The sequence below is a fragment of the Catharus ustulatus genome, chromosome 1, assembly GCF_009819885.2.
Source record: "Catharus ustulatus isolate bCatUst1 chromosome 1, bCatUst1.pri.v2, whole genome shotgun sequence".
In the NCBI taxonomy this organism is placed as follows: Eukaryota; Metazoa; Chordata; class Aves; order Passeriformes; family Turdidae; genus Catharus; species Catharus ustulatus.
In genome coordinates, this window is record NC_046221.1 from 60,867,993 (window position 1) to 60,933,265 (window position 65,273).

The 65,273-nt window shown below is 38.0% G+C and overlaps 1 protein-coding gene across 4 annotated transcripts; it reads right to left on the reverse strand.

The window, feature by feature from the left end:
• Window positions 1-1,632: 1,632 nt before the first annotated feature.
• SLC9A3 (solute carrier family 9 member A3) lies at window positions 1,633-58,890 on the reverse strand. 4 transcript variants are annotated; one of them, XM_033078595.1, is made up of 17 exons: window positions 58,443-58,890; window positions 33,942-34,244; window positions 28,373-28,533; window positions 26,359-26,437; window positions 25,393-25,570; window positions 24,278-24,498; window positions 22,191-22,393; window positions 21,320-21,409; window positions 19,450-19,520; window positions 17,136-17,265; window positions 13,312-13,427; window positions 12,581-12,710; window positions 11,889-12,065; window positions 11,229-11,304; window positions 9,757-9,870; window positions 8,222-8,465; window positions 5,599-5,899 (listed from the first exon to the last, which is right to left on the reverse strand). In XM_033078595.1, exons 1-17 carry the CDS (start codon window positions 58,630-58,632, stop codon window positions 5,896-5,898), a joined length of 2,487 nt encoding a protein of 828 aa, XP_032934486.1. In that variant the 5' UTR covers window positions 58,633-58,890; the 3' UTR covers window positions 5,599-5,895. The 4 variants fall into 4 exon arrangements, with proteins under 4 accessions (XP_032934460.1, XP_032934468.1, XP_032934486.1 ...); XM_033078569.1 differs by lacking the exon at window positions 8,222-8,465 and having other exon boundaries at window positions 1,633-5,899; XM_033078587.1 differs by lacking the exon at window positions 5,599-5,899 and having other exon boundaries at window positions 8,218-8,465.
• Window positions 58,891-65,273: the final 6,383 nt, after the last annotated feature.

Consider the following 65,273-nt stretch of genomic DNA (forward strand, 5'->3'; position numbering starts at 1 on the left):
TTACAACTGAATAAGAGAAGCTGGGGCACTCTGATCTGGCTTCTTCCAGGGCTGTCACAGGAGGATAATCAGCCTCATTGTCTGTGTGGTGAAAGTCATCGAGATCAGTCAAGTGGATGGGCTCTCTGTATCACCTCTCATCACAGACCAAGGAGGGTTACTGGCTATGGGGTACACCTTGGGATTCTGCAAGAGATTGTATAAGATGCTTTGAATAGGAAGCAAAGACAGGGAAAGGGGGAGATTAAGGTGTTTTGAGGGTGAGCAACAGTAAGGAGATAGAGAAATAATGGTATTAAGAGGACTGGTTGCATGTGAGCAGGTTGCTGATCAGTCTGCTCATCGTGTCATGCCCTGAAATTGGTCACTGCAGTCTGTCCTTTCCTTTTAATAAAATCCATTTCTATTTTCTGGATGAAACTCTCTCTATACAGTAATGTTCTGAGACAGTGAGCATAGGATGATCACAAGTTGTGCAATCATTATGTTGTTTCTTGCTACCTTACTGCAATCACAGGGTAAATGAGTTTTATGTCTTTGTTAAAACTTCTGTGAATTATTTTCTCACATCTTGGGTTGCAGATCTAGGATTGTTTGTAACTACTACTGTTATTTAGCATTTCTACTTCTTTTACACTGAAGGAAATGTTCGTATTAAGAGGTCAGTTTAAATTGTTCATTAAAGTTTTCCTTTGTGTGGGTAGGAATTAAGCATTGGTTATTAGGCAGGTGATATAGGTGTGTTTTGCATCTCTCTACATTATTTTCCTTGGAGGTCAGTTTTACCCATTTCAGTTTTTATTGCTTGCATCGTGAGCATTCACATGCACATACTTAGCCCACATATGTTTTTTTCCCATCCTTAGCTACTCACACCGTAGCAGCACTAAATTGATCCTTCTGTTTCAGACTGTTTTCATTTCAGTCATGAGTACAGCTACACTGCCTTCCAGGTTCCCTTTTATGCATGCACACGTGTGCTTTCTGAAAGCACTGCAGTATTCAGTAATGGCTCTGAAGAACCTCTTCTCTTGATAACACTTGGAGGATCACACTTTAAAATAAACTATAAATACCTCCTACAGCCAGTAAGGTTTTGTGTTTATCACTTAGCTTTCCTGAAACCTTGCTGAAACTGATGAAATAATTTTCTAAGACTGCTCAGATCTTTGCTTCTATGATGTAGAATTGCCCTGATTCAGGTGCATTATGAGATGCCATATGTCATTTATGTAAAATCTAAACTATAAATAATTGTTATGATTACATTTCTATATATAGCTTGACAAAATATGTGCATTTATGCTCTATAGATGGAAATACTGGCTTATAAAGTCAATTGGAATTCTGTCATTCACTACAGCAGTGCTAGAACTGTACAAAAAGTGTTATAGATGTCGGAATGAGCCTCAGGAAAATCTACCAGTGTTGTTGCTGCTTTTAATGATTTGTGCTTTATAAACTATGTGAATTATCAGCAGCACCCTATTGTCTTTTTTAACTTTGATTTTGGAGCAGAAATACATACTTCTCAGAAGCCTTGAATGCAAAGTCTTTTCTAAGTGTAATAAATGATTCTCTAAATCACTTGCCAAAGTTTGATTCCACCAAAGTGATACAATTTATTGCCAAACTTCTCATTATGATATACTATTAAAACATTTCTATAAAGACATTAGGAGAACAACTGACTTGTTTAAAAATATATGAAGTAAGTTGACACCTTTTGGAAAGTACACACAAGTATTTCCAAACAGCAGCACTCCCAAGAGTGACAATTTAAGGCACATGATCATTTTGCAACCTTTGTTACATAAATCTCTGACTAGACTATGTATTTATAAAACATAATTTCATATATTTCAATAACTAGGTTCACAGCTCAGAGAGACAGAATTCATCTCAATGCAGGCAGCACTTCTGGGTTTTTTTTAACATTGCTAGATCATAGTGCAGCATAATAAACATTGTTAAAAAAACTTTATTCATGGAGCAAAATATGTAGAAGGAACATAAAATATTTCATCTTTTTGCAACAAGGTAGGTCATAGTTACTTATTAAATAAATAACAACTGTGGAATGCCCAACTTTCCTTTATCTGACAGAGCATGTCACCAAAAAAAATTTAAAGACAGAGTTTTCAGGGAAGTAAGAACTGAACTGGCCTCACCAGAGGTGAATGAGTTTTCAACTGATCATTTCAATCTAATAAACAAGGTTAAAAAAAGGCTGTTGCTTACAGCCGTATCCTCAGCAGCTGTGAATTCATATTGCTGTGATAGAAATTACTGGTGCTTGACTGATCAAAGCGTGCTGAACAAGTAACTGAACACTTTCACCCACAGGTACACACACCACAGGAAATGTGAATGTACAATGAAAGAGTGTGCAAAAAAAGAAAAATGTACAACAAATGATCAGCTGTTATAACCTGCTTTTTTTGTATTTACCCTCGTAGACACTAGGAGTGTCTATTTATTAATTGCTCTTAATAAATAAAAGAAACTAAAATACACTATTTTATGGCCATGAGTGCATTCTCAAATGTGGAAACTGGGGACATGAAAGCTTTTGCATCACATTTCAAACTGAGAAATTATGACAAACAAAACCTTGGTGTAGAATCAATTCTACTAGAAAACCTCTTCTGGGGCATAAAAGCTTTAGGAATTATGCAGGATATTCTGGGGAAAGGTCTTTTCACTATCAGAATGGCCCATTTTATCCTTCATTTGTTCAGCTGTAGTGATGCAACACAGAAAATGCCTAAGACCTTTGAAACAGAGAGATAAGTCCTTTGTACATAGTGTCTTTCCAATCCTATTGTTTGAAATGGTGTAATGTTCCTCTCTGTTTTAGAATACTACAGCCCACAGCCCTCTCAAAAACATACTGGGTCCTGCTGACTTTTAACAGAGAATGCTGTGTTTGTAAATATGGTGATGGCTATGAATCCTCTTTTCTTTAGACTAAAAGCTTACAAAAACAATAAAAACATATCCTGTGATTTTCAAAATTGCATACTCTTGCCTGTGCAACATTTATGTGCTGAAAATTCCCATCTGCTGATGACAATTCACAAATGTTTCCTTGAGGTAGTCTGTACAAAAACAGATTGGTAATGGTCTAACAAGCATGCAGAAAGCAGTTCACAGTGTGGTTCTCTTTCTGACTGCAGCGCAGCAATGACCTCTGTATGACACCAATAAGAAATGAAAGTTTTATTTCAAAGCCAACACCTGATGAGCATCTTGCCAATTTTGGTGTTGGTACTTCAGCATTATGCTATGAGACAGAAGGGTAGATTTTGGCACATTGCACTTTACCTGTACTAACATTTGGGGTCAGTCATGGTCCTGTTACATACCTATGCCAATTACTAAAATACTTGTTCCAGTTATAATATCTAGAACAGCATTAATATGCTCACTTCATCAAAATAGTATGTTCATGTGTACTTGGTTTCACAAAAATTGTATTTACATTATTGAATTTTAACAAGACTAGCTCTGAGTGATGAAACTTTTCACTTATGGACACTGATTTGAATAATTGCTCAATATGAAAGCCAAACAGGCAGCTGCTTGTGGGTTGATAACCAGAAGAGCCACTTCTCTGAATCTGGTCTCTAGAGGTGTAGGTTTTGTATGTGTCTAGGTTTGTATATGGTATTTGCCATCACATATCTGCAATTTGCACCAGTCTAACATACAGTTTTAGCATTCAGGAAAAAAGATGTGGCTGTGAGTTTTCACACATTGTTCCACTCTCCTTGGGTATCTGGGTAAATCTCAGTTTTGGTATCTGACACAGAATCATCCCAAACCTGCTCAAAATCTGGGTAGGTAGAGTGAAACAATCATTAATTCCTACAGATAAATTAAAATGTACTGCATAAAGCCACTGTCCAGAATCCGGTCTTAAACAATATGGATACCTCCATGAAGGTGCAGCTCATTTACGAATGGTTTACACTGATACCAAATAGAAAGTAGGAACACATTAGGATCACAGAAGTGGCAAAGCACTCTCCCTCTATTAATGTCATAGAACCTTTACAGTTTATACCACTGAAGATTTCAAGCCAAAATTGCAGGACTGGAATCATCCAAGGCTAAATGGCCAGAGGACTGCATACACAGGCATGTAGTATTACACATCTATGAGAGGTCTCAGAGTTTTCACTTTTACTTAGTTCTTTATCTGAACTTTCACTGTTTTTCATTTGGCTTTCACATTTCAGCTGTCTTCAAGGTGATGTAGATCTAATTCATATGCAGTAAGTGTCTAGTGCAGTCATAACTATTGTTTGACAGAAAACCACGGACAAAAAAGGACATTCCTGATACAAGTAGGTATATACATGCACAGTAGCCAAACTGCCTCTGTACAATACTTTGAACCATCAACACCCTGAGTCTTCGTGGCACTTAAACCATGTGGCAAAATGCAGAACACCATCCTGATCAGCTATTGAAAGTGATACATAAATTAACAGCATAATCTAACAGTATTTGAAAGGTGCCTTCCAAAGCAGCAGTAAAAATGACAAATATTTACACTTCTGTCTGAGTGAGGCTATTTCAAATAGAGCAGCTCAATGAAGAGTATGAAATTAATTGCTTGTGACCACACAAATTAAAATTCTGAGCTAATTCTGGATGTTCTTTCATTCCAGTGCTACTGAGTTGAGGGAGTGAAGGTGAAGGAAGGAAATGGCCTTCCTGGAGTATTTGATTAAATTTCAAGATGCCAGGACTTTCCTCTCCCTGGAAAGTTTTACATGAGAGTCAATATTCCACAATTACTCAGTGACACAAATATTCAACAGCAGGAAAATATTTTTCTTTAACTTGTAAAAGGCACTGATCCATTTCAATCAGAGTAGACTTAGCAGGGAAGAGGCTAACCATTGGCTTCTCCTACTTTAATTTCATATAGCATAAATACATAATTCCATTACTGAAGCAGCAAATGCAGCCTATTCCTTTAAATGTATTTATGGCTTAATGGCATAATAAACCATCTCCATGTAAAAAAACACCAAGGATTTACCATTTGAAAAGATTTGTGGTTTAGCCCTCCAAAAATAATAGATTATTTGTAACAGTCTACATGAAAAAATAACAAGGAGTCATAGTTTCCTCTCACTATGCACCCTTTCATTATGAATAAGAACTTAAAAATGTAAGTGCAGCAGAAAAGCTCCAGTGTTTCTGACATCACAGAACCCCACTCCCTTTCCATCTGAATCCATCCTAGAGCAGATCCTATGAACCAATAGGTTGCTCTCTATTATTATAAAAGCCCTTTGTTCATCTTCTTCTTTCAATTAAGTCCTGGCTCACAATTGTGTTTCTTCCTGTTCCAAGGAATGTGGAGGGACATGGCAAGATGCTGGAAGAGATGCCAGCTTCTGAAGCTTAGGGTGATGCAGAGGTTTTGGCCTGTGGAAAGAACGTCGGCTTTGTACGCGTCTGGCTGCAGCAGACCTGTAATTCCCTTCTATATCAAGCAACATTTTCTTCTCTTGAGGCTCCTTCATGTAAGAGTCTTCCAGCCCTTCAAACATAAGCAGAGTATTCTCCTCTTGTGAATTCTCTGACTTGAAGCTAACTTCAGAACAATAACCTGAGTTTACTGTCTCTTTGTTATTCATATCTGTACCTGATTCCCAGAAAAGATCAGGTACATTTGGGTCACATGAAGCAATGTACTCAGAGACAGCAGAAAGAGATATATTCCCTCTGTTTTCCAATGAAGAATAGTTTTGTGTCCAAGGCATTTGAAGACAAGAGGGGAAGAAGTGGAGGGGATTCACTGAAACGCTTCCATTTTGGTTTAGTTGATCATCTGAAGAGGAGTATTCTGTCATTTCAACATCATGGTCCATATCACCTAAAGAGCACAATTAAATAGAAACATTTGTTTTCTATTTGTACACACTTTATCTGTTAGTATACTGGCTATTGGCTTTGGTTTTGGCTATTTTTGTGAAAGTCGTATGAAAAGTTTTGTTTTGTTTTTTTTTTTTCTTGAAGAAATCTACTCTGTATAAAATTCTATCTTGGGCAACCTGAAGTGAGTTAATTGAACTTCTTATCCTTGCTGAATGTCAGGCAAAGCTTAGCTTAGTATTTAGGATGAACAACTGCCTGTTTCAGATAGTTAGGAGGTGGAGCCATCGTCTGGTCACTAAGGTGTCTTTATCTTGAAACAGTCTTGATGCTCAGCAAGGAAATATTTCAGGAATTTTTGAAACAAATTGCATTCGTTTAATCAAGTAGCAGAGGGTTTGGGAGTCAATTTCTTATTGAACAGAACTTATCAGTTTTCTGTATACATTAGGTATGTAGAGAAACTTAACATTTCCACTTGGCTTCCAGTTTCCATTGTTTTTTTAAATCTTTTAATTGAAATTTTAGTATCATTCTCCTATTGGGAGAATTTTGTTAAGGAGATCGTTCAGAGGGCTGTTTCAGACAGTAATCAAGGTGTATGCTTATTAGCTTGGGAAATCTAACTTTGCAAAACACTAACAAATACAGAAGTCAAAAATCTAATGATTTTGACGTATCAAAGATTCTCACAAATGAACTTACATATACCACTTCCTAATAATTAAGTGAATTATAAATAAAGCAATGAAATGGAGGAAAAGAACAAAGGCTAGCAAGAAAATGTTCTGCAGGTCGTATGACAATATTCTCTGACAATGTTCTCAGTGGGGAAAAAAAAGTGAAGATAATTTCAATGTGGTTAAGTGTCAAGGTGACATTTTCCTTTTGGAATGCTTCTCATTGTTCACACTTTTAATCAGGATATTGGACTGTAATTCAAAGTCCTTTAACTAATCCAGTGTTTATTTTAAATCATCATTTAAAAAATAAATAAAGATGCATTATTAAGAAATTGAGTACTGAAACCAAACACAGACCTACAGACCACTCCAGCAAGTAAAATTATGTGCTTCCTCTAATTACTAATTGAACTAGCACATCTTCTGAAGGGACAGAAGCCAGAACAGAAGAAAAATGGAACTTCCTTTTCTATTTCTTCTCAAGGGGTTGTGAAATTCTTCTTATGTCAAAATTAGCAATATTCACTCTTAGCCTGCAGTGTTTGTCTGAACAAAGTTTCATCAACCAACTACAGAATACTTTCAACTTACTTTTTTTGCTTATGCACAGAGGACACTAAGACATGTATTTGTGACCATGGATTCCACAAAAGTGTATTCACAATGACACTGCATTTCATTGCACAATCCCTGCAGTGCCCTGTGTTCTATTCAATTATAATATCTGAACTGTGGACCTGACTCACCTCGTTTGAAGCACTGCCTGACTTGATTATAAAAATGAAGGCCGATTTTATGGTGTGGAAAATTTCCACACAGTAGAAGTTAAAGGGCTACTGGGATATTAATTTAAACCCAGAGTCAAGTCAGTTTCATGCCTCTAACACATTAGAAGCAACAAGATATTTGCTGCAACAAGAAAGCTAAGCCTTCTTCTAGTTTCAAAATAAGGCAAGGATTAATATAAATTCACAGTTTAAAGATAAAGGTCTAAACGGAATTCTGCTTCTCCACAATTCTGTTGTGTAATTATCCCCACAAGGAGACTCTGACACATTTTAGTAAACATGATAAATTTTAAACCCCTTTCTTATGTAATTTAATGGTACATCAGTAATTTCACTGAATAATCGTAATGTAGCAGTGGGGCATTTTTGCTTCCTGGACACTGGATAAATAATCTGGACAAATGTTCACAGCTAACTCAAGGCTTCTTGGCAACAGAGTAAAAAAATTTTATTCCTATTAGGGAATTCAAGTACCAATTTTATCATCTAGGATTGACTAACCAGGAAACCTGAAGCCTCTTGAAAATGTATGCCCAGTATTCTGGTACTTGCAATACTATTTTCTTGGCATTTGAAATATTCAAGTGTGAACAAAGAGAAAGACCCTTATCTGCTGTAAAAGTAGCAAGGCATTGGACCCCAAATAGTTGAACAGCTCTTCTGCAGGAGGAAAATAGGAAGACATTTTGTTAATTAAGTAGGAGGGAAATAAAAGATGTGTAGTTGTACAAAGAAATCAGGCAAGAAAGAGATTTTCTGAAAGAAGAAAAAACAGAAAAATAAGTTTACTTCTCAGAATTTATAAGAAGTCTGGTTGAAAAGTAAAGGTGGTAATATCTTTTAAAATATTACATATGTGTTGATTCTGGGAGAAAAGATCTGGGTCGCTCCTCTGGGCCATCTGCTAGCAGGAAGGAATCTGTTGATTTATTGCTGAGCCGGATTGGAGTGAGCCGTCTGAAGTTGTCTGGAGAGCATGGGATCTGTACTCGGGCCCTTTGTGATGGCACCACAGTATCTTCACTAGATAACCATGGTGAGAACTTCATGTAGATGCTTTGGTCATCATCAGCTGAAAATACTGGGTTATCAATTCCTAAAAAAAAATTCGCGAGTGACAAATAAAAGTAAATAAAATAATTTCTTGATAATGCAGCAACATGCTTTATAAAAGGAGAAAGGCTTTTGGAAAAAATGGGCTGATGTGCTAAGTCAATACACAGACCATTACACACATATATACCTTGGTTATTGCTAGACATGTATTGGATCTCAATTGAAGAGAAAAATTGGTCGTCACATCAAATTTGCAATTATGTTAGGGATATCTTGAGATAAAAAATAAAATCAATAAAATAATCAGTCCACAAGTGTTAAGCAAGGGGGGGGGAAAAAGCACAGCATAAAATAACTGCAGAAAATTTAAATCAAAACCATAAAAAAGAAATAAGATATGGGAAAAAAATGCGAAAAAAAACCCAAAACTTCATCACTCCATAAACAAATGAGTCAGAGCTAACTATGGCAGGCCATGAAATAGTCAAAAGTAAGATACAGGAGCCTGTTCATACATTATCAAGTTTGACAAGCTTTTACATAAACATTTTGCATCTTGCTATCCACTTATTTCTGGGTGTCTTTATACACAAACATAGAATTTGTCATGAAACAGTGTCATGCATAGACTGCATTTAAGGGTGTCTGCCACGAGAGTACGGGCACAAGTGTTTTTCTTCACTGCAGGCACCAATTGCACATGGAGCAAACAGTGGCATGCTGAAAAAATTTAAATACAGAAATGCTAAAGAGAAATACTCCATAAGTCATATGATATGGTTTCTGTTATATATAGTTATAAGCTTCCAATATGATATTTTGGAGTTTTTCAGGGCTGAAAATCAAGGGCATTGAGTACTCCAGAAATGCTGCAAATCTGCCCTTTCCAGTGACTTCTATAAGCCTGTAAGGACCTGTTGGGATTGTGAATATAAAAGGAGAAATCTTGCCTGAAATAAGAACAACAAAATTTATCACGACAAAGTCCCAATACAAGTGAAAAACAACTCCAGAGGACTGGTCTTGTGAGTCAAGACAATTCTAAAATAACATTTACTGCTGCTAGAAATAATTAGTGGCTTTAAAATGGGTTTAGGTAGTCATGTTCACATCTGCTGTCAGTTTCAAATGTGATGCTCTCCATACCTCCAGATATCCAAAAATCTTTATGATAACATTAATATTAAGCAAATGTATTTTCAGTTTGAACACAAAAAAGAATCACGCAACCAAACAAACAATAAAACCAGGCTAACTCATCAGCATTTCTAGTATCTTTTGTTATATTTGAGAAACAAAAAAAAAACTTTGTAGGTAATAAATATTTTTACCAGCAGGAGTATCTGCAAAACTTTCTTTCGTCACATTAGCCAGGAAATCAACTCCTTTGCCTAGATGCAAAGTCTCATAATCATTATTTTCTTCTGACTCAGAAAACTCCAAATCTAGGGGGGAAAAAAAAGAAAGTGCAATTTCATTAGAGATTTGTATCAGTTCTGATAGAAAATGCTATTTCCTGCTGATTTGATGATGTCATGGTTATCAAAAACACATCTTTAACAAGGATTTTCATCACTTGACACAAGTTGGCATTAGTATAATGACTGATGAGGTCAATGCTGCTTTTACTGCAGTAGAATAAGTTCTGCTACAGCTGCTAAACCACTTGTTAAGACTGTCTTCCAATTAAACTATTTGGTTTTAAGTAGATGATGACATCTATATGCACAGTTCTTTAATAAGACAATATTGAATGACCTACTAATGAGCATTTGGAAAGCTCTTCCCAAGCAAAGTAGTTCTAGAATATTACACTTGGGGAGTCAGTGTGTATTGCCCCTCTCAGGCAAACAAAAGTAACACTCAGTAAATGATTCAAAGAAGATGCATAAGAAAAAATAAGTTTGCTGGGAGCTACTGAGAAAAGATAAATCCTTCTCTATTTTACTTGAGTTGTCTTTGAGATCAAGGAGTTACAGGCATAAACAGAGGGAAGAACACAAATCAAAGTTAGTTCAGTGGCTTTTAACCACATTTCAGTTTTGAAGTGAATGTATTTTTTTACAATTGTATAACGGACATTATTGTTAGCACCTATCGCATCTTGCCAAGCCTAATACCAATGCCAAAAAATGGCTAAGACAGGAAAGAATTTGGGGTTTTATATGCAAAACAAACTTGCTAGAGATAGTCCTAGGGCTGGTCAGCTTCCAATTGCACTTCAAAGCCTGATCCATGTGATAGATCCATTCATGAGGGGTGAAGCAGTGCTGGAACTGACCTCTGACTGTGTTCCTCCCAAAGCTACTCGCTCCTTGAGTTATATCATGCTTGTTTAGCCTCAAATCTGATTCAGGCCCTTCTAAAATAGTGGATTTTAACTTAGAGAAGAATGTAATCTCAGCTACTGAATTCTATATGGCTGTTTTCTTAGATAGGTATAGCCTGCTGTGATGAAAAAAAGTTAGCAGCTCTGTGTACCTTATCCAAACAGAAGCTGAAAGTTCATTTATATTGTAGCCATTGCATTGTTTTGTTTACAGAATATAAATGTGATATTTTTAAAATGTGAGCAAAAAGACCAATTAAACTTTTGTTTGTCATCCAGATTCCTGAAAAAACAATTTCTAAACACTGTATTTAAGCATGAAACAGATCACCACTCCAAATTCTGAACTATCACTAGAAGTCCCGTTTTACTATCAGATTTGCTGTGGCATATCACAAAATCTTTTAGTGATGCTTTACTGGCAATGTAACTGGTAAAATTCTGCTAATGAAAACAGTCTAAGAGTCTTTTTACCTTTTTCCTTCAAAGTAAAATCTTGTACTGGATTTTCTGAAGGAATGTTTCCATTTGGTATGACACTGCTATTTCTCTGTAAAGAAAGCAAAAAGTGACCAAAAATGCTAAGGTCATCAGATAGCAATGGCAGTGACACCCTTTGAAATGATGAGTCCAGCAGAATAATCCTGAAATCCATTATAGTCTTTGTTTCAGACTCAATATGGATGCCACTAATTTCCCACCTACACTTGAAGTGTGTACAGACAGGGTAAAAAAAGAAACTATGAATCTTTAAAGCTATGTGTTCCCTTTTAGTTTCACACAAATTTGGTTGAATGCTCCATGCTATAGAGCTATCCTGCTGCCTCTATCCTGCAAAATCTCCCCAACAGTGTAGTAGCATGGTTCAGGGTCTATTGTTTTCCAAGTGATCAGAAATCTCTCACCCAGAAGAAGAGTCCCAAAGCATAGAGAAGTGCAGAATGTGAGAAGAAGCCCCTTGAGTTTAAACCTCCTAGATTAATCTCTTTTTAATTAGGTCCTCTAAATTCATTAAGTTCTATAGGACAGAGATAAATGCAGGACATAGGACCCTTCAGAGTTCTCCCTACCCTTCCCACTCATTAGTTTGTATAATAGATGGCTACATCTGGGTCCTTGTGAAAGTATTTTTACCCTTTTTTGGCCCCGGTCTCGTTTGTGGATTTTATTGAGCTTCTTGGAATGGTTTATTCCTAGTTTGGTACTCTTGAAAGATTCTAAGCGCTTCCTCATTGTCCTATGGAAAATCTCCTTGTCTTGTTTGTCATCTTCACTGTGCATGATCTCATGTCGACTGTACAGGTGTTTGTGCTGTGGCCAGGAAGGGAAGACAATATTCGTTTACTTAGAAATACAGATGAAAGCCCTGAATCAATGCATTCAGTCAGTGTCGCGAAAATGTAAACAAATCCGTAAGAAAGAATCAACCAAAGACTAGTCTGAAGGCATTAATGAAATTCCCATTTTACTTTTTTCTTCCTGAAACAAGTCTAGGAATTTTAAGTGTGTAAGAGTGGAATGTCATTCAAAGTAAGCCTCTCCCTTTAAGTGTCTGAATCACTTCAGTTGATACACTTCAGTTAGTCATCATCAGAACCTTTGCTGGACACAGTTCTGTATTCCACTGGCCCTAGTGATTTCAAAGGCACTGGTTCTTTAAAAAATTTATGTTTTTAAATGAGAAATCACACAAAGAGCCAGTCTTCCTCAAGGGTACAGATTTTGCAGTGGGTTCTCTCCTTTTGGGTTTCACTCTCAAGTTTTGGTTCCTATTTCCTCATAGTTTTAGATTGGAAAACAGTCCAATTCTAGCCTCTTGCTCTCACCTCTTGCCTGGGTTTATACAGGTATTGTTGTAGGGTGTGATGAGCGAGGCTATCTTCTGTATCCCGGATACTTTTCCTCCTCTGCTCTAAAGCTTGCATGTCAAGGCAAACTGGTCCAGTTTTTTCTCTCCTGAAGAAAAACAGTTTTTAAAATCAGTGATTGCTGAAGAGGAAGAAAAAGCAGGAAGATGAGAAATGAAAATAAGAAAAACAAGATGAAGTTTAAATTTAAAAAAAGGAAGAGTAAGAACTGGCTAAATGACAATGGGTGAGTAAATGCCTAACGGGAAGTGTGAAAAGATCATTGTTTTATGTCTTTCAGGGGGATGTAGCATTAATTAATTTCACAGTTGACATGACACATGGTCTGTTCAGTGACAGATTCATCAAAAAATTTAGGAAGTGGCATTTTTTTTTCCTTGCCTCTCTCCTTACTTTTTCTGGAGCCAACACAGAAATAAGAGCTAGCCCTGTATATAGCAGTTGGTGAACCAAAGGCAAATGAAATAACTCTATTGTGAATGTCTGCTTCATCTTATCAGCCTTTACTGAAAAACCTGTGTGTAAAATACAACATTATAAATCCATATATACCCATTTTCTGTGGGAGAAAACATTAATTAAAGTTCAAAAAAGTAGTGACTGAAGTCCCTGTAATTTGCATTTTTCAATTTTTTTAGCAGTGTTTCAATTTCCTCTCATATACCACCCAGTCAGTCCATATTACTTACAATAAATAAGAGACGGAGCTTTCCATAGTGCTTGGGAGTGGAGCGCTGAAATCCACATTTACCATGTTGTCTGTACTTGGAGAACGTATAAATGCCAGCGAACCTCTACGTTCTCCCTGGTCATGGAAAGAAACAAGACATATTACAGCTGTAAAAAACCTAGGACAATATGTGCATCAGAACACAGATAATTTGTGAGACTCTATTTATGCAAATGGCATAAGAAGCATGGGAGGAGTTGTATCTACATAACAAATAAAAAACATTTTTTGGTTTTATGGTTTATTTACGTTGAGTGACACTATTCTGACAAACAAAGCAATGAGAAATTGTATTCCACTCTCAGAAATTGATTTTGAAGAGGTGAATGATTTCCTGTGCTTCAATAGATTCAGTTTTACTTTGCACAATGTTGCCAGCCAAGAGCATAGGAATATACACACAGATGTTCATGTATCAACACACCACCACACTATCAGTAGCATGTTCAAAGACTCAATACTAAGTTTTCTCTTCTCTACCAGACTGGAAGCAGCAAATATTAAATGGTGATAGAAATCTACAAGACTATTAGTTTATGGCATGACAAGATGAGGTATTGAAGAGATGAGATTTTTTTCCAGTTTTAAAACTAGTGTCACAGAAATGAAGTGCTGGAAAAGCTCAGTTTTACATGTTCATACTTTCCCCTACACCTTAAGTAATCTCTTGCTTAGCCAAAAGGTATCTGTTGAGTGACATTGTGGTTACACTGGCTGAAACCATCTACAGTTGTGTATCACAGCAGAGAGAAATCACATAGCAGGTCCCTAGATTTTAAACAGTAAGAATCATGAAAAATCATCTCCTTTGCAGAACAGAGATTTTATCTGCATTTCTCCCACTTTAACTGCATTGTATTCCCTTTACATTTTCATATTTATGTAGCAAAACAAATACAGTAATTTTATGATTTTAAGCCGCACCATTTAGACTAAAATTTTGCTCCCACCCCAGAAATGCGGCTTACACTGAAATTTCCAAACCCAGAAGTGCGGCTGAGGTGCCGAGCCAAGCACCTGTCAGTAAAACCCGGCATTATGCGATTGTTACAAACTGCTTACTCTGTTGCACGGCAGGTGCAGGCGGGCTCCGTGCCGGCAGTGCGGGAGAGGAGGGAGGCAGGGGTTCCCTCCTTCAGGCAGCGCAGCCCGGAGGAGAGAGAGGGGTCTCCGTGCTGCCATCCCCGTGGCTAGGGGGGGAGGCAGAGGCTCCCTCCCCTGCCTGCCGCTGCAGGAGCGGGCAGGCTTCGTTGCCGCCTCCCACCGCGGGGCAGTGCTGGGCCGGGGTGAGTGAGCCCGGCAGTGATGGCCGGCCCCGAGTGGCCCTGCCGGGCTGGGCCACCTGGCCCCGTCAGCAGCCCCGAGCGGGCCGAGCCTGCACAGCCTTAGCTGAGCCAGTAAACCCTGCCATCCCGCAATTCTGTTACTATTTGGCAACTTTGTTGCACGCGGGTCCTCGCTGCGAATGACAGAGCGGCTTATAATCAGGTGTGGCTAATTTATGGACAAAGAACAAAATGTTGCTGACATCTGGAGTTGCGGCTAATAAGTCAGTGCAGCTTGTAATCGTGAAATTACTGTAATGGTTTTTTTGCTGTGGTAGCCCAAATATGTATCACAGTATGTGGGTTACCAATGGCATGAAGAAATATACTCTGGCCTCTGCACGCAGAAATCTTGAGATTAATAAGATTGCATTCTGGGAGAACATCATCCCATCCATTTTCTTAAGCTAATCTGACTTTCTTTTCAAATCAAGTTTAATAGTCTGTATATACATCAGACACTAACATCAATGAAAGAATCTTAGAATATGTTATGAACCATGAGTATTTTAAGTCACTTCCCTTCAGTTGCTCTGGATTATTTTCATTTTTCTTGGCTTAGGTTCTCCTCTCAACTATAAGGAATTTACTTAGATTGAGACTGAACTCTCTCAACTCTTATTTATTATATTGATGTAGCATAGCAGCAGAGTTGAACAAAGAAAAACATATAAAATAATTTTTAAATTTTTAAACTCCTCCATTTCTTGCAAGTAAGAAGAGAGTAGCTGGGGGAGGCAGGTCTTTACTTGTCCTGTAAGAAATGGCTTCAATTTCAATGTCAGCTTGTAATTCATAGATATTTTGTTCAAAGATATATTTGAAAAGTAAAGAAAAAGTTGTTAAAGCCGTGTATGATTAAAGTGAGAAAGACAAAATGACTTTAGGGTTCACAACTCATGATTAATTTCTGCTGGAAGAAAATGTGTTGCAAAACTTCTGTAGAACTTGTAGAACTTTCTATTTCTTTTTCTATTATTACCAGATCAGTAGATGTTTGCCCAATAGAACTTGTCTGCAAGAAACAATATACACAAATAGCATTTGGACGAAGGTTGCAAAAAGCAATTCCCTTGTGTTTTGTCTCCTAAAAAATATTAATCTAACTTTTAGTAATCTGTCTTTAGTGTATGGGATCAAAAGACATTATTGGGTAAAAATTCTGGTCCTAAATCTGCATGTGTGAATGGTCTACAAAACCCTTTGCATCTGTTAAAGTGAAGAAACACTGTAATGAATCTACTGAACAGACTCAGGAATTAATCTGAACATGAGTTTCATGGTCACCAATCTCAAAGTCATTATCCAACTTTCTTCCTCTGAGGTGTGACCCAGAAAGTGTCTCAATAAAGAAAATTAGTTCTTGAGCTCAGATGGTCTAAAAAGCAAATGGATAATTTACAAAATCTCAAAAGGAAGAATTTGCTTGTCGTGTGAACTATTCTCCATTTCCCATACTAACAAAATTTCTGAATTTCATCTTGTTTTCTGCATTCAGTCTCTCCAAAATTATATGTTTCAATGGAAGAAGACAGCCTGGCTGTACCTCATTTTCAAAAAAAAAAAACCAAAAAAAAGAGCTTAACAGTAGTAGTAGCTGATATATCACCAAATTCAATTGGAGATTATGAGTATGGATAGATTATGATTTTATAGACCACTTTTAAAAATATTCCATTTAAAACTACACTGTACAGATACTGTGCATTCGTGGCTGTTTGTAGTTTCATACTGAGGAAAATTAGGAATTCTTACAAAGTCAGGTAACACTGCTGCAGTACTCCTGTAGAAGGTCAGAAACTTTCTTTAAATCTCCTGTTGCAAGTCTTAAATTTCCCTACCTTCACAATTCTTTGATTGCAATTTATACTTGTAGTATATTTAACTCTAATTATTGAATAGTGAGGGTTATGATTTCACTGAATTAAAGTTACCCTTTTTTTTTGGTGCACGTTACAGTAATCTGACAGATTGAGATTAGCAGATTATATGCACATCATTTGAAAGTGAGCTTCTTCAAATCGGATTTTCAGATTTGTCATCACATAGAACCACTATCCTGTGGAAGCCAGACCCTGTTAACACATTTAGAAAGACAATACCCCTCCAGAATTACAGTATTTTTTTCATGTAATGAATATAGAAACAAAGACATTCAGTTAAATGCCAAAGAAATGTACACTGAAGTAAGTACAATATACTAGTATTTGGCGATTGAGCACAATATTGAGAGCTACAGCTTCTCAAACCAGCAATACCAACACTCAAAACACATAATTTAAATAAAATTAAAATTTAAAAAATAAAAGGAGAGAAAAAAAGCAAAAAGCAGAGCTAACATAGAAATAGTTTTCCTTTAGGCATCTCCTGCAATATATCAACTTTAGGTTATAGTATAAATTTTTAAAAATCTAATTCCAAATGATGCTATAATATGTCAACAAATGTTCATAAGTACCTCAGCCACATAGCTAATTGCATCCTTCAGGTTGAGCTCATGGAAAACATTAAGGATTTGGTCTCTTGATTTTTGAGCAGACTTTCTCATCAGTAATTTTCTGAGGAATTTCCTATCAAAATTGGTCCACCTGATAATTTAAACAAACTGTGTTAATGGCAACAAGCATTTTTAGTTTCAAAGCATTTTCAATTTAGCATAAATGGTATTTTTTGTCAAAAAACGGTGAAGAGTGGAATGTGAGGGATTTGTGTCTTGAAGCTTTTCAATTAACATGTAAAGAAAGTCAAGGAAAAGCCTGCTACAGACTTATGCAGCTGTCACAAAGCATTTAATCAGTTCACTCACCCAACACTGCTACAAGAGTGCTATGATTACAGTGCCCCATTTCAGAGTCAGTAACACATTTTATACTTTGGGAGATCATGCTACCTTATTTTTCCATTTTTGATTGTTTAATTTTCTTCCCTTGTTGGGAAAGTAATCTGCTTTTCCCCAGGTGTATTGTAGGACAGCCAGATCAGAAAATCAGTTAAGAATAACAGTGCCCTTCCAGAAGCTCTACCAGGGCCTTATTCATGCCACCAACATACTCTGCTCTGGGGATAGTGGTCATGTATATTTTAAATTATTTACACTTCCAAGATTGTCTGATAGTAACATATCTGTCATGTTTAGAGTCCAAAAGATAAAAGGCTGTTGTACTTTCTTCTAATTTCCTCAACACTTAATCTGAAGAGCATGAGGCATCTTTGGAGACTATTGCTCAGAATGACTCTATACATCTCGCCTAATGGCTATTTTGAGTTTACAGCTTTTGATTCAGATTCCTTGAACCTTTTTGTGTTGAATATTATTCACATAATTGATAACTATTCCTCTTCTCTGGCCAGAACATCTGACTAGCAGGCTCTAATTCAGGCTGCCACACCTGAACCCATCAGTGAAAATGCTAGGGGTTGCCATTTCTTTATGGAAGCAGCACTTTCATGTACATAGAATCCAAAAGGCAGATTTAAGATGGTCTCATTCAAAATACATTAGTTATCAAACCACACACTCAACCACGAATCTACATTAAGCTATTCCTTCTGCTCTTACTCAAGAGGATTACTTTCTGACATGCAAGAAGTCCCATGCTAATTTGCCATTTCAAAAATACAGCTCCATCTTAGTGGCAATACATCCAAATCGGAGATGTATTTGCCTATATTATATAAAGCCTACTGGAATTTATTCCCAAAAGATGAACTATAAACTTAAACCAAAAGAAAGATATTCTGTCTGGAGTGCCTCAGGAAAATTCTTCACTGCATAAATGAATGAAGAGGAAAAGGAAAGGAAGGAGATCGTCTCTATAACTGGATGCAGGTGAACAATTCTGCTTGAGTTCCAATACAAGCTAGCTTCAGCCTAGGAATTTTATTGTTTTACATGATAATGCTAAACCTAAGCTAACAGACTCAGCTTCTCAGAAAGCATTAGGGGTGTGCTCTGCAGAAAGCTAACACAGCCACATGGCTTTTGGATTGGAATTGGCATGTTGAGTCAGCAAGAGGTCAGCAGGACAAAACTGTGACTGTTTGCGCCTGTGAAATGACCTGACTCCATGGAGAGAATGACCTAACTTGAAATAACACTTTTAAGGATGTCCAGATTTAATGTCCTTTCTTCCACATTTATTCATCTAGGTATGGAAATGTGTCCATCCCAAGGGTAACACTGCACATGTACTTTGAAGGAAATGATGTGTCTTTCAGCTGAGTAATTCTGCATCTCTCAAGATGAATCAACTATAAATAGAGGGGATGGTTCATTATTGGTTTCAGACTAACAAGCTGAAACTGTCAGAGCAATTTCAGAGCACCCTCTGCCATAACTTTCAGAGGTGTTGAGCACATCCTTGTAGGGATAGGATCAACAGTTAGCATAGTTGTAGCTGAGGGTTTTTAATGCCTCCACATGAGTGGTGTTCATGAAATGTAGTATGAAAGAAAAACCAACATTAACATTCTATGTGAAGACTTCTGCAAATAGTCAGTTCTCTAATCTTGAGAGAACAAGCCTTGTATGTGCACTGAGGCACCTGCAAAGGCATAATTTGAACTGTGGAAGAGAAGGGAAAGATTCTGTTTTTAAGGGGACAAAAATACACTGTTTTGGCATTTGCTATATTCCCAGTATTTTCAGTATGTAACCTGTTTAACTATTTAGCATCCTTGCTTGCTTAAGCTCACAGACTTAAAAAGTCATGATGTACGGTTAATATTTCTTAGCCGTGTTTCAAGATTCTAAATTGTTTATTATTACTTACTTGTCTCTCAGATAATGATGCCCTATTTGTCCAGAAATGTCTTCTATAGCAGAAAGAATGTGATCAAAGGCCTAGGAAAGTGAGAGTGGAATTAATATCTTTATAGAAATAAAAAAGCATCGTTAGAAAGTAGCTCAATCTATTTCAAGTTAGACCAGGTAACTATGCAGAATAATTTTATGGATGTTAATTTTTTTTTTCCAATTTACAGAAGTTCTAACTACTAAAAGCTTTTCTGCAAAGCTCCTGAACTTTTTAACCCATTCTTTATAAATTCACGAAGTATTCTTAAATTACAAGGGTCTCAATGAGAATGTACTGAAACCCCCATTCTACCATTCAATTTTAAAACGTTTGTGGCCTCATTTTATTATTTCCATTTCTGCCCTATGAAGTACATCTGCCACTATTAGTGTAGGTGATTATTTCAGTTGAATAGTTTCCCCAGTGATTCTTTTTAGATGTTTCAGGAGTTCGTACGCCCCTCAGAGTAGAAGTAGGCACCATTGGTTTTTAACATCTAGGGCAAAATTTCAAACTGAGTGTATTACATGGTTGATAGAAATTTGGAGGCTTATAATTCTTGATTCAAACCAAAGCAACTGCAGGTACAATTTGGCCTTTTTCTGTGTATGGTTATTAACATTTCACTCTGAACATTGGAATGATTACTGCAGAATATACAGGAGTTAGGTTTGGAACAGTACAGCTGACATTTGGCACTGGTGAGGCTGTATCTCTAGTCCTGTGTCCTATTCTGGGCCCCTCACTTCAGAAAGGACATTGAGGAACTGGAGCATGTCCAGAGAAGGGAAACAGAGCTGGGGGAGTGTCTGGAACACAAAACCTGTGAGGAGTGGTTGAGGGAGGAGCTGGGGATGTTTAACCTGGAGAAAAGGAGGCTTAGGGGGGACCTTATTGCTCTCTGTAAGTGCCTGGAAGGAGGGTGCAGTGAAGTGGAGGTCACCTTCTTCTGCCATGTCTCAAGTGAAAGGACAAGAGGAAATGGCCCTCAGTTGTGCCAATAGAGGCTCAGATTAGATATCAGAAAAGAAGTTTTAACTGAAAATGTGATTAGGCTCTGGAATAATTTGCCCAGGAAGGTGGTAGAATCACTTTCTGGAAGTGTTCAAGAGCTATCTGGTTGTGGCACCTGGGGATATGATTTAGGGGTGATTATGGTGGTGTTGATGATCTTGAAGATCTCTTCCAACCTTTATGATTCTGTGATGTCTTATAGTCTTTCATCCTTTAACCTATATTTATATTGAACAGTTATGTTTTCTTTTACCAAATGAAAACTTTATAGAGTGTTGTGAAAGTGAATTTTCAAAATATGCTAAAAGGGTAAAGAAATCCAGGGATACACAATATTCACACTGAATTAAAACTATTGTCATTAATCTGGAATTTCAGTATATAATTATTCTGTTCTGGGCAGCATACTATCTTTCTGTGTAATATGCAAGCTACAAAGCCTGCTTTCATACCTTTTCCAAAAATTAACAGTTTTTGAGAAAATTATTTATTTATTTACATGCTTTGCCCTAGCAACCATCAATCATTCTCCTCTTTTAGATGAAGAGAAGGAAGCATATTCCATCTGTGCTGTTTCCCCAGTACTCTCAGCCACATTGAATTCTCAAGTGAAAGACCAGAACTTTCATATGAATATCCTGTTACAGGACTCAAACGAAAGAGAAACACCTACTTAGAAATAATTTTTGAAATGTCTGAACGATTTTACTCTTTAAATGTGATAGCCCACTCCCTTACAAAAAAAAAGACATTTTCACTAACAATTTTTTTCTCTTAAGGTGATCTTTAAAAATCCAAAAGATACTTTAAAGATATTTTAAAAATATCTTACTCTGCCGTGGAGTTTCTCATTCAGTTTTGGCTCTCTGTGTTCAGTTTTCTTTACTTTCAGCCACTGTACCAAAGGTTTGATAGTCAGTCCCTAAGGATAGAAACATGACAATAAATACTTTCAGACTTTCCTCCAGCTGGTTAAACAGAAATAAAGCACATTTGTGTGTTTTTTGATGGTTCTCATACTTTCTAAGTTGATTTTTATTCCTTCTAGAAGATAAAATAATGCAGTATCCTCAGCTCCTATTACAATGCTTTGAAAAAACACCAATGAAAAAATATACAATCTATAGGAAAAATATGGTAGGAGATAAATAGAAGTGTTTCCTATGCCACTGAATGTGGTATTTTCTTCACAAATCAGGAATTTGTGAACACAACTAAACTTTTGTAATACACTTCAGAAAATAGTGCAAGCTGCTATCTACTGACAAATTTTCATTTAGTTACTGGTTTTTTCATCCAGAGAGTGCTATTTTGTTTGTATGTTAGATACTTTCTTGTCCCATTGCTTGCTGCTGTATTTTAAAACAAGGGCTGAGGCTCAGGTGAGGTCAGGCATCAGCTTAATGACTGTATCTGCCCATTAAAAGCACTGTTCCCTGTAGTTATTCACATGAGGTGAAGGATGTTTAATCAGATATTAACTTGGCACTATTAATACCAAGCAGCTAAGACTGAACAATTTTTAGCACAGAGGAAATTGTGTTTTGTCCCGTGTGGTCCCAAATGAAAACATAAAATAGGATCTTTGTTACTAAAATTACAAATTCAATTATGCTTTCAGTTCAGTGAGACAATATGCAACCTTCAGTACTTTTGTGGGACTCCTTCTCCTTGCAGGAAGCATGTTTAAGAAGTTAAATTACCTGGAATATAACAGTAAAAAACACAACAATGATAGTTGTGCTGACGAACAGGTCTCTGTCTTTCACTTTATCCTTATCCAGAAGTGCAACAAGAGCAAAAGCAACTGCTCCTCGTAGTCCACCATAGGACATCACCACCTGGTCTATTATCTCCAGCTGGACAGTTCTGTAGCGGTTAAGAATCCATGTCTGTATAATGACACCTGTAACAAACAAATATCAGCATGTCTAGAAATACCCTTATGGACATTAATATCCCAGCTGTGTGTAACAGAAATGGTGCCACCAGACTGCCTTTACAACAATCTACACCATCTACTTCTGCCTCTTATCGCTGTGTTACCATCTTGGTACCTTCTCTTTACATTGAGCCAAAGGAATTAGGTGAATCTGCTTCTGTGAGCCAGCAGCTCTTCTGACAGTGCTGCCCTCTGGGACAGGCACTCCAGGGAAAGTTCTGCCATGTGCTGACCTTGGAAATTTGTTAAGGAATAATAGATTTTCTAGCACCATAACAGGTTATATGCAAAGGGTCAGTTAACAGAAATGGGTTAAAACAGCACTGATTTAGGGAGCAAGTGTGTGTCACTGAAAATGACATTTAAGTCATTGTCTTCTGAAGGGTTGTTTAGTTATGCTAACACTGTCTTCAGACCTACAGGTGAGATGCTCGCTGCTCCAGGAGACTTAAGGCTGTAGCTGTCTCAGTGTGTCCCAGGACTTCCACCATACAGAGGGAAAGCAGCTTCACCACTCCTGTGACTGGCACAGCAGGTGCGTCCCACTACAGCAGGCCAGGGCTGTTAACGGTGCAAAACAGATTCTTCTCTTTTTAAAGAACTTTGAACTTGTGCCAAGAGAAATGTCTTGTCACTGTAAGGAGGGCCTCTGGAGGAGGGGAATTTGGAAATGGTACCAATCTCACTCCTCCAGGGAATGAGAACTGCAAGGCCCAATATCATCAGGTATTTAGTAATTTGTCAATGTCTAAGATCAAGTACTTTGGGTGGGTGCTTGTTGTTATTGCTGAATATTTACTTTTTATCATCATATCTATTATGGGATTGTTAACCACTCATTCGAGGAATACAAAAAGTGACAAAGACAAGACATGGAAAACTTTTTTAAATACCTCAGGCACATTAGCAGTTAGAGAGGCAGCTAAATGAACAATGCTTGCAGACTATTTAGAAAAGGAGGACTAGCAGCTAGGCACTTCATTCAGATCAGGAGCTTCTAGACAGAATAAGAACACAGAATCTAGGAAAATTGCCAGCTAGATAGATGTGTGACCTGTCATTTGAATTTCAGTCAAGACAAATGGGAAAATAAGCTAGTTTAACTTATTCCCAGGTGTAAGTGCATACACCAAATTGCTGTGTGTGTTGCTCTCTACAAGTACTTCATTCTACACCCTTTTTGCTGTTTTAGCAAAACTGCAGCAGAACTACATAGCTGGGCAAATCATCATTGGTATTTTGAAATGTTTGCAAACTTATATGAACCCAGTAAATTGACAGTAGGTAAGCCCTACCTGCCACAGCCTTATTTACTCAGTTTTTCATCAGTCCCTGAGAATTATTTCTTAAGCCAGAGAACCTGCAGTGTAATTACGTATGGTCTGATATCACTGTGTGCCTAAAACCTGAAGTCAACCATAACATTAGCTTAAGACAATCTCTTCAGTGCCAAACTGAAAGAGATGAAGGAAAGATATGGCTGACAAGAGTCACATCTTTTGTTAGGCTGCAAGTTAAAGAACAAAGTCCATTTTACTGGGAGATTTTGCCAGTTCCATTTGCTGGGTCAATAAAGGTTAGACACAGAATGATTTGTCTTAACTGCTGGGCTACTCATATGCCCACACATCAAAAATTAAATCCTGCTATATTTTTAGCATATGATGGAACTTACGGTAGAGCTTACTCCACTACTCTAACCCAAACTCAACAATAAATTCAACTAAAATAAATGGAGTGTTTTAAATGGAACAAACTTAGAACTCCAAATTCTTTTTGGGGAGAGGGCTAAATAATATGTGATTGCATCAGCAATACAATGCAAGAACAGGAATGTCACCCACTTACCAATAACTCTGTATACTGAGATGAAGACCAGAGTCAACAGAATAAAAGCTGTATTCCATCTCCAGATCTTTGGATCCACAGCTGAAATACCCAGGAACATGAAGATAATAGTTTCTGCTCCACTGGCTAGCATTTTCATAGTATATCTTACAGTTGTGGAAGACTGTTCAGATATGTTAGCCTTGACATATTTCTGACAGCAAATGCCACAGAAGGTTATCCTAGAAAAAGAAGCAATTGTTCAGAAAATATCTGTTGCAACATTTATTATTATTTCCATCTGCCTGTCACATAGTGATAAAAACCCGCCATTAATTCCTAAGAAAAGGTACACTCACAAGCACTTGTGGAGTGTACCCTGGGTAAAAAGCATATCTCAAACATACATGCTGATGTGACTCAAGAGGCCTGAAGACAGCATTTCATTAGAACATAATACACTGCAATTCTCTTCAGATTACCATACTGCTTTCAATGCAAATTTTTACACCTTGTTTACATTACACATTATCCTAAACTAACTATCTATTTGCAGAAAGATTTTCAGAACCTGAATACACTTATTGTATCATCTACAAACATGACAAACAAAACTAAGAAAGGTATGCCAGGAATCAATGGGGACTAAGAGAAGAAAGATCACAGAGGTACTCAAGCCAAAACAAGCGACATTTAGGCAAAACTTAATGGCCAGCCAAGACTGAGAGAGAGAAAACAGAGAGTAGTGACATTCAGACAGTGCCCTAGAAAAATATTGCTTTAGTTTCAAAGTATAGGGAAAGATGTCAGCACAAATGGACAACTGTTAAGTTTAAAGTATTATTAATAACAGAGAGGAAGGAGTGATGTCAGTGTTTTGCAAAGGAGTTCTCATGTTGCTTAGCAGATACTGGAAAACCTGCATTCCCTTTTAAGGCAGAATGACACTATTTGCAAACTATAATCTAGTTTAGTGTGAATATAGTATTATCCAGCATAAACGTCATGAATGTTGTATTCTATAGCTCCCATATATCATATTATAGTCTCATATAATTTAGGTTTTCCTTTCAATGTTTTTAAAAAACATATTCCCTTCTCTTCCCCTTCCTAGGCAGTAATAAAAAGAGACTTACGCTAAGATGGCGGAAAGAGAAAGCATCTCCGCTGTGAGGTAGGACAGGTAGGAAATGACAAACACAAATCCAGGTTCAATGATCCTCACGTGCTTGGTGAAACGACTGACCAATGACAGCAGGAACGCAAAGAAAATGCCAACCAATGTCCCACCGAGGCTCACCACAAAGAATGACACTGAAAAACAAAACACCTAACACAGCTTAAACCACAGAAATATAATGGTTTGGACTAGTTCTCTTCCAGAGAGAGAACAGCAAATGGCCAGTAAATCACAGAAAAATTTGGAGGACATGTCAAATTCATTCCTAGAATCGAGACTTGTGAGCACTTGGTATATGAGTGTAGCATTGTGTAGGAAAACAAGGCTACTTCTGTTAAGCCTCACCATCTTACTTTTATTCAAACTCACTACATTTCTTTGTACTATTTTTTCCCATTTTCTGTAAACAAATGTTTTTACAAAAGCATGTCATAGAATAAGACAAAGTCACTATTAAACATTTATTCATAACATAATTGTGTTTCATGCAATGCTTGGAATGGGAAATAGTAACTAAATTTTCAAACAAAATTTCTTGATAATTACTGGCAAACATTACTTGATGGTGATAAGTGATGAGGAGTGGCAATGCCTGTATGCAATCTCCACCTTCCTACAACAAAGGGAGAGTATAGGCTGAAATTAAGGATATGCTAGAAAAGATATATTGCTGTCAGATTTGGTGGTCACAACAAAAGAACTCCACATCTGTTGAGTCTCCTCAAAAGAAAACAGATCTGATTAAGTTTCCCAAATATTCAGGAATATTATTTATTTCTTTATTTCCTTAATACATTTGCTTATGTCACAAGTGTGTAAATATGAGTAATAATGGAAAGTTGCCAGTAGCATAATAAGAATATTTTTTTTAAATACTGCATACATATACCAATTGTGTGATACAGAACTCACTTCTACGCACCTATGCCTTTGAGACATTCAATCCCTGTCACATTCTCTGCACCTATTCCAACGAAAGAGTCAAACACATTGTACAGCACCTGGAAAGAAAAGTAATAATTTAATAATTGCTCCTGAATTGAGCCTGTTAAAGAAATGCAGTGGGTGAAGAAAAAACAAAAATTAAAAAACAAAAACAAAAACAAAACAAAACAAAAAAACCCAGAAAAACAACAACAACTTCACACAATATACACATTACATTTCTCACTTCAATATGTCCCCTATGTACAAGAAGCATTATTACATATAGGCGTGTTTTCTAAGGCACTTCTCACTGTAAAATCCAAGTATTTGAAAGATTCGTTTACTCACATGTATAAGATAAATAAGATACTTAATAAGAAAATAGTGAGATTCTAATAAGACACTGAATTGAAATATGTTGAGCATACATAAGTTGAATGTCAAAGAGAATGTAATAATTTGTAATAATTGTGCTAAAACATTTTAAATAATTGATAACAGTGATTGAGTTGAAAATAAAGAATTCACCTTATCCAGACCTATGCCTGAGGAGCTTTATATGAGCATAATTTTTCAAACATGCCAATTTAATCCGCACTTAGTTCCTCCAGTGTAGAAGGAGGACTTTACTATGGCTTTCTCAGCTTTTCTTGTTGTATCTAAACTTGAAAATTCTTATCATATTCACCCAGTCATGGTATACAGGTTATGTTTTTTCCTGTAACTGTAGTCTTTTACATATTTATGTTTAAAGAATGCTATACCATCCACTTTCTTCTGTCTTCCAGTCTTTCCTTTTCAAGGTAGTAACTCCACTCTTTCAAAGTTCCTCACAGGCTGTGCTTTCTAGCTCTGGATCATACTTGCTCTTCTGTTTTCTTGTCAATGAACAATCAAACTTTCTTTTATTTGTAGACTGTGTTCATTTCACAGTAACAAGAACTCCTTTCCTGCTGAAAGTCACTGATGTTTATACTTGAATTCAGAGCTTTATCTTAATATTTGTTTCTGGCAATGCCCCAGGAAGACTAATGATACAGATATCCAAGGGCAATTAGGTTTCTCTGGAAGCCAGACTATAATTTTTAAACTCATGTGAACAGTTAGGCTGCTGCCAATGACCTTGGAATGCTTTGCTTCCTTGTCTGCAAAAAGTTGAGTCACTGAGCCTCATGAATATATCTTATCCTCCCTTGAAGATAGGCAGGGGCAGGAACAGAAAAATATCCAAAAGTGAACTGGAGCTGCACAGCAACATGGTTGCATGGCATCTTTCTGCCTTAGGAGTTCCTGGTCCCTGACCACTAGCACTGCCTTACAAAACTATTGACAATTTTATTCTGGGGAAAAAAATGTGTGAAAAGGTGTCTCAATCAAAATAAAAATATCAGTAGAAATCTGGGATTCTTTTAAGTCTATTAAAGACTTTCTAAATTAAAAATTGTTTTAAAAAAAAAATAACAGAAACTTTCTAAAATGTCACACAATTTTTTTCCCCAAATTGGCTCTTGGTTATGTGTCTACTTGACAAATATCTAATCAAAATAAAACTGAGGGAGTGGGCATAAACACTTTGAAGTGTATTCTCTCTGTCTCTCTCACTGGCTGAGGTATGCATATAAATTATGGGCATAGGACAAATATGGAGAAAAATGTATGCACATTAAAAAATAACAGCAAAGGAAGTTAGCTTAAAATCCCTGGAAATAATTTCATTAAGTCATGAAAACCCTACTTAAGCAGAAAAAGCAAATAAAACATGCACCCCTGAAACTTCATTTGAAGTGTCCGACCCAGGACCGTGTGTTTTATGTCACTTACCAGCTCCAAAAAACTTTCATGCTCAAACATCTAATGTTTTTAAGCAAGACAGAAAACACCATGAGTTGCACCACAATAACCCATTAGTAGACACACAAAAAGAGTACAGCGTTTCTTTAAAGGGGAAAATGCACTTCTGAAAAAATCCCCTTGAGTTAGGTTGACTTTGGGATATATAATTTACTTACCACAGTTACAGCATCATTCAGAAGTGATTCTCCAAAAACAATGATGAATAGAACTTCATTGACGTGGACTTCTTCAAACACTGCCAGAACAGCTACAGGATCCACAGCGGCAATTAAGCTGCCAAAGAGTAGGAAATCCAGCAGCCCAGATTGCAGTTCACCTTCAAAAACAAAGCAAACAAATTATAAGCAGAATAATCTCTGTATTATCAATAATAATGACAGACTGAGATGTTACAGATAATGCCAAATATTGGAAAATAGAGATGCCAAGGTATCAGTCACATTACAGTGACTACTTCAAAAGTTCTGCACTGAGTTGTTGTGTCTTACAAGTTTTGTTGGATTCAACATTGGCCCATGTGGATCAAACTTGTTTCTGGAAGCAGGACCAGTACTGGCCTCCTCTTACAGCAAGATAGTTCCAGATCTAAACTGGCTTTTTATTTGAGTGTAGCATGGTTTGTCTAACTTGACTAAATTTTCCTAGGATATGTGAGAACTCACAAGATGTTAAGAGGACCATACCAGCGCTTCTGAGGTAAATGTTCCAAAATATTTCATGTCATAGGTCAAATTTGACTTTTGGTCAGTAAAAACTGCTACAGTTGTGTTCAACTGCACTCAGAACAGCTGAAGACCAATTGTCGCCCCCTTACTCACTGATAGGTGTGGTTAAACCACTTGTTCCCAAATTAGGATTCATGAGGCTGCTAAATTGTCTGCAAGTGGACCATAAAAATAGATGGAGGACCAAAATGTACCTCAACATGTTTGTGTTGTAGCCCTTAGGAATTTTGGCAATGATTTCAAAAGTTTTGAAACTGCAAAACTCTGGTGACAGTGTAACCTGGTATTTTTTTTAACTTTCTTTTAGTTATTAAGGTTATTTTGTTCAGTTATGCAAACAGACCCAGGCAAGCATTCGCTGTCATTTTATAAGTAGCAGAAAAAGTAGAGCCACAAAAAAACACTTTGCTCAACTTCCTAAATACCTTGAAAAATCTACCTTCTTCATGTAATCAGGAGTGGTAACCCAGTCATTTTTTCTGGGGAAAAGATTTCTGAGCGGTAAAATTCCTTTTGTGTTCATTAACAGATGGAGGAGGAAGCAAGGTTCATTAAGAAGTAATGGTGCCAAAAATTATATGAGGAAGAGCACAAAAGGAACAGGTTGAGAATTAATTTATTGAAACACAATGCAGAGGCTCATGCCCAAAATTATCAGGCTCATTTCTAGAGGTAAAGAATGAATTCATCCATTTAAATTGTTTTGAAGCATGAGTCAGACAATGACTGTCAATAGCCATAGCCACAGGATCAAGTAGTGCCTCTAAGGTACTTCCAGAACAATATGGCCACCCCTCCAGAAAGCACTCTAAAAGGAAACTTTTCAAATTCAAAATTGTTTGTGCTTGTATGTAATTGAAACAGAAATCAGATTCAAAATATTTTTGATACAAAATGGCACAGGCTTATTTACTCAAGAAAAGAATGCTTATATGGGCAGTCAGAGAAATGAGTAGACAACACCCTGTTACATGTGACAGTGCCCAATACTCTGATGGACCTGCAGATGTACAGTAATTTCACAAATACAAGCTGCACTGAGTATAAGCCGCATCTCTGGGTGTTGGCAAATATTTTGTTCTTTGTCCATAAATAAGCCGCACCTGAATATAAGCCGCTCTGTGGTTCGCAGCGAGGACCCACGTGCAACAAAGTTGCCAAATAGTAACATAACCACGGCAGGGCGGGGTTTACTGGCTCAGCTCGGGCTGTGCAGGCTCGGCCCGCTCAGGGCTGCTGACGGGGCCAGGTGGCCCAGGCCGGCGCTGCCGCTCGGCGGGGCCGCTCGGGGCCGGCCACCGCTGCCACTGGGCTCGGTCACCACCGCCCGGCGCTGCCCCATGGTGGCAGGCAGGGACGGAGCCCCCTCCACTCCCGTGGCAATGGCGGGGACGGAGCACCCCACCGGTTCCCTGAGCCACGGCAATGATGGCGCGGGGCCCCCCCATCTCTCCCCCGGGCTGCGGCAGAGGAGGAAAGGAGAAAGCTCTCCCTCCTCTCTCCCCGCGCCCCGTGCTGCCTGCAGGGAACCAGGCTCCACCCGTGGCGCAACAGAGTAACAATTTGTAACAATCGCAAAATGCTGGCTTTGCAGCTGCTCAGCTCGGCACTCTGGCTGGCACTTCTGAGGTTGTAAATGTCAGAAAATTATTCACATATTAGCCGCTCCTGAGTATTAGCCGCATTTCCGGTTTGGGAGAAAAATCTTAGTCAAAATGGTGCGGCTTGTATTCCTGAAATTACTGTATATATTCTCTTAGCTGCTATCTGCCTATCAGAATATCTACAATGTTTTCATACAGTTTGTAGGGGTCTTGATATGGCCCTGAAACAGAAATTCATAGCTTGCACAGATGTATAACCACCTTATTTTTTCAAGAAGGTAAATAGTCTAAGTTCACACTTGGACATATCGGGCTTTGAACAAGGACAGAGTCTATCAGTTTTAGCATGCGAGTGGGGTGGAGACAGTGACCTTCAGTCTATGCCAAAAATTCTGAGAACAGCCTTGAACCTAAATCTAAGCAATGGTTCCATCAAATGTTGTCCTTCTCAGGTGGACCTAAGGAAAGAACAAGCCCAATGACAATAACTATCAGATAATAGGGTATAATAGAACGTAAGGTTTGAAAATAAATTGGCTCACTGAGATTGCTTATCTTTTTTATGTGTTACCAATTATAATCATTGGTACATTCTTTGAAGACTTGCAAAGCTAGTAAGCAAATATTTATGGGGAGATTAGAACACATCTATAATTTCTACAAAGCACAGTTAAGAGGCCTGGAGTTTCTAAATCAGCCTTTCATTTAGAGTAATAACAGCAATTATTTTCAATTGGTACACGACCATGGCTTCCTCCAGCTTGTCAGTGATACCTGACCAAGATAAGTTCACTGGGCCCAGTTTAAGACTTTTAGACACATTCAGCATGTTACAGCTATGACCTAGATTGTAAGGAAAAACTGTTCTAAGCATTAGTCACAACCACAAAGGTGCAAGTGTTAGTTCTTCAATGGACAGTGAACAGTTCACTGCAATATGTGTGGGGGATTTAATATTACGCAATTCTTCCTGTTCTGTGGAAGCAGACTGATATGACTGATGGTTAACAGTTAATGTTCTGATCTTTTTATTTCAATTCTAAAGAAGGATTTTGTCATTATCGCCTTCTCCATTTTCCTTCTGCAAATTATAATATCTGCAAGGGTTCTGAATGCCAACAAAGAGATGTTTTTATGTTTATTTATGTAGGAAATCTATGCAATCCAGTTTAGATTATGCACTCCTATATTGGTGGACAGTACTACAGGCCCATTGAATGGCAAAGCTGGAAGTAATTTGGTTTTAGTTCGTCTTAGTCTGTAGTGAATTTGCATTTCTACATTTTAATTATATTACTCTTAGCATTATTCACTTCAATTGTAGAACAAGTGGGATATAAATACATATAAGCCATAGAACGTCAACCAGAAGGTGCTATGAACTATTCTAGAAACAGAGTAACTCAGCATTCTCTTATCTTCAGCAAGTAACAACAGCAAGATTTTTCACAAAATGTGGTGGTTAGATCTTGTTGACCTCTTGGAGGTCAACACAATAGATTTAGTGGATTAGTAAGTCTCTGTCATGCAGATATTTTAGACTCCTAGTCAGCTTTGCTGGAGAATGACATAGTTTGAATCAGGGACAGCCTTGTCTGGCCTTTTTCACAGCTGAAATTAGAACTCTTGTAGGTCTTTGTGGAAAAGACAGGTCCCCACAGTACACCAGTAATGCTCTTTCTAAACACTGAAGTTTTGACAGACATGTCAGTTTATTGTTCGCCTTTATTAACATCCCCATGTTTCTCTTGTAGCACTTTAGCTGTGACCTGTAGTAGGAGCTGATTCTCCTGTGTAGCTGTAAGCTCAGAGCTCTAGTATACATTGTCACTAAACCGATGAAGCAGAACATGTAACCATCAAATCCAGCCTTCTCAGTTAGTCAAGAGTTGCTTGCAGATTGGGAGGAGAAGAATAGTTTAGGTGAATTTTTCACCTAAAATAAAAATTTTTTGAAAAACAGTCAAGTTCTCCATTTCACGTATTTTAAGGAAATCAATCCTTTCCCTCTAATGATTTATAGCAACATATTTTTGAAAGTAATTATCATACATTATATTTCCCAGAACAGGATTTTAAGAAAACATGTTTGGTCATATTTTTTAAATTGTTCCAAGCATCTTGGATATTTAAATAAAGAAATCCATTTCCAATTTACAGTAGCAATATCCTTGTCATATATTTTCTTTCTGAAAACCTGATTTTAACTATAAATGTGATATTGCAGATGGAATTATATTGCTTAATACACAGTAAACCTCTTATCTTCCTAAGGAAGCCAAAGATTTTTGCATCTGAGATGTCACCTTTGTATCCTCTAAGAAAATATTGTTCCTTCTAAAATAAGAGTTATGATAAGGTAAATATCTAAAATGTATCTATCATAGATATCTATATTACAAACATCTGCAATTACATGACATGAATCTTAAATGAAAGTCTGTAGAGATTAAGTACTGCTGTTCTGTGCCTCTTCTAGCACCCCTGTGCCCTTACATCGTGGTGTAATTAAGACAGAAGCGAGTCTTAGAATCACAAAATGGTTTGTGCTGGAAGGGACTTCTTACACCCTCCAGTTCCACTGCCTGGTGCACTTTCTGCTAGACCAGATTGCCCAGAGCCCCACCCAACCTGGCCTTGAACACTGCCAGAGATGGAGCATCTGCAGCTTCTCTGGGAAGAGAACAAGCAGTAGGAAACCCTCACTTTTTAGATTTGCAGTCTAGGAAATTGTGAATGAGCCATCCTTTCAAGCCCCTTTGGTCTGCTCCCATTGAAACGGCTTCTTTTATTTCTTTTTTTTCTTTTTTTATTGTAGTAAGACATCTGCTACTTCATTCTGTAAAACTTCTTCAGTTACGATTTCCAAACTCAGAAAATGCAAAAGAGGTATCTAGATGGGTCATGTGTATATACCCACTCAGTAGCCACTTAATATTGGATAACACTTATTATAGAGAACATTTAGTTGCACTAATAACATTAAATTTATTATTAAATAACACTAAATATAATACATAATGCTAAACCTGGCTTCAGGAAGACACTTCCATTTCAGAGTAACTTTTAAGGTTTCTGTCACTACAGAAAGAAACAAACCCTTTAGTGTACATTTTGTCCAGATTTCCATTAGCAGAAGGAATCCTGAGTTTTATCCTGAGAATGTGCACACACTTTTAGAGCAGGACAATATACGAGAAATGGATTCATGTAGCTTTTATACTTTCCTTAGGGAAGATTTTTCATTTCATTCTTAAATTTGACAAAGATATTACAAACTTCTCCCATTAAAATTGAATTTTTCTGCTGGAAAGAGTTGTTAAATTGTAACTTATCACCCATCTAACAGTATATGCAGTGGCATTTATAATTGTGCCTTCACAGATCAAACTTACCCATTATTCCTGTCAGATAGACACCGTAGAGGGATAAACCGGTTGTGGCAGCATTCCATATTGTCCCAATGACAGCATACAAAAGGATGGAGCCAAGATTTCCAAAGAACAATCTATTTGGCATGAAATATCCAGCATCCAAAACAATGGGGGGCAGCAAGTAGAAGAAAAATACAGTTGGTGTCAAGGAGAAGGAGGCAATGTGATCTGCTGCCAATACAATGCCACCGAGGAAAACACCAAGGACGATCAGCAGAGCACTTTCTGGGACCACCCGAGTGACTTTGTGGGACAAGTGGAAAACTGCAAGGAAGCACAAAAACAGTGAGTCAGAAATGAAACGGACAAACAATTTGAGCAACAACTGTTGTTAGCTGGCAATTTTGAGTCCACACAAACTTTTTTGCTTTAATTGTGATTGGACCCAAAAGCATGCATGGAATGCTTGGGATACAGACCCTTATAGAATAAAAATAAATAAATGAATAAATAAAAATTTAGACCTTCAGATTTTATCCAGCATATTTTAACTTATAGGAAACCAGTATTCCATGGCATTTATATCCTTCATTGGATTATCTTCTCTTAACAAGATCTATTTAGGGAAAGATGATGTTCTGTCAAAGCAGTAAATGCAAGGCAAAAAAGCAAAAGGGAAGTCCTGGAACTGTATGACATTATGGTTTATTTCTGTAAATAAAATTACACATCCAGCCTCCTCATGATTGTCTTTAAAAATTACAAGTTTATTAGCAGGCTTATTGGAAGATGTGATAAGGATGATGAAAGAAGAACTAGTTTCAAGAGAACTCTTTTTAAATTTATAGAGAATATTCTGATAATGTAGCCTGCAGCAGGAACAGAATGAAGCTTATATCATGGGACATCCCTTTTGAGCTTTTACTTTAAGATGTCCCTAATAAGGATTTCTCATAATTCAGAGGCTTTCTGAAGGAATGGAGGCCTTAGTGGTTCCTTCAAATATGTATTTGTAGGGAATGGTTCTGCAACAGGCTCCTTTCTTTTGTATAAGGTACATACATAAAATTTGTATGTTACAATAGTCTATAAAATCTGTTAATAAAGACAAGCAGTATATGGTATCTATCACAGCAAAACGTGCAATGGTAGGGTGTTTTAAAACTATTGAACTAGCAAATAATGAGGGAAAATTACAGAGTGCCATGAGCAAATCTAAAGAGACGGAGAGATGGCACCACCAGACAGAAAAAAGACTGTTCAAGGTGACAGAAACACAACTAAGACAGCAAATACATATGGCAACATATATTTATAATACATTTCTTAGGTATCAGATAAAAGAAAATAAAAAAACAGAGATAAGAACAGAGAGAAGTCAAGTTTTCAAAGAAAGATGAAACATAAAATAGGAGGAAGAGGCAGAAGTGTTTGATAGTAAGGACAGGTGATTTAATTGACTTTCTAGGGATTTCTGTAAGCTTGTCCTTCAGTTTGTTTAAAGTAATGATGTGTCCCAGATGGCCTGAACCCTGGTACTTTGTGAAACTGACCCAATAAATGTGGCTTTACTTACATAGTTTTGTGTTGAAAATTTGATATACACATCAGGAAGAAAACTTAAGTACAAGCCACTAAGTTTGTCCTGGTTTGAACATCAACTGCGTTGAAGCTGTTACAGTGCTAATGCAATTTAGCTCAGAACTAGTTTGGACCAAGAACCCATCATTATGAATTCCAGACTCTTAATCCATAGTGGAAGAATCTTTCCTATGACCATGCAAAGATCTTAGACCAGGTTACTTTACTGGAAGACCATTGTTTTTCTCCCCATCCAAATGTTTGTCCTTGTCAAACATTTACTAGTTACCTTTTAGAGTGTTTTAAGGATCCCACTCCTGAACTGTCGGCTTTTGCCTTGGCCGCATCTACAGAGGCACCATCCATCATTAAAGCAGCCCCACAGTAATGTGAATCCTTAAGCTATAGAGCCTTCTTGGTCTCATCAGAATAGAAAACATGAAAGGAAAAGTGACCACAGCCTCCCTATGCCAATAATGAGCATGAATATAGATGTTCCTGAGTGTTTCTAGACAAGACTTGGAAACATATTAGAACACAACTAAAACGTGGGATTAATACAAAAGCAATCGGACACAAAAACAAACTGCATTCAATGAAGATAAGTCATGCCAGCTTTCTATGTCATCCGTGTCATGTAATCAAGAGATGAATAACGCTTCACAAAAACAAACACTCTCATTTTTCTGTTAGTTTCCTCTCTTTGTTATAAAATCCCTTGGACTTGCATGAAAAAAGAAGAAGAGAGAGGAAATTAAACCAAGAAAAATAAACTAGCTACTATTCCATGTGTACAAATTGTGGCATTTACCTTCTCAAAAGTCTTTCCTACTAGTCAGTCATTCTTGATTCCTTGAATTTCCAGTCAGTGAATTATCAACTAATTTATCACCTCACAGAGAGGAGATTATCTCCTTATCCCTGAAAATGAATGTTGCTGAGCTAGTCTTACTAACCAAAGTCTGTTTTTCCTACTCTTACATTAGCAGATAAGCCATGACTGCAAGAAGTTAAAGTTAAAAATTTAAAATGAACCTATGAAGGCTTTTTAAAACTAGGCATTTGGGAAAAAACAATGTCCAGCTAAAATTTCATATTCAAAATCAAAACCAGTTTTGAATGTTGGGAAGTCAATCTGATTTTGGTTATAACATTGTCTACTCCTAAAAGCCACATTTTCCCAGTGAATCAGCTCTGTCTTATCTGTCTCTGTCCCATTTAATTCCAACCCACTGATTATCTGTACCAGATTTTAGTATTATCAGCAATAAATTCTTCTTCTCTGTTAGTCTAAGGATTCAGGCCATGGACAGGAAAGTTTTTAATTGAATGGGCTCTAGAGAAACCTCTTTTCATTTTTGTATTTGGCCCAAGCAAAATCTGAAAAACAGACTGTATTGGTTTTAGGATAACTGCCTTGCTAACTCTTCAGGCAGAGAGCATGCTATATGATTATCAGGAATGTCTATAAGCATAGAAATATGTAAAAGGAAAATACCACAACTGATTAAATTCAATTAAAAATTCAATAAAATAGCTTTGGACTGAGATGCAATTGGAACTTAATGTTTGAGCTCATATTTGAACCTACTCAATTTTTTTTCTGGCTATGTGTATAAAATATAGTTATTCAAGATTGTATATTATGAGTAGTTATTACATTTGTGGGATTTGATATGGATTAATTCCAAATTCACTCCTTAATGTTTATTTTTGTAATTAATTATTCTGAAGCAATGTCTCTGATATATTCTGAGAGAATTACAAACTCACATAACGACAGCCCTTCCATTTCATAAAGTTTGCCTTTACTTGTCTAAAAGAGATCCAAAAACTGTCCCACAAAATGAACTGCGTCCCCATGAGAAAGTAGAACTGGAAGCTTTAATTACACCTGAATATCTAGCATGCGTGTTTTGCCCGACTGAGGAGCAAAATACAATCCAGCAAGTTTTTGTAAACTCCTAATGGACAAGGAGTTTAGTTTGATTCTGATGTGAAAGAAATTTCAGCTCTCAGGAAGGAGGATAGCATGCAGTGCTGTTCAGATAAATTACTATGTGATGGATCCAGAGATGAAATTGTCTACTTTCACTGCTGTTAATAAGGAAAAGTACATTAATCTATTTTAGTAAGGAGAGGGTAAGGGTAAAGGAAGAACACCTGTAGACAGTTCATGGCATAAAAGGAATAACTGTGCACAGGGCAATTTTGTGATCTATAATTTTTGACATTTTAACATTTAGCATTTGGAATTCTTCTACCTAAGTCTAGATACAGTATTAAAGAAAAAGTTAAACATATGCCTCCCTTCGAGTGCATCCTATACCTGGTTTGAAGTGGTTTGGACTGGCTACTAGGTAAACTGAATTTAAACTGTGTTTAAATTCAAGCTGAGCATCACCAAATTAGAAGCTTTCTACAAAATTAAGAAACATTTGCAAAGTATAAACATCCTGTGATTTTTTTCAGATGCTTCCTTTGAAATCCAGGAAAAGGAGTTGTGGCATTTAAGCCATTTGATGAGAAAGACAAAACAAATTAGCAATCTGTGATGTCTGGAACCACTTTCTTTTAACTCAAAGAATGAAATACACTTTAAGAAGTAAGTTGGGATTTATGGCCTTTTAGAAATGCAGTAATTTAGATTAGATCCTTTGGTGGAATGGCCATCTGCGACTTCTTTGGAAGATGTGGTTTAGCAGAATAAGTTCTTTCTCACTTAGTCAAAGAAATGAAGACAGAAAGACTGGTTAAAAGAAAGAAAAAAAAACTAAACATAATAAAGAAAAGATACTGTACAATTAATTTTCAAGTTGTAATATTTGTAGACACCTACAAATTTTCTGAAATAGGATTTTCATTTTTTTAAATGATCTCTAACAAAACCTGGTTTTAATCAATACAATATTTTTCTTATCAAAGGAAATATTTTAATAGATCTAGATTAGAATAGAGTTAGATTTTTTGCATTATTTCCAGCTGAAATGAACAATTTAAGATAGATTTACAACCTTTTGAAAATCCAGCACTGCAAAAACAAGAATCTGAAACTACCTATTTAAAATACTGCTAAGTTTCAGGATTTATGCAGTCATTTCAACACTATTTCAAATGAATAATTACATTTCCATTAACTTTGATAGTGTAAAATCAAGTCTCTGAAAAAAGTGAAATAATTTTTGCAGCTAGTATCACATTTCCAGTCAATCACAAAACTGACTGCACATGCACAGTACACGTGTGTTTTAGAGAAATCAAGAATTGACCTACAATAAGGGTGATAATTCTCTGCTGATCTTTTTTCCATGTATCTTTGGATAAAATCCAAGGACTAAAAAAATAATTTAGAAAATTAAAATATGATCAGCCAAACATTTCTAAGCTCCTCCTATCAGGGTTAATGGCAGGTGTGATGTCTCCCATATGCATTTTTAGGGATGGTTCAAATGTGCACTGACACTACCTTATTAGTCTGTTTTCCAGTTCTGACTTTTTATTTTCACTTATAAAATTGAAGTTATACCTCATCAAGCCATGGGTGCTTCTGAATTGGAGCTCCAAGAGTTGATTCCCTGTAGCCGGTGAAAACCCTGGACCAGTGTGAGAGCAAAACGCTGCAAGCTCCTTTGTGCTTCTTTACTTTTCAGAAATGCAAGTAACAGTATCTCCAAGGCAGCACACAATCAGATTTTTTTAATACCACAACAAAGAAACTTCTAAAGAGAAGGCATAATAAATTACACAGAAGAATATTCTGCCCAAAAGGAACTCTGTCCTCTAAAATCTTCCAGACACTGACTGGCGAGCATGAAATTTTTGTGTCTTACCTTATCTACCTGTTCACATTCTCCTTAGCATTATAAAGGAATTTAATTCAAAAACTGTTTAGTTCTACTCTTTTTGCAATTTTTTCAGTGGTGCCTTCTGCAGATATGTGTTATTATTTAACACAAAAAAAAAAAAAATTGAATAGCATACCTGGAAAAAAAATCTGCTTTATCTTGCCTGTATAATAGCTCAAAGTATAGTTAAATACCAGCTTGTGACCTAAATTGTATCAACTGTAGTTAGTAATGTAACTCAAAAGATTCTGGAAAGCCCTAATCCATTACTATTATGTTGGTCTGCCTGACTTACACATGGCTCTAAAATACATTACAGAACATGGATTTTCAAGAAAGGATCATTTTGCTTCTCCCATGCCTAAAAGGTATGGATCCCTGGGCACTTTCCATAGCCCCACACTTTAGTTGCAGCTACATAACAGGTCACAGCTCAGACTAACCTGCTGCATCTGCCGTACCAGGAGAGATGCTGCAGTGCTGTAGAAATGTGTATGCTGTATGGCCTAGACAAGCCCCTGCGAGAGATTGCAGCTTTCATGGTGTAGGAACTGTGTGTGGATGCTGGGACAGAGACAATTGTGTACTTTCTATTATTTTTCCCCTATTTGGTTTTTTTTTTCATCTACAAACTGCTTTAGAAGAGTAATGTAGATAGATTAGATTAGATTAGATTAGATTAGATTAGATTAGATTAGATTAGATTAGATTAGATTAGATTAGATTATTTGGAGATTGTTTCCCGTTCAACTGTATAAGTAGGAGCCCTGACATCTAAAAAGAAGTTGAGGAGTCACTGTGTTTTAAAATTTCTTCTCACTCTTGGTTTACCAAGAGTCTCATATGATCACTGATCTTAATTGTCTTCTTCTGGTGTGTGCTCGTATCTCTCATGATACTGAGGGCAGTGTATGTCCGTCCCAGTCTGTGCATCACATAGTTCAGAATAACACTGATTTTTTTCTTACAAAATGGACAGCACAGAATCCTTAGCAAACTTCCCCATTGCAATGGCCTAGAAAATTCCTTAACAATAATGACTGTTAGTGTTTCACTTTCTAATCATGTGGGTGGTTTTTATAAGTAGCTCTCTTCAATGCTACAGTTACTTTGTCTTCTGTTTATCAGGCAAATTTATTTATACATCTGCCACTTCAATCTCAACTTTCTCTATACATTTTGCTGATAAGGCTAATCTCTGCTTACTCCACTCTTTACTAAGAGAAGGGTTTTGATACCATTTCCTGTCTAATGAAGTTTTACTAGTTTATAATTCTCTTATCTTTTATTATGTCTCTCTTTACTTCTCAACCGTTATGCCCACCTTCTAGTTCCCCAATAAACTTCTTGCACATGCTATAACATGTGCCTTGATTTCGTAATACTTTCAGGTCTTTCATTTTCTGGTCTATCCTTGTAATTTTTATTATTCTCACAGATGCACCAGTTTTGCAGCCTTCAGCACATTGCCATCAGTTGTACTGGATCTCTTTGTTAAAATGCTTTTCATGACTTGACTTCGTGAGTTTCCTACTTTAGCAAACACAGCATTTCTTGCCTGCACAACCATAGGCATGCCTTTCAACTAACTACAGCTGCTTAAGTAGCCTGCACAGAATATCTGGGAATTCTCATCAAGAACCATAAGTATTAGAAGGGCTAATTGGCTGTTTATCCACACCTTCATATATCACACCATCATATTTAATGATCCTCATTTGAGAGGATTATTGCTCCAGCTAAGTCTATGTGAAGGTACACTACTAGCCCTCATCACAGTTAGAGACTTAATTCTGATTTCTAGCCTGAACTTGTCCACAGCTATTTTATGTCCATTTTCCTTTGTGGGAGTGATATAAATTTTCTTAAATGGTTGGTTTGCCCTAATATTAATTCCTTAATTTCCTATGACATAAACAGAGAGAAAAACACACAGTCTTATTGTTTCTTGTCTCTGTTTTTTAAAGTAAAGTACTTCTTTTCAGTCTTCAACTCTGCCTATTTCAATGTATTTGAATCCTTTGTGGATTCAGAGCCACCAGAAATATGGACCACATTCTGCATGAGTCATAGTAGAAATGGGTCCAACAGCATTAATAATTTCCTATCACAATCTGTAGTTCAGCAACATCCTGGATTCTTTATCACACTGGTGACTCACAGTCACCCTGTATTCCCCTTCCCAGTCTCGTGTCAATTCTTGTCACGGCCTCTGAGTGAAACTGCCCTTGGTATTACTATATTACACCCCTTCTCATAGTACTCAGGATTATATATTTTTCCTTGTACAGTAGCCAGACCTGCACGAATACTGATAATGCCTGCAGAAATGTGTCACCAGAAACCTTCAGTAGCGAGGCCCACTTCTGTGCAGTGGTAAATCAAAAAGAGAGTAAAACCAAAGCCCTGCATAATACCAGTCCAAAAACTAAACTCTAGTGACTTCCTGTGACTGAAAAATAATCCTCTTATAGTTTCATACTTTTACCTCATCTTTTCTTTATCCACAGAGAAACTATTTTACCCTGTCTTATTTGCAGATTAATTTAGGCTTAAATCAAAGAAAAAAAAAAAATCTTCTATTGTGTTCTAAGAGAGGTTCAGTTGAGGCAAGGATTCAAAGCATTAGAGACTGCATTTCTAGTCTGTCCAGGAAGTGTTTGGGTAGACTCGTCAGAACTGAAACTGATCATTATTATCTATATTTGCCTTTCTAATCTTTATCAACAGTGTGCTCAGTTCTTTTTTTCCTGCTCAGGAGACTGATAGCATATTTTATAGTCCTTTGGATTCTGTTCTGTGGACCTTGCAACAACAAGTGTTGTGAATTGATGTTGCCATTTTGACTTGTTTATATACAATGAGCAAAAATCTCTTAAGAAAACAGACTTTAAAGATTTTGTCTATCTATTTCCTTAGACAAACATAAAATTATTTTATTAATCAGTACCTTGTGCTTTTACCCAATCTAGAAAAAATGAGATTCATTGAAAAAAACTTGGAGTTATTTTATATCTGAAAAAACTCAGAGATGTAAGAGACATAGATTGTACAACAAGAGGTAAAAGCCATTTTTGGTATTGGATCTTGGTACTGCCTTAAAATATACAACATGAGTATGCCTATTAATATTATATATACTTAATCTTGGACATTTTTCCTAAGCAAGGCTCAAAAGTCCTTCATATGGAAGGACTGGTTTGAGTTTGGTTTAATCCAGCTCAAGAAAGCTCTCTTTATTTGTCACACATGTAATGGTCACCGTTTACAAAGCATACAGCATTTTAATGAGCTCATTAAGGAGGAGATTTTAGGTAGCTGTTCTCTGTAGGTGAACAATTAACAAAATATGTTAGCAATTAAAAATGTAACCAACATACAGGTCAAGGTTCTCAGCTGATAGGTCATAGCCTAATAAAATAGCCTCAAGTCAAATTCAAAGAAGTGTGTGAGTAAGCAACTATTACCTCTATAAGCACTTAGGACATAATGAAGTTTAAACAGGCACATTTTATCATAATTATGCTAAATAGTTCCTTTTTGAAGGAGCAGTCCCACTGCAGTGCAAGTGTGGTACCATTCAGTTCCTTATGGAACTGAATGGCACTGAAAAAATAATGGGAACAGTCAAAAATAATATTTCAAAATGAGAGCAAAGTACACATTAGAAACACCTTGAAGTATAGTAGAGGATATAAAACAGGACAGTAAAAGAATCATAAAACTGCTTCACTTGCTATATAAAGGTATTAAAATTAAGTTGCAATGTATTGCAACTGCTCCAGCTTTAAAATGGTCTTCAAAGATTCACTGAAAGTTATCGACAGAGAGTGAAAGCATTTTTTTATTTTTAAAACACCAAATTATTTTCCAGTAACCTGGGTTAAATAAAGAAATGCCAAGAACTGAGTTTTACACTATGAATTGTTGAATTTTTTTTTCCCTTTCAACCTCTGTTTTAATGATAAATTAATTGGAACAAAGACATCCTCATGGGAATGTTTTGGCATCTGCTCATACAGATGAAAACTGCATGGGAATGCATTATTAGTAATATATGGAAGCAGTTTTGCTGTTGTATGAAAAATTATGTAAGGAATTACCAAAGCCTGAATAAAAAGAAATAATCAGTTCTCCCTGGTTGTGGTCTGCTGTACACAAAGAAAAAGAAGATGAGGAAAAAATAATTTAATGAATACCAATAGTAGCCTGAAACTCTGTAATTGTTCTTATATGGTAGGGACTTTCTCTTCTTTCCCTGTACTGCTTCCAGCAAGGCATAGTAAGGATTGTTGCTGCTAGGAAGGGCATGAGGGACATAATTAAACCCTAAGGGCTAGGACAAATAGCTATGAAGGCTGCTCCAAGTCATGAGGTAGGAAACTACTTTTTTCAGGCATTGGCAGATTGGCTTGCTTCCTAGCCCTTACATTCCACCCCAGTAGGATTTTAATTAATACAAGTGGAATAGCATGGAATTACAGTGGAAGTACTCCCGATTACAGCAGTAAATTAAGTAAGCATTAGGGTATTCGAATTCACTAGCGATGCCAACAGACAAAAAAAAACCCTAACCAAACACACGTCAAGTAGACCTTGCTTAAAACTGAAAATAAATGTAATTTGAGAGAATTAACAAAATATGCCAGGCTAGTTTCCATTGGAAGTAAATACTACTGCACCCCCTGAAAAGCTTCAAAGTTTTGCCAGTCATATGTTGGAGGAGAGTCTCCAACAGCTTGGTAAGAGAGGAGTTTCATGGTGGACTACAACTCTTGTACATAATTTCAGAAACTCAAGTATATTGTTCACATGTGCTAGAAATTTGGTCATCTCAGAGTTTCTAGGTAAGATTTTTAACCAAGAAGTTAGAAATACTTTAAAGAGAAACACTCCCTGTAGACATAAGGTGCCCAGGATGACAACAGATGAAGTCTCTTCCCAAGATGAACACAATTCAGCAGTATTCGCTCACAGCCTAGAAATCCACTTGTATCCCAGGCTGCATCCAAAGCAGCGTGGGCAGCAGGGCAAGGGAGGACATTCTGCCCTTCTTCTCCTCCTGGGTGAGACCCCACCTGCAGTTCTGCATCCAACTCTGAGGTCCCCAGCAGAGGAAAGCTATGGACCTGTTGGAACAGGTCCAGAGGAGACAACTAAGTTGATCATAGGGCAGGAGAACTGCTATGAAGACAGAATGTGAGGGTTGGAGTTGTTCAGAGACTTCAGTTCAGTTGTTCAAGACTCCAGGGAGACTTTATAGCATCATCCAGTACCTAAAGGAGGACTGCAAGAATGCTGGAGAGGAACTTTTCCCATGGACACACAGTAAAACAACAAGAGGAAAATGGCCTTAAGCTGAAGGAGGGTAGATACTAGGAAGAAATTCTTTGCTATAAGGGTGGTGATGCACTGGAACAGGTTTCCAGAGAGGCTGTGGACTCCCAATCCCTAGAGGTGTTCAATACCAGACTGGAGAGGCTGTGGGTAACCTGGTCTAGGGGAAGATGTGTTTGCCCATGCAGTTGGGAGGAGTTGGGACTTTAAGGTCTTTAAGATCCCTTCCAACCCAAACCATTCTATGATTCCATGATTCTCTAATTTTATAGGGCTGTGGAAGCATCTCAGTGAATGGTTTATGATCCCAGGGCTTTGTCAGAAAATGGAGAAGCAAGTAAAAACTTCTGTCTTTGAGAATGCTCTAGACATTACTTGTCACTTACCTGTTTCTCCGTATACTATTGTGGAAAATAGCTTATGGAATTTACTTCATGACAGAATAGCTCTTTTAACATTAGTGGTGCTAGTCAGAAAGAATATGGTAAAGAACTGAGCAAGGTGGTATGTGGGAAAGAAAGAGGCAACAATTCTCACGTTACCATAGTTACACAGTACTCTGTCTATTAAGAAAACACCATTTTCACCAATCAAGCCTGTGAGTTTGAGTTAGGCAACAGAAAACAGAAGATGTGACATGCTTTGTTACTGAATGCACCCATTCCTGCCCGTAAGAAAGTAAATTTGCTTAGAAATCCAGACGTTATTTATTTTCTCTCAGACTTAAGAGCAAGGTGCATTTTAGTTTATATCACTCCAATTTTTTCCTGCAAATGGCTCTGAGATATTGCTATCATTCAATGTGCTTTAGCACGACTTTTGATTTTCGATCCCTACAGTTTCTCCAGTTAAGCAACACGTTAACTCTCATACCTTCATTATCTCATTTGAGAGGTGATGTACACAATGGTAGCAGTAGATAGAACTGTGGTTTAGTTAGTGTCTTTATACTGTAAAATGTAGTGCGTGGAAAATAGCTTTGATGTTTTGAAATGCAGTAGGAAGGTGGTAAGACAGCTTTTTATTTCAGTTATGCATTTGTGTTTTGTAGTGCACACACAGGCAAAATGAGAAAGGATAGAGTGCAAAAAGAAGTTCACAAGGAGATTAGTTTAACATTATTTTCCACAGTGGAGAAGTAAAAAGGAAGGGAACAAAACAACTGACTAAACCTGTGTATGACACCCAGCTCACGACTCAAACAGTTTGGGTACTTAAGACGGCTGCTTATTTCAAGGAAAAAGAAAGGTAGAAACCAGACACAAATCCCTTCCTAAGTAAAAAAAAATCCAGAATGCCACACGTATAGACTAAGCATGATTCTGTTGTATGATATAAAGTACAAAGTCACATCAACATAGGATCCTTTTCTTTGTACAAGAATGTACCTTATATAGTCAGATCCCTTCCAATATGGGGAAAAGATTTTGCATATATTCCTAAAAATATCTGTGCAGAAATTGAACTTTGGGAGCAGTAAGAATTCAATATGAACCAAATACTACTAAACTATCCACAGCTGTGCCTCTTTTTTACTTTTATTAGCACGTATATAGGAATTAAATTTCAGTTGAATCCTAAAGTGGTTAGGGTTTGAAGAGGCCTTTGAAGGTCATCTATTCTGACCCCCTGCAACGAGCCTGGTCAACTAGACCAGGCTGCTCAAAGACCTGTCCTGGCTTTGAATATTTCCAGAGACTGGGCATCTATTACCTCTCTGTGTAACCTGCTCCAGTGTTTCATCACCCCGATAATAAAAAATTTCTTCCTTCTATGTAGCCTGAAAGATTCCTGAAGGACTAACCATTAGTCCTACTCCTATCGCAGCAGGCTCTGCTAAATAGTCTGTCGCAGTCTTTGTTACAGGCACCCTTTAAGTAGTGAAAGACAACAATGAGGTTTCCCCAGAACCTTCTCCAACTGAACAACCTGAATGCTCTCAGCTTGTCTTGATAGGAGACGTGCTCCAACCTTCTGGTCATCTGGGTGGCCTCCTCTGGACCTGCTCCAACAGGTCCTTTTCCTTCCTGTGTGAGGACCCCAGAGCTAGACACAGTACTCCAGGCAGGCTCTCACCAGGCCAGAGCAGAGGGAGAATCACCCCACTTTGACCTGCTGGCCATGCTGCTTTTGATGCACCCAGGAAGCAACAATAAAATAAAACAAGGAGCAATACCAACTCCAGAGCAGTACAAGAAAAAAGGTGACTGATTCACATTGTTGTCCACCCCTCACAGAAAACCCCCAGCACTTCCCTGACCCTGCCTCTTCCTCACAACCCAACAGAGTGGGAACCCTCCCACCCTCCCCAGAAACTGACTTGAGAGATATAGCCATGCTCCTCCTAGCTACTGCAAAAATTAGCCCTGTCCTGGCTGGATCCAGGATTCTGTCTTTTAGGCACTACAGCAGAAACCTTACCATTGGCAATAGTACTTCTTCACCTCCCTATAATCCAAAAGGATTTTATCACATATTGCATATTGACAAGATTCTACTGACTTTCAACACATTGGGGTCCTCCAAAATGCAGACAGCACATGCTACACCAGGCTGAACGAGGAAAATGTAAGACCATCCTCCTTTACATTTGCATAGGTCTTTCCTGCCACAAGTGCTTCAGTACCCACACACAAGCTGAATTTCCACTTGCAGTGGCAGGTTTGTCTAGGACTGCTTTTAATCTTTACTCATAAATCACAATAAACAGAAGGGAACTTCATACTTCCTCCTGCTGTTTTTACATCCTCATACTTTCAAACACCGAACACCATTATTCAAGTGGACATGCCTTAAAAATTATGGTTTTTAGTAAGGTCAACTGGGCTATATTCCCTAAGAAAGGCTGAAGAATTAAGATGTTTTACTGAGTGCTCGAAAGTAATAATTTTGGTTAAAAAAAAAATTTTAGCTTTTCTCTTAATTACCATTTTCTTCAGTACAGGTATTCAAGACATGGAAACAAGATGTTCTTCTGTTTACTGAAAGGCTAGAGAACATGAGGTTCAAATAAGATTAAGGTATTATGTACTATGGAATTACTGCTCTCCTTAAGTCCATGGTAAATGTGACAGTCCTTTTTTTTTAAGCTCATGTAAATTGTAATAACCTCACCCTGAGATCAGAGAATGTCTGAAAATTGATTGAATTAACTTGAGCAGCAGAGATGGAAGGTGAATTACAAAACTTTATTTTTCGCTGACTCCAGTGCTCTGAAAAAAAAGTAAGTCAAAGTTTCTGAACTTGTTATTTTCCTTATTTCTAGCAAAAATTTTGGAGGAATGTTGATTTTTTCTCTAAAGTCTGTCAAGAAGAAAGTAACGAAACCAGCCTTCCTTTTCCAGACACTTCTACTGCATAAGCAATGTAAGTTTTCACTGGTACAAGTTTCAGTCTCTAATACAGCTGGTACACAACCATTTTGATATCTGGCCTGACTGAGCTACTAACCTATCTTTTATTCTTGCCTTGAATCATAAGACTTTGCTCCATGCAGCAGTTGGCAGATCCAACTTCAAATAGCCCAGAAGCTTTATAGAATCTCTGGGAGCAGGTAGAAGGGTGGCTCCCTCATCTGAAGGGATACTTAGCATGACACTGAACTGAAAAAATTGATGCTGCCTATTATCTTGAATAAGAAATGCTGCCTGTACAGCAGATACACTGTACTCCACGGGATAACATGGAGAGTTACTGGATAAGTCCTCCTGAGGACAGATTGCCCAAGAGTGAAAGCAATCCTCTCAAAGCTTTATAGAGCAAAGTCCCAAAAATCTTACATTGCTAACTCCTGATAAGACATTATGATTAACAGACGTCTTGATAGAATCTATCATGCGGTAGTTTATGACAAAATCCTCTCAATGAATACAAGATATTTTAACAGAAAACCTTTAATGACACTCAAATTATTATCTTTGTGATAAGCAACAGAAATTGAGAAATTAATTGATAAATTTATCTGTTTGTTAGGCTTTGAAAGCAAATATGGAGATTCTTTCTGCTCTTTTTATTGTTCGTTAACAATCTAATTCCATGGTTTGTATGCTTAGGTAACAGCACCCTCATCTGTAGCTTCCATCCTGCCTTTATTCTCATACATGTCATTGTACTTTTTCATTACCGATCAGGGCACTTCTCAGTTCAAAAGTGTTCATTTTTCTAGATATAGACTATCTTTCTCAGCTCTTTACACCAGAAAGATTGTTTATGCAACTTCAATTAGTTTTTTGCCTATAAAGTTATTTGTGTTGCTTGTGGTAGCAAGTAAAACAATGGAGAAACATGACAATAAACACAGTATTTAAGCAATAGCTCTACTTAGAAAGAAAATATGCTGTCCTACACTAATGATCATCCACCACAGCTGATCTGAGCAGGTAACTGTGTTCAGAATCTTTATTTTCAATTCAGTAATGTTTCTTGACAAAATACGGTTCAATAGTTGAAATGTCCTCCTATCCAGAGTCAGTTTTCACAGTCTTTTGTGAAGTGAAATTAAGTTAGCCAAATGAGTATCATTTTGGGAAGGAATAGAAGACTATTATGGTCATAACTTTTAGGGTTCTATTTTTAGAAGGACAAAGGCAGTCTTCTTGAGAAAAGCCCATTAAAAATGGACAAACTGAGACAAGGTTGCAAAGTGCCAGTGTTGCAAGTGGAAGATGCAGAAGTAATAGCTGCCTAGTAGAGGAAAATCAGAGTTGTGCTTTTCTGGCATATACCTTGTGCACAGGAGAGAGAGTTGTAGGAAATTGGGTGCACTACAAATATCACCTCTGATTTTACACATGTTCCTGCTGGCTCATTTAGCTGCTGCTTGAGCTTGGTACTACCAGTTAAGAGATCTCACTGCAAGATCCCATCAAGTAGCATATTGTTCATTAGAATATCAGTTCATCCAGGAAAAAGCTTTAGCTAAAATCAGAGATGAAATTCATACTGTGTCAGGTAAGAGAAGGCAGAAAAGGTGAGTGACATATGAGTGAAAACCATTCATAACAGAAAATTGAAGCCACTCTGGTCAGAGAGCATCTAACTTAGATGAGAGATAAACTTTGTTATTCTTTCCTTTAATTCATGATAGCATGACCATTGTGGCCAGTATATGGCCACCTTGTATTCTTCTCTCCTCTGCAGTGTGCAATGTTGTATCAGTTAACCAAAGTATACCAACTGCATACAGAAATGTTGCTTTCTTTGACCAGGTAAGAGTAAATAAAGGCCCATCCATGTATGACCACTGCTAATCCAAAATTCTACAAATCTAAGTGATAGAGCAACTAATTTCTCAGAAATTTCTCAGGAGGAGTCAGCATGGTACACTATATGAAAGTGCTTGACTTACAATGAAGTGATGCACCTGGAAGATGAGTTTCTAATGAACCGTCAATAAGGCCTTTGATGCTGCCTCCCAGAACAGCCTCAGGCTATTGCTGTAGGGGTTGGATGGGCAGACAATGAGGTGAGTTGAAAAGTGGATGAATGAACAGACCTTAAGGGTGATGATCAGTGGTCCAAAGTATAGGTGGAGGCTGGTAACTAGAGGTGAACCCCGGAGGTCTGTACTGAGTCAGTCCTGTTTAACACCTTTATTAATGATCTGAATGATGGGGCAGCAATTTGGCTGATGACACAAATTTGGGAGGAGTGACTGATAAGCCAGAGGGTCAGGCTGCTATACAGAGGGACCTTGACAGGCTGGAGAAATGAGCTGACAGGAACCTTGTAAAGTTTGGCAAAGAGAAATGCAGAGTCCTGCACCTGATGAGGATCAGCCCCCCACACCAGTTTATGCAGGGGGTCACCAGCTGGAGAGCAGCTGGGCAGAGGTGAGAGGGTGGCCAAACCGTGTCACAAGTTACCTACCCAGAGAGTTTGTGGAGTCTCCATCCTCGAAAATAATCAAAAGTCATGTGGACATGATCGTGGGTGATGAGCTGTAGGTCACCCTGGGTGAGCTGGAGCACAGGACCAACCAGATGTTGCACCTTCCAGCCTCAACAAGCCTGTGATACTGTTATTTTATGATTCTGTGAACTCTGTAAGGAGACTCAGTATCCAATGGTTTTCCCCAGTTTGCTACTGTCCCAAATTCATTCTGAGAACTAAATAGGCTTGAAAAGCTTAGGGCCAGAACTATTTCAGTGGAAAATCTGGATATTTAATTCAAACCAGGTCTTAGAGCACTTTAAACTCTAGGCTGTGCATGGACACAAGAGCAAGCATTCAAAGACTAATTCAGGCATTCTGGAATATTTTGACCACTTAAACCTGTAAGTAGCATTTGTTAACTGAATTTCCTAAGCATGTATCTAAGCTGACAAGGTCTGAAAATCTGCATCTAGATATTCACCAGTTTTTTCGTATTTCACTGGAGTAGGATTGTAATATCTCTATACTATACCTATGTTTAGTTTTCTGTAGAATCACATAATAAGTCTACCTCCAGTGCAACTGTTAGTGTATCAGCATCAACACTAACATAACATAACATTAGGTCATGTTATACAAACTGGTATCACCTACTCCCTGGAATATTATTATATCATCAAACCAATATAACAATTTTAATGAAGGAGCTAGCAAGTCTCTCCATCTGTTTTCACCTGGAGATTTTCATTATGAAATTTCACTGTCTCAAGATTTTTCACATTTCTTAATATTTAATATTTTCCCCAAAGCTCAACTTATGAAACTGGCTGAATCCATAAAGCTAGTTCAAACATTTTCCCCATTTTTAAAAAAATGTAATTGAATCAGAAAGAATCATAGCCACATGTTTTTGAAAATCAGTCTACAGTTTACACTGAGATTTTCTTCCCTGGTGTGTGACTACTGCTGTTTTAACATCTGGCTTTGACAAAAACCAAGGCATTTTTTCCTTCAATAGATAAAAGCGGAATTTCTCTCCTAGGCACATTTTAGTGAATCCAGAATTACTGCTTCTATTTTCAGCTAATGGAAGGAGAAAACTCTCCCGATCCAACTATTTAAACCCCCTGTTATTGTGCAGGCCTTTCAGAATACCTTTCAGTTTTCTTCTTCCATGAATGAACATTAAATATTCGTGCCTTAATTAAAAGTGTTTCCACTTGATGTCTTACATTCCATCTTGGTCAGCTCTTCCTTGTCAGCCCTTAGTTTCAGTATTTATGACCTTACAGTGCTTTACATAGCAGCCAATTGGGTATCAAGTCAATCCTTCCACAGGGGTAAATACTCTGCAAGTTGCTTTACAAAAGGAAACAAAATATTGCATCACAGACAATCCACCGTGCTCTGTGGTTTACCAAGACTGTTTTAAGGGTCTCTAGTTTTAAATGGTTGCCACTTATCAACAAACTGAATAACAATTAAAGCCTCTAGTTCTTCAGGCCATTAGTTTAAATGCATTGCTGCAGAGAGAACAGAAAAATCAGAGGCATTTTCCTGAAAGGAAAAATTTAATACTCAGATAAGAAATATTCTTCTGTGACTTTGGACTCAACATTTCATCTTGGAATAGAGCAAGCCCTACGAAAGATACAGAAGAACTGAGTAATCATTACCTCTTTAATTCAGAGCAATTAAAACTCTGGTTAACAGGGGCGAAAGAACTCTTTTTAGTTGAATTCTGAACATTTCTTAAAGCAAACTTGTGTAAAGCTACTGATTTTTGACAGGCTTCTGGTTGTACATGTACTACTTCAGGATTTCCAGTACCAGCTTCCCTGCTAAGCATCTCTAACACACAAAGGTCCACAAAAACACAGGGGGACCTCACAGCCTTTCACTTGAAGAACCTCTAGAAGGGTTTGCTGCTTGCTTTTATTTCTTATGGGGCTATGGTCTGCTGCATTACCCCATGAGAGATTTACAGTCACTTCGGGGAGGTTTTTGGTAATAAGTGGCTTTAGCTCTGAAGACAGTAAATCAATGGTTTCAACAATCCTAAGACTACAGTATTAAAAGGATTCCATTGTTCTGCAGAGAACGCTGAGCACTTTGCACACAGGTGCCTGAAAGTAATTGATGGCAGAGATCCTTCCTTAGGTATGCATGCCTGAACTGTACTCAATTCAGGGCCATTCTCAAAATACCATTGTTTTCTTATGTAATTCACACAAGTTGCCATTGTACATTTGCTATTTGCCAGGGCATGTAATCTGAATCTTGTCAAATTATACTATCCTGATATCTTCTTCCCTGCTCTAAATAATTAAGGCTTGAGATTTGCAAGACTTGGAGGGGGAGGGGGAAGAAGATAGATGTGTTACAGGGAGATAGGAAGTACAGGAAAAGGATGAGTAAGGCACAAGAGTCAAATGGAAATAAAATGTGGAATAGGCAGTCACAAATGATAAATTTAATAAAAAGATGGCTCACATAGTTGTTCCTACTACTGGAAATGCAAACCTATTATTCAGTTTTGGAAATACTCTTTTCAGATGCCTAAAACTTATAAATAAAATGTTAGATACAAAAGATAATTCTTCAAAAGATAGAGATTTTACAGTACTTAACACTCCTAGCTCGCAGGTTATTCTAAGCAGCACTTTGCTGCTTAGATGCTAATACAGTATCTTACAAATTGTGTGCCAGCCAATTTTATAGTGGTTCTATGCATGTCTGGGGAGGAAATGCATGTGCCTCTGTTCTTAGTGTGCTAACCTGTTTCAGCTTCTACTTCTTCACAATAAAGGTAAAAGAAGCATTTTCCCCTTCTTATCTTTGTAAGGATATGGGGGAACATAGCCAAGTCCCGACTTCTTAAGTCACAATGTAAAGACTTTTTTCACATTATCACTTGCTAATGAGAGCAGCTTTTAACAAGATCGACAATGATGAGGAGGCTGGTAGTTTAAACTTTACAGGATATGGTGATATTATCACCTTTGAATCTCTGATTCCATTTTCAGTTAAATACCCAGTAAATTTCTGCTAAGCATCCTTCAACATTTCTTCCAAATGATGTCATTTACTGAAGAATTGCCAACAGAAGAGGTAGTCTCACATGTTTTATTTTATTAAAACAATACCCTAAATCACTTTCTCTATGTAACTAATACTTTTCAGTAGCTAGAGTGCCAGGAGGAGAAACTTTGGAGTCAAATGAGCTTTTGTTTTGACAGTTTGCTTTGGAGGGAGGGTTATTGATTTCTTCAAAGAAAATATTGCCCCGGGAGTCTAAATTAGATGGGTGGTTAGACCTGCATTTCACAGTTCCTTCCCTAGCCCATCCCTAACATGCTTAAAATTCTCTAAAGCAATTGTTTGTGTTAACAAAATACTCTAAAGAACTCCTTTCTCAGGGTAGTTTGAGACAATGTGAAAGAGCCCAGGCATGCAGAAACTAGACTGTTTGTGGGGACCTATATCTCTGAGCTTAGAGATGCATTGTGCTCTGCATCTCATGTCCTCCTGGGGTCTCAAGAGCTGATGGACTCACCAAGTCCATCTGATAGTATCTTCACCAGCCTTCTCCTGAGTGTTTGTTCACTGTTATTGAATCATTTCTTCCCCCTCCTCCAAAGCATTGTGGCAATCCTGAAGACAGATTTACCACCTGCCTCGGATTCAAATTTCACTCTGTTTTATAATTTCTTATATAAAAGCCTTTAGAATTTGTTTGCAACTATACAGAAATACATATTAAAAAAAAAAAAAAAGCTTTTGTGACATTCTTAGACTCAGCATAATCTATACCCAACAAAAACATTTGGCAAGAGGTTTGACTCAGATAATGATAAGGCTGTGTACCCTTCCTCATTCCTGTTCATAGTCACTCTCCCACCATTTCTTCCAGTTGCTTATCTGCACTCACTGAGCAAATCCAGAGAACCAGACAGACAAAAAGACTGCTTTGTAGGGCTTTTTTTTTTTACTTTGGGACAATTACCCATTCTTCTGTAAAAATGTTGAAAAAATATTATAGTGCAGAAAAGGATTTAAACTGCAAGAAGGAATTTCACAATTTCCCTAGCAAAACTGCCAATGAAGATACAAATACAGCCTCTCTGTTCCCTAGGATTTTGAACAAGTATAGAAGCATGTACTAGATAACCCCCAAGTAGAAAGCATACTTTTTCCCTTTTTTTTGCATTGATACGGCCTAAGAAATACCCTCCAAAAAATTGTATACAATGCCTAGTGTTAAAAAAATTCTTCTCTTAGCTATTTTTAGCTTCTGAGCTCATTATTCCTTTCTTTTTTCTATTTGTTTGCTAAGTTTTCTGATTTTTCACCTGTTTCTACCTGTCTTTCTACCTGCAGAGACTTTCCTGCCAAAATATTGTTTTCCAAAGTTTATTTTCAAGGTGTTATCTGTGACAGACACAAAAAGAAGGAGAGCACATGGCCAAGTGAACTTAGAAAGAACATGAGACTCTGGTCTGCGTACAAGTGTCTTTCATCTTAAACCAGAGCTATATTGTGTAAGCATGTTGTTTAAAAATGGTACATCCTTTACCTACAGCAGGAAATGTCTGTACTGTCTGTAGCTATAAATGTATGCGTTTGGAGGTTACTCTTTTTCAGTGGTAGTGCTTATTTCATGTGGAGCACTGAGATACCAAGACATGGACACCTGAAGTCCACTACCAGCTGTACCTAATGTACCTTCTTCATGTAGATAAGATGATTTTCTGGCTTAGATTTACAAATGTGAGTAGTTTATTGGCCCTAGCCCACAAGGATACTCTTCTGTAGTGATAAGACATAGCCTATCAAAAGAGGAAATAATGATCATTAGCCAAAGTAGAACATTGTGAACCTTAAGAATGTTCCACTTGAAGTGGAAGAATGAAGAGTTGGAATATTTCAGATTAAGAGGGTCAAATCAAATCAATTACAGTATGTAAAACAGTAGACCAAGATGCTTTAGAAATTTCATGGAAGGCACAAATTTTTTGTTTTCTATAAAGCATGAAATCCAATTGTATGAAGACTCTTTTCCAGTTTCATTTGTAGCAATATTTAGAGTTAACCAATAACTAAAACTAAAAGAGCAGTTTGCTTCTCCAAAAGCCCCAAACACTAGGCACTTCCCCATGTATTTAGGATACTTATGAGATTTAACATACAATAGTTTATATTGCAGAATACCTTCAATACAACATGAATATCAAGCCTCAGAAAATCTGCAAAAATCTCCTAATACAAAAATGCTTCCCTCAGACATAAAACATCATGAACTGAAACTTTTTATTAAAAAAATGAACTTCCACACAAAAAAAATCTAAAAAAACCCTAAAAAGAACAAAAACCCAAATAAACACAAAACCACTAATGCTATTCTAATTCAAGAGAAAGCAAAGTATTCTCACACACCTTTATCTCCAGATGCCAACTGCAATTCCTAGAACACTTTCTGCTGACCCAATTGTCTATCATCTATCAGTAAAATAACTCCCAACTCCAGTAGCCATGAAGAAGTGAGTTTGCATGAGTAAGAACAGCTCCTCCCCTGATGAAAAAACCACAGCAAAAACAGCACTTTCACTCCACTACAACTGACCTGCTTCAGGTATAAAGAAACCCAAGGACAGATGTTCTATAGTTTCGGTCTCAGTTCTTTTCTGTCTGCTTTTGGAGTATGTAAGCCTTCTTTGATCCAGCATAGGACTTTTTAGGACATAGGACAATTCAAAATATTATCAAAATATTATCATCTGACCTACTTTCCAGAACCCTTGACACACCAAGGCAGACAAAAGGCTGAAAAGCTTTTTCTTTCAGTTCCCTTTCTCACAGACTTACATGAACACCTTCATGATTTCTTCATTAAGAAGAAATGAACAGTGAGTGTACATTCTTGCTTTTCTGTGTGTTGTTTGTGACTGGTGGGGAAAACAGAAACATTCATAGGCTCTCAGGGGAATACAGTAGTTATCCATTGCTTCTTCAGAAACCATGTCTAGAGTAGCATAGGATCAAAAATACAAATGTTAAGAGAGAAAAAAAACAAAGCTTGAGAGCTTTGGAGAAGAAAAGTGATGTGGCTAAGGTATAGTCTGCTAATAAGTGACATGCTCTGTGCAGCTGTGAAAGAAGTACAAAGAATTTAAAAACAGAATCAGCACCACTCAGCTCTTGACAGTAAGTGCTTTATCAAGAGTTTATATCAAGGACTTCACGGTAAAATGGCTCATATTAATCTCAACTAATCTCAATCCAGGCCATTGCAATTAAAGTATAGTACAATCTAACTGTCCTGTTCTTGGGTTCAATGGCTTTGGACACAGACTGATATAGTTGTGCACCACTAATATTGCACTGTACAACTAGGCCACGTGTACAGAACAGCAAAGTCTAAATAGCACAAGGTCTTAATAACTATACTTACTTAGAAGAGTATCTCAAAAAGAAGGTTCAAACGAGCAGCCTGTTTATTACTTTATTCAGCACAATTTTATAGGTACTCAGTGTTGTCAGTTGTTTCCTGTATATGGTTTCCCCAGTTCTCTAATTGCTATAATTCATCAATGAAAGTCAATTAAAGCATAATTGTCTTTTATGTAAACTCGGTGATTCAGCAACTGTCTAAAGACAAACTATTTGCATAGTGTAGTAAAACAGGTTAGCTATATATCTATGGTTAATCAAGTAAAATCCAAGATGGAAATATTGCTGGAAAATTATATACACTATCACCCCCAACTGTAACACACGACTTCTTTTTAAAACGCTGTTTTGGGTTTGGAGACAGCATTTTCCTTCCAGGTCTTACTATGCTTATCTTATGTGCTAGATAGAATATACCTAAGTACACCTTTTTACATCTTTCATTCTCTGTGGCAGGAAAAATCCATGGAATGTGATTCTGGTATACCAAATTAATATTAACAGTACAAGTTCAGGAAAATCTTCAGTAGCATTTTCAGCTGACCTTCTTAGGTGAGACTGATTATAGGAAATATTTCTTTTAAATGCAAATGGCATTTACAGTGTCATCCAAACTGGAGGTCTGTTTTTAGACCCAAAGGCAAAAGGTCTGAAAGTAATCGCATCAATCAAGTAAAGTGCATTCCAATTAAACAGTGACTTTTCTAGTTCAGCAAACTACATTATTGATACAAGATTGCTTTTGGAAAAGTCACAAAGTTCAGAACACAAGAAGTGCAGCGTTCATATAAATTCATTTAGACTACAATGAAGTTAGGCTAAGTCCTGGCTTTTCACTTATTCCAATTTCTTGAAGAAAATTCTGCGTGCTCTAAAGTTTGTATTTTTTCAGCTACATCAGATGGTCTGTTAATACATGTTACCTTTCTCTATAAACTATGCTCTTTCAATAATTCAGCAATGCACTTCAAAGCAGAGAAGGCTAAGTTCATATGTGTAGTTTGCAGTGTTTATTTTTGATGTTATCAACTGATGTAGCTAACAATCGCAATCAGGAGAAAAGAATATCATAAAGTGGAATAGATATTGTGCAACCAATAAGGCCCGATTTCTGTTTCACTTTTGCAAAAAAGTTTTTCCTGGGAACAAGAGGAATGCAAGGTCTCAAGGACTTGAAAGGGTTTACAAGGAGTCCGATGCGGAAGCCGCAGTCGTGGGCGGTGAAAATGAACTAGGTAACCCTCGAGGCTGCTGAAAATCACACCGCTAAGCACCGTGTAGGGCAGTATTATGAAATCAGGACAGAGTACAGTAAACCCCCTGAAAACGGGTCAGCGGACCTAGGATAAGCTTTCTTCATTTACGTTGGGTGGAAGAAGGGCAAGGGGGAAGGGAAAGGGAGAGGACATGTATTAATATGTAACTCCGGACTCACCGATTTTGGCCAAGCTGGCCACAAGTATCCAGAGTGCAATGATATACGGCTCCTTGACGTGATCCCATTTGAAAGAGACGATGGCAAAGCTTTGGCTGCTATTTTTATGGCTTTCTGAGCTTCTCTGTCCCAGCGCCGCTGGGAGAACCATCAGCCCCAGGAGGAGCGCCACTCCAGATGCCTGCCTCATCTTCAAGCCACACAACAAAATCCTGCTTCCCCTTCCCGGAGAGATCCCGCCTCTCCGGAGGTCCTTGGGGGCGAGGTCCTTGTCCCTTGGCGGAGACGCGCCCGACGGCAGAGGACGGCAGGACAGCGGCGCGCCCGGCCGGCGGCGGCAGGGTCCCTCCTGGTCCCTCTTGTCCCGTCCTGTCCCGCACCGGCTGGCCCTGGTGGTGCCAAAGGGCGGGTCAGGGGCTCCGTGCACGAGCGGATGCTTCGAACTGGGGTCCCGCTGCTCGCCCGCACCTGCCTTTATCAGGCGGTTCCCGATGGGGCGGAGGCGGAGCCTCCCGCCGCTCCCGCAGCGCCCGGCGTGCGGGGCCGGCGATGCCCGGGCTGAGGGACACTGAGCGACACTGAGGGACACTGAGTGACACTGAGCGACGGAACGCCCGGGGGTCGGCGGGCAGCGAGCGGCAGCGGCCCGGAGCTGCAGGAGCTCGGAGCCGGGGCTGGGGCCCTCCCGCGGGCATGTCCTAGGGGAGCCCGGGATCCGCGCCCACACCGCAGCCGGGAGCGCGGGACATCCACAGGTCTGCGCTCTCTGGCGCTTTGGATGCTTTTGTGTCAGCCTGCCTCCCTCAACCCCACTCTCCCGGCAGGTTGTCTCAGAGGAAACGCGCTGCTTTCCGCTCCTCAGCCTCGAGTCCCCTCCTGGGCTCCATCTAGCTCAGGGCAGCATGTTCCTCAGACCAGCTTTTCCTTCTGTCCGCCAGGGAGCACCTCTTCCCACGGTGCTCGGGGAAAGGCGCCAGCAGGCAACATTCGGCTTTCCACTTAGGTCGGCTTGCAGCTCCTTGTTAAGATGTGCTATATTAAAAACGCTATCTGGCTTTTTTTTTTTTTTTTGCTTTTTTTTTTTTTTTTTTCATTCTTACACCGTGATACGTCCTCTCGGGAGGTTGTACTTAGTCTCCCCCTAAAGCCTGCTCTCCTGCTGATAGCATCTGCCTGCTCTCCCGGCTGGTCCGTGTCGCCGTGGGTCCGTGGTGCTGCAGGCGGACGGACCCATGATAATGATCACCCTGCAGTAAAAGGGCAGCCGAGCATCCTGTTCCCGACGGGCAGAGCTCTGGGCGCCCTCCCACACACCTCGGCAGCAGTAGCAGCAGCAGCAGCTCCTCTCCGCTCTTGCGTGCTCTAAAACAATGTGTGCCCTCCGTTCCTCGTGTGACTTGCTCTGGAAAAACACTACCTTTTTGCTTTCCTAACATGACTGCTGGTTTTATTAGGAGGTAAAAAAAGAACAGGATAAAGCTCTCCTTTAAAATTATCGGAAGACAGAGAAATTATTTTTATTATTTCAATCACCAAGGAGAAAAATCTCTGTACTTTCATAGTCATCTGTCCTGCACAGACACTCTATAAATCAATTAGCTAGTTAATTAAATTTCTATAAATTTCCATGGAATGTTATTGTCATTATTACCTCAAAGCAAGTGAAGGCCTCAAATTGGACCAACTGTCTTCAAACAATGAAACATCTTTGGGGCTTTGTTTCCTTCTTCATTATTTAAGGGAAAGGAAATTATGTGGGAATTACTTAAGTAGGAGAGAATCTGAAGACAGAATTGGCAACTCTTTTTAGGAAGCATGACAGACAGCAAAATATCTCTTTCGCATTCAGTACATGTTGTAGACGAAACATCTAAAGAATTCTTCAGTGTCTAACAAGTGCTATCTACATTATTTACATCTTTTTCAGAGCATGACTTGGGCACCCGAATGTTGTTTAGAATTTGCTCCTAAGTTCTGTAACTATTCTACAAATGACTGTAGCCAATGACTGAGTAACATTTTTGTGGATTGCCGGCTGAGAGAGAAAACTGCAGCTGGAAGTAGGTGGATGCTCATCTGTGTAACCTGTTGCTGAACCCTGTGGAGAGTACAGTAATTTCACGATTATAAGCCGCACTGATTATAAGCCGCACTTCTGGGTTTCAGCAACTTTTTGGTTTTTGTCCATACATAAGCCGCACCTGATTATAAGCCGCATGTTACAATACAGAGTGTGATAAAAGGTATCTGTTCTATCACCATCTGTTGAGGGTGGGGACAGTGATCCTTATCTCAATGGCAGATAATTTGCTAATGGGCCATCCATTGAAACCAGGCAAGGCATTGTTCTTTATCTTTTCACACCCCATCTTTCCTCCAGCCAGTCATTGTCTGCTAATGGCCCATTGAGTCCCACTGCGTGACTGATAAAATTACTGCATCCCATTGAAAGTTGCTCCAGCCAGGGGGAAGAGCCCAACATTTCTTACCAAGATAAAAACAGAGGTTTTGGGACAATAAGGTAGCCCCTTTCTCCACTGGACTCCAGAGGAAAACCGGATTTCTCCACATCACCACTGGACCTCCAGAGGGAAACTGCACCTTCTGCAGGAGCACTGCTCCAACTGAGCCACATCTGTCACTGCGAGGGGACTGCAATCACCATTTAATGGGACTGCTACCAACACCCTGCCTGACGGTGTCAGGTTGTACTCTGACTGTGTCAGGGTTTGGAGTTTGTTTCTTTGTAGTACTGTATTTCTATTTTAATTTCCCTAGAAAAGAACTGTTATTCCTAATTCCCATATTTTTGCCTGAAAGCCCCTTGATTTCAAAATTATAATAATTTGGAGAGAGGGGGTTTGCATTCTCCATTTCAAAGAGAAACTCCTGCCTTTCTCAGCAGACACCTGTCCTCCAAACTAAAACAGCAACTTTTTGTTCTTTGTCCATATATAAACCGCACCTGATTATAAGCTGCACTTTGGGTTCGGACCAAAATTTTAGTCAAAATGGTGCGGCTTATAATTGTGAAATTACTGTAGTAGTTCCTAGGCATTAACATTAATTCTGTTTGCTGCTATTAGGAGAACCACAAAGTTCAGTAGGCACAAGCTGTCAGCACTGTTTTTACTGCCACAAGTTATTCCAAGTATCCTCATACCCCAATTAAATATTTCAGCTGCAGCTAATAAAAGGGCACCACAATTGCCAATGTTCCGTCTTACATTCATGATTCTTCCCAAATCTAGTTCCAAAAAGCGCTGACTGGGTTAGGAAACATGTTTCTAGTGAAAGTGCTGAAGCTAGCCATGTTGTCCAGACAGTCACAATTAAATGTGTCATAGATCAAGAATACCTGCAGCAGAGCTAGAAAAATGAGAAAGCCTTCTCCGTGGATCTTTTCTAGAGATAAGCAAAGGCTTGGAGGAGCAGCAGTTGAGATCGAGCCTCTGATTGCCCACAGGCAATGTTCTACCCATGACAACAGTAACCAAAGTTACATGCCAATTCTGAGCTAGCTGGTGGAGGAAACCAGTATTAGGGAAAAAAAGTTACCAGTACCATCTTCTAAAAATAAGGTTTACAACACTGTTAATATGCCAACTCTCTTAACAACAAGAAGTTAATAGTTCAAAGTGTATTTGTGACTGCTTATGGAATTTCTTTAAGTTGGCAGGGTATCAAATGACTCTAGATATCAGGGAATTGTTGTGTAATTCATTAATATTTCAGCAGGACACAGAGAGGACAGAGGAAGGGACTGACAATTGTGAATATCCTACAGACACATGCTAAACCAGGAGTTCACTGAGTATACATGAACTCCTGTACAAAATATGTACTTATACAAGAATACATTTGCACACACGTATTTTTTATCAGAGTCCATTTACTTGTATGTTCTTTATGGAAGTCCTTACATGTTTTCCTATAACCTCACTCTGTATCAGTAACAAAAAATATTGGTTGAGTATTATGCATGCAATAAAGATATCATATCACACAACAGCTGATATTTCCTGGCTTCCAGAAAGATTGCACAAGGAAAATTTCTACTTACTGTAAAAATAATGGTGTTGTGTCCTGAGTATTTTTTTTTTAAGCAGTTGATTGAACTCCAGCATTGTCATTTCTGGAAACATTGTGTACATAACGGCTTAAAGAAAAGAATTATTATTATCTTAGCATAATTGTTACATAAGTATCTTACATACCCTTCACATAACCTGTGACCTGTAAAGATTATTTTTTGGCAATTTTTTCAAAGCTGAGGTAATAGACAATTTCAGTTAAAAAAAAAAAATCCCTAAAATTGTATCTGTTTTCTCCAGAAAGCACACACAGTATTTCAGTTATGCTAATTAAGATGTAGAAGCTACAATTAACTTTTAATACTATCATTTGCCACAAAGCTGTTTAAGGTGATATGAAATCAAGAAGCACATCCCTGTCAAACTGAGAACTCTCATGAAAGGAAAAATAAATTTAAAAATAGAAAATATTTGGCAAGTGAAGCGTGAAAAATCTCCTGATGCAACATAAACCATCATAAATCACTTATTATCTCTCTTGTCTTTCCTCAAGGAAATGCATTCTTTTTGTATTAATATCTATTAAGTGCATAAGCAGGCTAAGATTTGAATGGAATATAGTTCCAGTATATATTTTTATGCCATAATGCTAACTGGATACAAAGTTAAATAGAACAGTAATTATTGTGAATGGCATTGTACTAATAAAACTGCACAATTTGGTGAAAGTTAATGTGGTTTATATGCAGATTAATACAGAACCACAGGAATTTATAGTGAATTGATTCAACAGCTGACATTTTGCCAACCACTCTCCAAGTGAAATGAGTGTTGCTGTGCAAATTGATGCTGCAAGGAGTTGGACAAAAGCTGCTGGACTAAGTGATGTTGCAGAGCACTGTGTTACAACATTACAAATATGAACCTCTGAAATTACATTAGAAAGTATATTAATGCAGCCCACACACACTACTACCAGTTAAAGTGAATAAGATGAAGACTACAGTGAGAATTAATTAACCAGAGAGGGAGTTGGAAATAGATTTGTCTGGGAGGTAGGGTGGAAGAGGAAATTAGCTGAATTCTTCATGATACATTTCAAGACAAGACTCACTTTATGGATAGCAAGTGAAGGGGATTCTTACCAGAACCTTCCTTTTTAGCGTCAAATATTTTTGAAATTGGCTGATACCTTGGGCAGATTGTGAGATGTTGTTGTTGCTATTACTGTTTTGTTTTAATGAACATCCACATTTAGATTACAAGCTAGTCTAGTAGCAGTGAGACAGTATGAAAGACAAACATTGGCACAGCCTTCATTAAGGAGAGTCCCCCCATAAGGGATTATATCTGTGTGAACTCTCAGTGCCATGAACAGTGAAAAGGGAATTGTACAGAAAAATAAGTTCTTACATGTCACCAGACATGTGACACTTTTTATCATTTATGTTCAGGAAAAAAAACCCCACATATTTTTATAAAATGTCATGTGTATTAAAAGTACACTTAATTTCAGTTCCAGTTTCAAGGAAAATTCTTCTGTTTATGAGGACTCTTCTGGTCTTGCTACTACTCAAAGGTGGCCACAGAGACTTCCACCTCTGACAGTCTGCATCTTCCACATGTTCCATCTTGTACTCACCTCATTCCCATGTTATTGGCATCCCTCTCATATTTCTCTGTTGTTTGTTCTCCATGGCTCTCTTCTCTTTCCTTTTCATGCATGCCTTCTGTCAGTACTCACCAAAAATCCCTAGTAGTGAGACCTAACAACACTTAAAATGCAATTTTTATATGATGTTTAAACCCAATACCTAAGATAAGATTTTCTCTCTCTATCCCTTCCAATGCAGCTTTGTCAGTCAATTTCCACCACATATACTCCTGGGTACTCACTTCAGCCTGACCAACACAAATGTTCATAGCAGACACAAGTGATTACTGGTTTCTCTAGCCATAATGGAGATTGTATTTGCTGATCTTTAAAAATCATCATTTTGTTTTATGCTAAAAATGCTGGAGGAAGATTGGGACAGAAGTTATAACCACAGATTTCAGAGATCCATAGGGGAAAAAAGGAAAATAAAGGTGCATCTCGGCATTGTTTCTGTGTACAGAGAGTTCCTGCAGCTTAACCTGAAAGAAAAAACAAAACAGATTAATTTCTTAGGAAAAACAGAAAGACTCTTAAATAACAAAGGCAGCTGAGTAGAATGATTTCAATTGCTAGCACGATAATTTTACACTTATTTCTTATGTTTATAAGTAGGCTCTGATGTTTCTTGGTCTTAATTTTCAGCTGATCTATGGAGAGGGAATCTTTCTTTTTCCTGGTTCTCCATATACCGTGCCTCTGTGAAATCCACCATTCATGCCTCCCCTGTTTAGCGTGCACACGTGAGAAAGTTCGGCTGATTTCACCCAAAACCACTCCAGATTCAAAGCACCATCCCCAGTGCTTCTGTTTGGCAGTCACGTAGATTGGTTGTTCAAAATCGCCTGTGACACCTGCTGGTGGAGCATCCTCAAAGTGTGTCCTGCTGTCCCTGCCCTCCATGAATTGCATTGCTGAGGTCTGCTCATCTGGCAGCAGCCACTGCCCTGCAGTGATTCATTCTTGTTTCCACTGGCAGGCCATGGGGTGGACGTGGCACTTTAACCACTATGTGAAAACCCAGCCACATGAAGAAATTTGTCTCTCTCTTGCAATCCAAAGCGAATTCCAGCAGAAGGTGGTCTGCCTGGGTTTGAGGGCACCACTCAGTAACCTGTGAGAACAGGGCTTTTTAAAGCACCT

Bases quoted from the DNA above. Each gene is read 5' to 3' on its own strand.
- SLC9A3 (XM_033078569.1), bottom strand. From the start codon at position 58,632: ATGAGGCAGGCATCTGGAGTGGCGCTCCTCCTGGGGCTGATGGTTCTC. The intron at 17,266-19,449 runs GTAAGTAATAAT...TTAAATTATCAG, and splicing joins CATCATTATCTGAGAGACAA to GTGGACCAATTTTGATAGGA. The intron at 12,066-12,580 runs GTGAGAGCAAGA...TCCTGGCCACAG, and splicing joins TGTATAAACCCAGGCAAGAG to CACAAACACCTGTACAGTCG.